At 43.2% G+C, this 72,089-nt stretch overlaps 1 pseudogene; it reads left to right on the top strand.

Moving 5' to 3' along the window:
* Positions 1-35,712: 35,712 nt before the first annotated feature.
* Positions 35,713-65,607, top strand: LOC141091123 (alpha-1,4-N-acetylglucosaminyltransferase-like; annotated as a pseudogene).
* Positions 65,608-72,089: the final 6,482 nt, after the last annotated feature.

The raw sequence follows: 72,089 nt of genomic DNA, 5'->3' as shown, positions 1-72,089 counted from the left end.
CTGCCTCATGCTGTATAGACATATATTTTGAATGTGTACGCTATCCATACATGTTATCCGGGGATACGGTACCCCTTCTAACCTTTGTGCAATGACGTGCAATCCATACTGGGCCTAACACCGTCTGAGCCTGCCTCATGCTGTATAGACATATATTTTGAATGTGTACGCTATCCATACATGTTATCCAGGGATACGGTACCCTTTCTAACCTTTGTGCAATCACGTGCAATCCATACTGGGCGTGAGAACTGCTGGCGAGTTGTTAAGCAAGCTACAGCACCTGTCCAGACAAGTACAGGGATTCCCTAGCGAGGAGACTTATTTGATTGTTTTCTATGTTGGGACAGCAATTTTTGGGGAGCACTATACTCTGGAGAATGATAGATGGGGCCCACCATACACTGGAACATTCCAAAGGTGGACATCAGACACTGGAGCAGCATTTACAGGGCCCATTATACAGTAGAGCAGTAGAAATGGGGCCCATTATGTTTGGAACATTATTTGGGCCCATAAGACAGTGGAGCTTCATCCATGGGGACCAACATATACTGTAGCATTATGTGGAGCTCATCATATACTGTTTCAAACATTATATGGGACCAATGATTTTGTATGGAGAAATAGATGGGCCTCGTCATGAGATGTAAAAAGTGAGGTATTTTTCATTGTACTATACCGCTATTTCTCTGCCGTATCGGAGCATGATGAGTTGTGGTATGTGTTAAAGGGGCGCTCTTTCGCCCAGGGCACATGAAAACCTGCAGCCAGCCCTCCCCCCCCACAAATTTAGCCAAATAACCCCCTTTTTTCAGTGCGTAACTTGTATTATGAAGTTAATTAATGTTGACAAGCTTAAGTAAGAAGAATTGATGCTTTTGGCATTCAAATGGGCACTGTAGGTGTGTTTCCTGTCCTCCTCTCACTGCCGACTTTTATTCCCCATTGACTTACATTGGGTTTCGTGTTTCGGGACGACCCCGACTTTTCCCTATAATCGGACGATCTTGCTCGACCCGACTTTTGGAAAAGTCGGGTTTCACGAAACGAAACGCGACCCTAAAAAAGCAAAAGTCGCTCAACTCTAGTGATGAGAAATAAAAAAAATATTTACTCAGCTCTGCAACTATTATTCCAGGATGTGGACTATTTAACATGATCAAACTGGTGGAAAGCCCTCTTTAAATGATGCCTAGATTCAACAAGTCTAGGAGAAATCATGGTTAGGAAACAGGGTTGGGGTTAATGAAATTGATCCCAATTGTCAATTTATTTTTGCTAACTGGTTAATTTTTTACATGTAGGACAACGTAAAGATTATTATTATTATTTATTATTATAGCTCCATTTATTCCATAAGGCTTTAAATGTGAAAAGGGGTATATACATAATAAAAATAACTAAAGTAATCTTAAACAATACAAGTCACGAGTCACTAGTGCAGGAGGAGAGAGGATCCTGACTGCAAGGGCTCACTATCTACAAGAGATGGGTGAGGATTCAGTAGGCGAGAGTAGAGCTGGTCGTGCAGTGGCTTGGTCGATCTGTGGTTGCTGCAGGTTGTAGGCTTGTCGGAAGAGGTAGGTCTTCAGGTTCTTTTTGAAGGTTTCGATGGTAGGCGAGAGTCTGATGTGTTGTAGTAGAGAGTTCCAGAGTAGGGGTGATTCGTGGAAGAAATCTTATATGCGATTGTGGGAAGAGGAGATAAGAGTGGAGTAGAACGAGATCTTGTGAGGATTGTAGGTTGCGTGCAAGTAAGTACCAGGAGACGAGGTCACATATGTATTGAGGACATAGGTTGTGGATGGCTTTGTATGCCATGGTTAGGGTTTTGAACTGGAGTCTTTGGGTAACGGGGAGACAGTACAGGCATTGACAGAGGGGAGAGGCCAGGGAATAGCGGGGGGGACAGATGGATTAGTCGAAAGTTTAGAATAGATTGGAGGGGTGTGAGAGTTTTAGAGGTGAGGCCACAGTGCAGGAGGTAACAGTAGTAGTAGTCAAGGCAGGAGATGATGAGGGCATGTACTAGGGTTTTTGCAGATTCTTGGTTGAGGAACGTATGGATCCATGAAATATTTTTGAGTTGAAGTTGGCAGGAAGTGGAAATATCTTGTTGGATATGTGGTTTGCAAGAAAGATCAGTGTCAAGGATTACCCTGAGGCAGCAAGCTTGCGGGGCTGAGGAGAGTGTGCAGCCATTTACTTTAATGGATAGGTCCTTTAGGGGGGTCTAGTGAGATCGGGGAAAGATGATGAATTCTGTTTTGTCCATACTAAGTTTTAGAAATCTTGCGGAGAAGAAGGATGAAATAGCTGACAGACATTGTGGGATTCTGGTTAGTAGGGAGGTCATATCTGGTCCAGAAATGTAGACCTGTGTGTCTTCAGCATAGAGGTGATACTGAAAGATGTGAGATTCTAAGAGCTGTCCGAGGCTGAAGGTGTAAATGGAGATCAGGGGCCCTAGGACTGAACCTTGCAGGACTCTGGCAGATAGGGGCTGAGGTGAGGAGGTGGTGCGCAAGTGGGAGACGCTGAATGTCCAGTCTGTTACATATGATGAGATCCAAGATAGGGCCAAGTCTGTGATGACAAGAGATGAGAGGGTCTGTAGAAATAGGGAATGGTCCACAGTGTCAAAGGCAGAGGACAGGTCCAGAAGAGGAGAACAGAGTAGTGTTGCTTAGCCTTGGCGGTTAAAAGGTCATTGGTGACTTTAGTTAGGGCAGTTTCAGTAAAGTGGTGTGGCCAGAAGCAAGATTGTAAGCTGTCGAAGAGGGAGCAAGAAGAGAGGTGGGCAGACAGTACAATACAGATGTGTTTTCCAGTAGTTTTGAGGCATAGGGGAGAAGTGATATAGGGCAATAGCTCGATACAGAGGATAGGTTAAGAGAGGGCTTTTTGAAGATAGGTGGAATTGAGGCATGTTTAAAGCTTGATGGGAAAACACCAGTTATTAATGATAGGTTGAAGACATGGGTTAGGGTTGGGATGAAGTCTGTGGTGAGGTTTGGGATTAGAGTTGAGCGAAATGGGTCGGTCAAATTAAAAAATGACCGACTTTATCTAAAGTCGGGTTTCGCCGATCTAAACCCGACCATAGCGTGAGGTAGGCCATAAGGTCGCCGAGCCGAGCACCAAAGTCAAGTTTCAAATAATGCTTCCAGTGCCTTTTCTCAGCCAATGATGGATGATGCACACTGTGGGCAGCGCGATGACATGGGCAGCGGCCCCCACCATCTTAGAGAAGGGCATTGAAGTGATTGGCTGGCTTTGTGTGGCGTCACAGTGGCTATAAAAGGCCGTGACCGCCGACCGCCATCTTACTTCTGCCGATCTTAGAATAGGGAGAGGTGCTGCTGCTGATTCTGTATAAGGGAGAGCGTTAGGCAGGGAAGAAGAAGAAAAAATTGCTTCTGCTGATAGCGCTTTTCACTGTACAGTTAGTGTGCAGTGAAAGGGGAGGATTTTTGTTGTGTGCAGCAGCGCTGGTGGTGATTAGGCTGCCTTTTAAGGCTACTTTCACACATCAGGTTTTCGTCGTCAGGCGCGATCCGGCGTCGTGCCGGAATGCCGGATCCGGCAAATGTTTAGTAAAACCTGATGTGCCGGATCCGGTTTTCTGCCGGATCCGTCTTGTTCTTGACAGACAAAACCGGATCCGTCTCATCCGGTTCATCCGTTTTTCTATCAGTTTTTCGACGGATTACACCGGATCTGGTTTTTAAAATTGACCCTTGTGGCCTTCCGAACGGGATTGGCTACTGGAAAACTATATATAGCATGTTCCTACAGCCCTTCTTTGACAGGTTGTAGAGGAGAAAGTGCAGGTTGGAGAGAAGAGCAAGTTACTGGCGAAGATGGATGTTGTCATTGGAAATATTACCACTAGAAGTTCTGTGACGGTTTCAGTAATGAGGGACAATATTGCACTATACTTTATGTCACTTCAAGGCAGAGTACACTGGCAGGATGACAGAGTGTGAAAGATTTGTGCCCTAAAACTTGTGTACCTTCTGGACCAACAGTATATACCTTTGCCAACCAAAGTTGGCTATCTTGTCATGGTCTTACTATTTTTAGCTTTAGGCCACAGGTGTGTACCTGGTTGTGTTTTATGCAAAGTATTTCACCTTTTAACAAAAGTTGTGTACATTGTTAGGAAATCACCAACAATAAACACAACTTTTTAGGTGAAATACTTTGCTTCAAACACAACCAGGAACACAACTGTGGCAAAAAGCTAAAATTTACCCACAGTTATATACCTGGTTTTGAATACCTTTTTACCTTTTAAATACCCTGTATTTAACCTTTTTTTTAAACATATTTCGCCGCAGAAAGAAATGACAGACAACCAGTTTAAACAATAATTTAACTTTTATTTAAAATATTTTTTTTTTGTAAACTGTTTTTAAAGTTAAAAAAACTTTTTTAATAAAGGTTTGAAACCAACAGGGCATTTTTATTACAAAACACATCATAAATCTGTGTAGTGTGGGGTGGAAATACTGCTGGAGGGGCTGCGGGACACTTCGACAATGGGAGTGTGGAGAGAGGACTGGGATCGTGGTGGGGAAGGAACAGTTAGAGGTGATGGTGTGGAAAAAGCTACAGAATGGGTGGACATGTGGGAGGCAGAAGAGGTGGTGGGCGGTGGAGTGGAGGGTTGGGCAGGGACTGTAGGAGCAGATGATGTTGATGGAAAGTTGTATGGGGAAGGAGTTTGGTACGGGGAAGGAGTTTGGTACGGGGCAGGTTGCTGGAAGTGGGGAGATGTCTGGTACTGGGGAGGTTGCTGGTACTGGGAAGGTTGCTGGTACTGGTGAGGTTGCTGGTTTGTAATAGGAGGGGGAGGATGGAAAGTGGCTGGAGGGGGTGCAGATGTAATAGGAGGGGGAGGATGGAAAGTGGCTGGAGGGGGTGCAGATGTAATAGGAGGGGGAGGATGGAAAGTGGCTGGAGGGGGTGCAGGTGGAGGAACTACAGTGGTGGGAGGTGGAGGTTGGGAGGTAACCTGCTGTAGAGCACCGTGGCACGAATGCATTACATGCATCTGCTGGGTAGGAGATAGTGTTGCCATGCGCTCCACAACAGACCTGAAAAAGGTGTGGTTTGGCGAAGATCTTGCTTCTGAATGCATGGTTTGCAGAAGTGTCTTCACCTCCAGAATGCTGGAGTTGATCTGCTGAAAGCCTGCGGAGATTTGCTCTGACAAGACTTTGAGACAGTCCTGGAAAGATGCATTCAGATGCAAGAACTCTGGCGCATAACTCTTTTCCTGACCCCTCTGCCGCTGCCGCCCAGTACCCGCAGGTGTACTAGAGGTGGCAGGGGCAGAAGGGTGGGGTAAAGGGAAAGCGATCTCCTCACCAGCAGCTTCATGTAATGTAGGCGGCCACGATGCTCCTGTGCTGGTGGATGGGACAGATGGGTCGAATGTGTGGGAAGGCTGGGAAGGTGCAGATGTACCGGGGCGGTCGAAGTGTCCCTCGGTGCCGGTCTCCTCAGGGATCGCCTCAGAAGGGTCCAATCGTGCAGGCTCCCGAGTGCTGCTCACCGTGCTGTGGAATAAAGAGAAAAAAAAACAATTAAAATACTGACATGGTATGGCCCTGGCTGAAAAAAAAAAGTTACATTTTTTTCACATGTGGTGTGTAATATTTACCTTCTAGTGACCATTGTTTCCCGGAGGAACGACAGGGCTTGTGCGTACTTGTACTTGCTCCTGCGTCCTCCAGATCCACTCGGGGCCCGCATCTCTTTATTGAACTCCTTCTTGAAACGATCCCTCACAGACCGCCACCGATTCACAATTCTGTTCCCTGAAACGAGAAAGGAGTGGTTAGTATACAACATCAGTGTTTCACAAACTCCAGTCCTCATGGTCCCCAGGGGTCATGTTTTCAGGATTTCCATAGTAAATAGAAATCCTGAACACATGATCCGTGGGGACCACGAGGACTGGAGTTCGGGAAACACTGGTTTACATCAAGCAACCGGTACTGTATATACTTACGCTCTTTAATCTGGGCCCGAACATCGAGGTCCTCCCAGCGGCCCACAAGGAGCGAACAGATTTCCTCCCAGAGTCGTCGGGTAACGATAAGGTCAGCGTGGCGGTGGTCAGCCATATTCCAGAGCGGCTCCCTTTCTCTGACGAGATCGATGAGGTGGTCCACATCGAGTCCTCCATCCTCACCGTCAGAGTCGGGAGCACGCTGTGAAGGCTGTTAAAGAAAAAGACAAAAATAACATAATTAGCCTCCACAAAAGAAATGAAATAAAAAGTGCAAAAAAACAAAGCAAAAATATTTATACTTACACGTTGGTGACCGCCGCGTTGCTGTCGCCGACGACCCTGGGAGGCACTGCGAGGACCTCTTGGCCGAGCACCAGATTGGGAAGACTAGAGAAGAAAACAAAAAATGTTATGTCTTTGGATGTAGGCATTTGTTTGCTGTGTGTGGTCTGCAGAACATTGTTTTCTATGTGTTGTGTGTAGTGTGATGTTGTGTTTCTGCGTTTGATGCAAAAAACTTACCAATTGTGAGCCCACTCCAAGTGTCTGTCCACCCCTTCCTTCTTCTTCTGGGAGCTCCTCTTCATCTTGTGAATCCTGTTTTGAAATAAAAGGCAATGAATAGACATATATTACAGAGATGATGGATTTTGGAAATAAAAACTTACCATCAAACGCTGACGATGCGAGGGAGGGCTCCCAGAAGAAGATGTGCTGTCTTCCTGATGGCCAGACTCCATGGCTGTGGGTGGTGTTCCAGCTGCTGCCATTGCTGCTGCTGCTGCTGCATCTATTGGGCGGCTGTTGAATAAAGAGAAACAAAGGGCCAATGAATATCTTGATATTCAATAGCCCTAGTTTGGAGGAATGGGGGATTTGATAATTACCGTCTCTCATCTGCTGCTGGCCTCCCCTCCTCAGCATGTTCCATTTGCTGCTCCATTTGGGGTGGTGGTGGTGCTGATGGTGCTGCAGTGGTCTCCTGCCTTCTCCTGCTGCGCTTGGTTGCTTTCTTGGGTGGCATGTTGGGTGTGGCTGTGGGTCCCACTGTCTTGCTTTTATATATGTCTTGTGGGCAGAGCTACTGAGCATGCTCAGACCAAAAAACCAGATCCGGCCGCCTGATCCGGCTTTCGCCGGATCAGGCGCATTGCGGCGCTCATAGGCTTTCATTGTGTGAAAAAGCCGGACGTGCCGGATCCGGCGTGTCCGACTTTTTCGCCGGAGACAAAAAACGTTACAGTAGCCGTTTTTTCCAGACGCCGGATTGAGACACATTGCCGGATCCGGCGAAAACCGGATGAAACGCATGGCCATCCGGCGCGATCCGGCGCAAATGCAAGTCAATGGGGGGGAAACCGGATCCGGCATTGCATTTCGCCGGATCCGGTTTCTGTCAAAAGCGCCGGATCGCGCCTGACGGCGAAAACCTGATGTGTGAAAGAGGCCTAAGGCTACCTGATAGCTGCATTGCTGTGCACACACTGCTGTTCAAACTGCTTTTTTCAAAGCACTCCAACTTTTATTATTTTGTTCTGGTGAGTTACCAAGTGTTCATTTTTTCACACACCGTATAGCGGTGTACGCTCCTCACACACTACCGTGTACCATCTGGTATCACGGATAAATGCAACCTATCTGTGTGTAACTCTGGAAAAACAAGCTGAGGAGATTTTCCATTTTTCCAGACCTACACCATTTAGAGCTGTCCGCTTTTCAAACAGTTTCGTATATCTGCTGTTTGATGACGGTCAAAACTATGCAGAGACAGCGTGTGTCACTCCGTATAAAAATAGAGGGAGATTGACAATTTTCCATACAGACACCGTATAGCGGTTGTGGTGTAGTAATCACTGAGTCCGCTAGGGGGCACTGTGTGGATGTCCCAGGAGAAAGGATGAATGGCAGAATACTGAATGGCCATTATGTATCTTAAAGTGGGTGGCTTTGGGATGGAGACTTATGTGTTGATCAGCAGTGATACTGCTGAGTTGTTGTTTCAATGTGTAAGGGAGAAGTGTTATGAATGAGTCACTGAGGATGAAAAAACATAAAGCAAGTTAAGCCCAGAAAACCGGAGAGGTTGGTAACTAGCGGATTGCAGACCCCTGATCCTATCCACAACAACTAGCAGTAGCCGTGGAGCATGCCTACGGTAGTCCTAGACGCCTCATCACGGCCGGAGAGCTAAATAAGCCTAAAGAAAGAAAGGGAAAATCTAAACTGCCCCAGAGCAGACCCCAAAGCAATAGACAGCCCCCAACATGTATTGTCGGTGAAACAAGATGAAAACACAGACACAGGTAGAAAGATAGGCTGAGCAAACGATGGGGCCCTCGCTAACTAGAAAGGACAGGAAAGAAAAGCTGCTGTCTGCAATCACGCAAAAAACCCTGCCAAAAAGAATGTCCATCACGTCTGATAGAAAAAAGCCCTGAAGTCGCTAGACTTCAAATCACTATATCTGCGCTCTGGTATATTCTGAAGACAGAGTAAAAGAGATCAACTGATCAGAAACAAAATGGGGATTCAGCCCAGTCCCAGCCAGGGCTGGCTGAACACAAAAACTAAGTAAACCAGACAAAAACTCATATGAACAATAGCAGAGAAAACTTAGCTTTAGGGAGGCAGGAACCAAACTGGAAACCAGGAGCCACAGTCAGGAAAAATCACCAGCAAGAAACTAGTGAGTTGGCTGCCTTAAACCCAATCAGAAACTCCTGATGTCCAATCGCAGTCCTCTTCCTCAGGTGGCCGGTCTCTGCCATTTAGATCAGCTTTATTACCGCCCTTCACCAACAGAGGGAGTCCAGATAGAGAACTCACTACTCCTCTGTCAGCACAGCCAGCTCCATAACCCTCACCAGAAGCCTGAGGCAAACCCAAAAATGAGCTCACAACAGAGAAGTCTCCAGGCAACTAGAGAGATGGGCGGACCTGGTTACCTGCAAACCCACCCAGGGGGTGTGTTTAAAGCACTATTGTAAAGAGTGTGTAAAGGCTTAAAGGACCTGTGATTAGGTCAGAGTCATGTGACCCGGTGGGCGTGGCTATGGACCATATAATGTGGCCAGGGTAGGTCACAGGGGGGGGAATGCTGAGACCTGGTTGGTCCAGTGTGGAAGGTCCCGCTGAGATGGGGCTTCCTGCCTGACAGCACGCGTGGACGCTGTGTTTAATGGCTGCAAGTGCCTGAGAGATCCCTGGAGGGAAAGAATGTCTGCAGTATGGAGAAGCAGCCATGAGAGAACCCTGACAGGGTGAGATATAACTGTGAGGCTGAAAAGCCTGCGTATTGGACATGGCTAACAGAGTGAAGCTCTGTCATGGACGTTGTGCTGAATCTATGGAGTTTATGATATTGCTTTGGTTTATAATGTTTAATAAACCGCATGGACCGTTCTGAGTTTATGGCAAACCTGTGCTGGATCTGATTTTGTGGCTGCCAAGCGAGTGATCCCCTACTTAAATGACAGCGCTACCTCACATTTGGTGGAGAAAGCTATGGGCATTGTTGTAGCCTTGTTGCTGGGAGCAACGGAAGAGGACTGCAAAGTCGGTTGCTAAGCTGATGGTTGGGGAAGCCACTGCCCGGCTGTGGTTCTGGAACCGTGGGACGGCCTAGTGAGTAAGGCACTGTCCGGCTCGGTGAGCCCAGTGTGGCCGTTCCCCCAGGAGAATGAGACTTATAGGGTACCTCTGTGGTAGAGGGGTCCGAGAACCTGCACGGCCAGCAGGTGACGGTCATGAAAGCCGTGTTGTACTGACCGGGGTCAGTGAGAAAGAGACTGGTGATTGATAGGGTGCCTCTGTGGAGAAGAGGTATCCGAGGACCTGTGGGGCCGACACAGGTAACGGACAGGTGTTCGTGTTGTACTGACCTGGGTCAGTGGGAAAAGCAGTGGGCTTTTCAGATCATTGTCTAATTCATTTACTGTAATTCCAGCCTACAGGCAAAGGTTGAAAACATCCAAACCTACAGTTTATACAAAGAAGACATGGTCTGAGGAGGCAAAATTGCAACTACAAGTATGCTTTGAATGCACGGACTGGGAGGTATTCCAGGAAACATGCTCGGGTCTGGATGAATGGGTTGATGCAGTGTCCTCATATATACGTTTTTGTGAAGACACGTTTATTCCATCCAAATCTGTCCACTTTCGTGGAATCAACAAGCCGTGGTTTACAAATAAAGTCAGGTTGATCCATAAGAGAAAAGAGGAGGCTTATAAAGCAGGTGATATTGCTGAATTCAAGAAACTTAGGAACTCGCTATCTAAAGAGATCAAGTTAGCCAAACACGAGTATGCAAAGATTCTGGAGGAAAGGTTCTCATCAAAAGATACTAGATCTGCATGGAGAGGATTAAGAGAGGTCACCAATTATAAAAGCCACCCCACTATAGTGAACCCCAGCAGAAGTCTGGCAGCAGAGTTAAATGAATTCTACTGCAGATTTGAGGCAAGCTCTACACACAGTGGCTATTCATCTTTAAGCTCCTTAGTCTGTTCATATAAAGATCATTCATTGTGCAACACCCAAGTAGTGATCTCCGAGGTAGAGGTGATACGCATCCTGAAGGGACTTAAGGTCAAAAAGGCACCTGGCCCTGATGGTGTATCTCCAATGTGTCTGAAAGTATGTGCTACCCAGCTTGCCCCTATACTGACAGATATATACAATGTGTCACTGAAAGAGTGCGTTGTACCTCAGTGTTGGAAAAGTTCCACAATTATCCCTGTCCCCAAGAAAGTGGGATCCTCTGAGTTGAACGACTATAGACCAGTAGCACTCACATCTGTAGCTATGAAAGTCTTTGAAAGAATTATGATGTCCCACCTGATTAAATTCACGCAGAAGCTATGGGACCCGCTTCAGTTTGCCTATAAGGAGAATCGTTCGGCAAACGACACTGTCAATCTGGCACTGAAGTACATTTTGGATCATACAGATGAACTGCACTCATATGTCCGGATTCTTTTCATGGACTTTAGCTCAGCGTTCAATACCATTGATCCGAATTTACTTCATAAGAAAATGGTAGCTCTTGGAGTCCCTCTCAACTTATGCTTGTGGATTTATAACTTCCTGACAGCCAGGATACAGAGTGTAAAAGTTGGACCATTCACTTCGGACACCTTGGTCACAAACATCGGGGCACCTCAGGGGTGTGTTTTGTCCCCGTTACTGTTTTCTCTCTATACGAATGATTGCATCTCTTCAGCAGACTCAGTAAAAATCTTGAAATTTGCCGATGATATGACACTGATTGGTCTCATCAGGGGAAATGCTGAAGACTTGTATCGGAGTGAGGTGAAAAGAATATGTGACTGGTGTAAAGCCAATAATCTTGTACTCAACACTAAAAAAACTGCTGAGATGGTTGTGGATTTTAGGAAAGATCAACATGAGATACTTCCAATCTACATCCATGACGTAGTGGTTCTTAGGGTCACAGAGACCAAATTCCTTGGTGTTATCATCTCTCATGATCTTAAATGGGGGAAAAACGTGGATGCTGTTATAAGAAAAGCACAACAGAGGATGTTCTTCCTGCGTCAGCTGAAAAGATATGGTTTGTCTAAGAATCTGCTGATCTTATTCTTTAATGCTGTCATCAGATCTGTGATTTGTTCCTCTCTGATAGTCTGGTATGGGGGAGCCACTGCGCATGACAAACTCCGCTTACATAGGACTTTCAGAACAGCAGAGAGAATTATAGGTTCCCCCCTGCCTAAAATCCAGGATCTTTATGATAAGAGTATTCGATCCCACGCATTGAAAATTTCATCCGATCCCTCTCACCCGGGACACTCCTCATTCCAACTACTCCCTTCAGGACGTCGCTTCAGAGTCCCCAAATACAGCACCAACCGCCATATGAACAGCTTCTATCCACTCTCTGTTCAACAATTAAATCTTCATGTGTAGACTATATACTGTATCTGTCTTGTTAGATGTTACTTGTTGTATCTATTGTTATATATTATGTTGCCTCTTTGCCACAAAGAATTCCTTGTATATATGTAATATGTACTTGGTGATAATAAATTTGATTGATTGATTGATTGATTGACTGTGTACCTGGAGGGTCCAGTGAGCAAGGTTCTGGAGGGTCAGTGTTGGGAGGGTCTGGGAGAAGAATCGGATCCCTGGAGCATGTGGTATGACCTTGGACCTTGTGAGGAGTGAGTATTGGGTAGTCTCAGGCGGAGACGGATGTCCTGAAGAGCACCCGCTAGCGCCTGGACCTGGTGAGGCCGGTGTGTTGGGAAACCCTGGGAGGAGGGCCGCTCCCTGAATAGCACCCGGTGCGCCTTGTGTGTTGGATGGTCTCAGGCGGAGACGGAACGTCCTGAATAGCACACAGAAAGGACACGTGAGTTTTTCTGTGGTGTGTTTTTTTTCTTCTTTTCTCAACCCAGCCTGCGGTGGCTCAGTGGGAGTCAAGAAGGTGACAAGCTGCTTGCTGTAACTCGGTGGGGTTACGAAGGGGACAAGCGGCTTCTGGTAACTCGGCGGGGTTACGAAGTGGACAAGCGGCTTTCAGTGGATTGTCCATGAAGACGGCGCAGCAGGAGCTGTGGCAGCACCAGAAGGAACTGGTGTGGTGTTGGTGATCGGTGACAGGAGGAGCTGTGGTGGTGCCAACAAAGACTTAAGTGGTATCGTAAAAGAGACAAACTGTGTGGTGTGAACTGTGGTCTGAGAAGACCGGTATAACGGACATAGGGAAATCCCGAAAGGGGGCGGTGGCCCAAATCGGGGTTGTAGCCCAAAAGGGAGTGGAGTCCCAGAAGGGGGCAGTGGCTCAAATTGGGGTGGTAACCCAAAAAGAAGTGGAGTCCCGGGAGGGGGCGGTGACCCAAATTGGGGTGGTTCAGGAAATGGCAGCACTGGTTGCCTCAGTGGGTATGTCTGTGGAACCGCAGTGTGTCTGTATGAGTTTTGAGGAGTACAGCATGTATTTTCCGGATAATGATGGGCCACAGGTGTGTACCATGATGCTGCACCGGGAAGGAGTCTCTGGTAGAATGGACGCAGAGAATCAGGTGACTCTGACAGGAACTCCGCTCGTTTTATCTCTGACTGAGAAAAACGCCAGGGTTCGCTGTAAACATGGGGTCACGGTGAACTATGCAGTAGACCGAGTAATGTTTGAGGGGACCAAAGGTGGTGTCTGCCAAGGGGGTGGGATACCACGGGACTTAGTGTATGCCTTGGAGAGGGGCCGGAACTTTGTTTTGTTTGATGACGTATGGTCAGACGATGGAGACATTTCGTCTGTGGGGCCAGCAGACACTGAGACAGTGACGGCTCCTGACGTGGACAGGTCAGAGATAGAACTGACCGGGAAAAGAAGTACATCTGTCCAACTGACGGACCTGACATCTCGGGACAAGACACATGGTGGGCTGGGAGATTAGGTGACTGGAGTGGACACATGGTCAGAAGGTAACTGGAGGGTTGACTCGGATGATCGGCGTGACTCAGACTCTAGGGGTGACTGTGGCTCTGAGAGAGAAAGGGAGCACAGACTGGATGAGCTAGAGACAGAAGTCTTCAAGCTCAAAGGTCACCTGGCATCGTGGCAAGGTCTGAATAAGTCCCTAAGAGAAGAGGTAGGAGTACTAACAAAAACTGTAAGAGGTCTTCTGCGGGAGAAGTGGGACGAAGACTTACAGCAGCCAGGCCTGAGTGAGGAACAGTGTGAAGACAAAAAGAAACTGAAAAATATGGAAGCAGAGGTGATTCGTTTGCAGATGGAGCTTGCTGCTGCAGAGTGTGCTAAAAGACAAACACAGCAAGAAAAAGATAAACTGGCTGATGTGATTGCCAACAACAGAGGTGAAGGTGCTCTGGCTTTGGAAGAAAAGAGGCGGTTAGAGTCTCGCATTGTTCTGCTTGAAGAAGAAGTGGAGGAAGAACACGGCAACGTTGAATTAGTCAATGACAAGCTGAGAAAGGCCACACTTCAGTGTTGTGAGCTCATCTGTTCATTCATCTTTTGTGTCCGAGGATCTCCCTCTTCTGGTGAAGGAAGGTAGTGAGGCTGATTTGGATGAAAGAAACCAAACACCTGATCAGGTGAATTGTGACTGGGTAACGGGAACTTCAGACTGGATATAAGGCAGCCGACGCCCTTCTGAGTCGCTGGTGATTTCTCTGCTGGATTCTTGGAGACCAGTCTGATTCCTGCTTCCCAAAGATAAGTTTTTGCTCTGCTATTGAACTTATTAGTTTTGGTTTTATTTACCTTGTTTTTTGAGTTCAGCCATCCCCGGCCGGGGGTGTGCTAGATTCTTTTTCCTTGATCAGTGTTCTCTTTTGCTATGCTTCCAGAATATTCTGAGTGCTGATATAGGGTTTGAAGTCTAGTGACTTCAGGGTCCTTTTTGCTTATCAGTTGTGTTGGTAATATTTTTAGCAGGGTTTTCTCGGATTGCAGACAGCAGCTTTTCTGTCCTGTCCTTTTTAGTTAGCTGGGGCCCCATCATTTGCTCAACCTATCTTTCTATCTGTGTTAGTGTTTTCATCTTGCTTCACCGTCATTATATGTTGGGGGCTGCCTATTGCTTTGGGGTCTGCTCTGGGGCAGTCAGTTTTTCCCTTTTCTCTCTTTAGGCTTATTTAGATCTCCAGCTGTGACGAGGTGTCTAGGATCACCGTAGGAACACTCCACGACTACTGCTAGTTGTGTGATAGGATTAGGGGTCTGCAATCCGCTAGTTTCCAACCTCTCTGATTTTCTGGGCTGAGCTTGTGTTTTGTTTTTTTCTCCTCGGTGACTCAATCATAACAGAATCACCAGCCATACCGCAGATTCTAGGGTACACAAAAGCAGGAAGGAATTGTTTAAAAAAAAAAAAGGAAAAAAAAAAGTGTCAGAATTTTTTTTTTGTGTATATTTTTTTCTCTTTTTCTCTGAGGCCGTAGGAGGAATATTTTTTTTTTCTGATGGAGTTTAAGCAATTGTCTGATCGTGTGGAGCAGCTTGCTGCTGAAGTGCGAGGAATTTCCGCCTATCTTGCTCGTTCACACGTTGCTGAACCAAAAATCCCCACTCCGATGTGTTTTTTGGGGATCGGTCTAAATTTTTGAATTTTAAGAATAATTCTAAATTATTTCTTGCCTTGAAGCCTAACTCATCGGGGAGCTCTGCGCAGCAGGTTAAAATTGTCATCTCCTTACTGCGCGGCGATCCCCAGGATTGGGCGTATTTTTTAGTACCAGATGATCCTATTCTAACTAATGTGGACGCATTTTTCCAGGCCTTGGGGTTGTTGTATGATGAACCTAATGCGATTGATCAAGCTGAAAGACCCTGTTGGCATTGAGCCAGGGTCAAGATTCTGCAGAACTGTACTGTCAAAAATTCCAAAAGTGGGCGGTCCTCACCACTTGGAATGATGGTGCCTTGGCAGCTCTCTTTCGAAAGGGTTTGTCAGAAACTGTAAAAGATACTATGGTGGGCCTTGTTTTTCACACGTTTTGATTTTGTGGTCTCCTTTCTTCCGGGCACTAAGAACGTTAAGGCAGATGCCCTCTCTAGGAGTTTTTTGGCCGATTCTCCTATTGTGACCAAGCCTGCTACCATCTTAGGTGAGGGGGTGGTTCTTTCTGCCATCTCAACTGATTTGAGACGTGCTCTGGAAGAGTTTCAGGAGGACAAACCTGAGCGTTGTCCCATTGGAAAATTGTATGTTCCTGACCAGTGGAGGAAGAGAGTAATGTCTGAAGTTCATTGCTCCACATTGGCTGGTCATCCAGGTATTTTTGGTACTAGAGATTTGGTGAGTCGGTTTTTTTGGTGGCCTGCCTTGTCTCGTGATGTCAGAAATTTTGTGCAGTCCTGTGGGACTTGCTCCCGATCTAAGCCTTGTTCTCGTTCTAGTGGGTTGTTGTTGCCTTTGCCGGTGCCCAGGAGGCCATGGACCCATATTTCAATGGATTTTATTTCTGATCTGCCTGTCTCTCAGAGGATGACTGTTATCTGGGTGATTTGTGATAGATTCTCTAAGATGGTCCATCTTGTACCACTCCCTAAGCTGCCATCTTCCTCAGAGTTGGTGCCCTTGTTTTAGCAACAGGTGGTTCGCTTGCACGGGATTCCTGAGAACATTGTATCAGACAGAGGAGTTCAGTTTGTCTCTAGATTCTGGAGGACCTTTTATTCCAAGTTGGGAATTAAGTTGTCCTTCTCTGCATTTCACCCTCAGACCAATGGGCAGACGGAGAGAACAAACCAGACATTGGAGGCTTATTTGAGATGTTTTATATCTGCTGATCAGGATGATTGGGTCTCATTTTTACCCTTGGCCGAATTTGCTTTAAATAATAGAGCTAGTTCTGCCACCTGATGTCACCCTTTTTCTGTAATTTTGGGTTTCATCCTCGATTTTCTTCAGGGCAGGTGGAGTCTTCTGCCTGTCCAGGGGTTGACACTGTGGTGGAAAGAATGCAGCAGATTTGGGACCAAGTGGTGGATAAGTTGTCTCTTTCCCAGGAAAAGGCCCAGCGGTTTTCTAACCGGCATAGGACCATTGGTCCCCGGTTTAAGGTGGGTGATATGGTCTGGTTGTCATCAAAGAATATCTCTATGAAAGTGGCCTCTCCAAAGTTTAAACCTAGATTTATTGGACCATATAACATTTTGGAGATTATTAATCTCGTCTCTTTTTGGTAGGCTCTTCCTGTCACATTTAAGATTTATAATGTGTTTCATAAGTCCTTGTTGAAGAGGTTTGTTGAACCAGTGGTTCCTATGGTGGCACCTCCTGACCCTGTATTGGCTGAAGGTAACATGGAATATGAGGTAGAGAAGATACTGGATTCCCATCTGGCTAGACAGAGACTCCAGTATTTGGTTAAGTGGAAGGGTTATGGTCAGGAGGATAATTCCTGGGTCTCTGCCTCTGATATTCATGCCGAAAGATTGGTGTGTGCTTTTCATCGGGCTCATCCTGATCGGCCTGGTGGCTTGGATGAGGGTTCGATGACCCCTCCTCAAGGGGGAGCTACTGTTGTGAGCTCATTTGTTCATTCACCTTTTGTGTCCGAGGATCTCCCTCTTCTGGTGAAGGAAGGTAGTGAGGCTGATTTGAATGAAGGAAAGCAAACACCTGATCAGGTGAATTGTGACTGGGTAGCGGGAACTTCAGACTGGATATAAGGCAGCCGACGCCCTTCTGAGTCGCTGGTGATTTCTCTGCTGGATTCTTGGAGACCAGTCTGATTCCTGCTTCCCAAAGATAAGTTTTTGCTCTGCTATTGAACTTATTAGTTTTGGTTTTGTTTACCTTGTTTTTTGAGTTCAGCCATCCACGGCCGGGGGTGTGCTGGATTCTTTTTCCTTGATCAGTGTTCTCTTTTGCTCTGCTTCCAGAATATTCTGAGTGCTGATATAGGGTTTGAAGTCTAGTGACTTCAGGGTCCTTTTTGCTTATCAGTTGTGTTGGTAATATTTTTAGCAGGGTTTTCTCGGATTGCAGACAACAGCTTTTCTGTCTTGTCCTTTTTAGTTAGCTTGGGCCCCATCGTTTCCTCAACCTATCTTTCTATCTGTGTTAGTGTTTTCATCTTGCTTCACCGTCATTATATGTTGGGGGCTGCCTATTGCTTTGGGGTCTGCTCTGGGGCAGTCAGATTTTCCCTTTTCTCTCTTAAGGCTTATTTAGATCTCCGGCTGTGACAAGGTGTCTAGGATCACCGTAGGAACACTCCATGGCTACTGCTAGCTGTGTGAGAGGATTAGGCGTCTGCAATCTGCTAGTTTCCAACCTCTCTGATTTTCTGGGCTGAGCTTGTGTTTTGTTTTTTCCTCCTCGGTGACTCAATCATAACACTTCAGGTTGACCAGATGGATGCTGATCTGAAGACAGAACGTAGTAAGGCTCAGAAGAATGAGAATGCCCGTCAGCAATTAGTTCGCCAAAATAAGGACTTAGAAGCAAAGGTTGCACTACTGGAGGAACAGCTTGATGCAGAAATTAAAGTGCGACAATCTGCTAGCAAACAAGTACATTGTACGGAGAAAAAACTGAAGGTTGTACTAAGGCAAATGGGAAATGATGTGCGTCTGAAACAGTTGAAACACCAGGTGGAAGAAGCAGAGAAAGAGGCTCAACGTACCAACACGTTGCACCGTAGATTACAGTGTGAACTGGAGGTTGCTACAGAGACAGCAGATGCAAAGAACTGAGAGGTTAATGCACTGAAAAGTAAACTTAGATGTGGTGGGGTACCATTTGTTAAAAGACGCTTAGATAGAGAAAAGATGGTGACTAATCAGTGTCTGACGACGCAGGCAGACCGTGACTGTAGGGTCAAAGCCAATGACCGATATTTTGACCGCTGGAGGCGTGGGAGGTCTAACGTAGGAACGAGGCCGTATGACATATGGAGACGGTTCTCTCGACCTGTGGGGCAAGGTGTAGTGAGTGCCCGGTCGCGAGACCCTGGTGTAATGTTGTGTGTTCAACCCCACAAGTTTGAACAGAGGGGGAGGTATGTGGTGTAGTAACCACTGAGTCCGCTAGTTGGCGCTGTGTGGATGTCCCAGGAGAAAGGATGAATGGCAGAACACTGAATGGCCATTATGTATCTCAAAGTGGGAGGCTTTGGGATGGAGACTTATGTGTTGATCAGCAGTGATACTGCTGAGGTGTTGTTTCAATGTGTAAGGGAGAAGTCTCCAGGTAAATAGAGAAATGGGCGGACCTGGTTACCTACAAACCCACCCAGGGGGTGTGTTTAAAACACTACTGTAAAGAGTGTGTAAAGGCTTGAAGGACCTGTGATGAGGTCAGAGTCATGTGACCCGTGGGCGTGGCTATGGACCATATAATATGGCCAGGGTAGGTCACATGGGGGTGAATGCTGGGACCTGGTTGGTCCAGAGTGGAAGGTCCCGCTGAGAAGGGGCTTCCTGCCAGAGAGCACGTGTGGATGCTGTGTTTAATGGCTGAAAGTGTCTGAGAGTTCCCTGGAGGGAATGAATGTCTGCAGTATGGAGATGCAGCCATGAGAGAACCCTGACAGGGTTAGATATAAAACTGTGAGGCTGAAAAGCCTGCATATTGGACATGGCTAACAGAGTGAAGCTCTGTCATGGACGCTATGCTAAATCTATGGAGTTTATGATATTGCTTTGGTTTATGATGTTTAATAAACCGCATGGACCGTTCTGAGTTTATGGCAAACCTGTGCCAGATCTGATTTTGTGGCTGCCAAGCGAGTGATCCCATACTTAAATGACAGCGCTACCTCACATGGTGTACGCTCCTCACACACTACTGTGTACCGGCTGGTATCACAGACAAATACAAGCTATCTGTGTGTGACTCTGGAAAAACAAACCGAAGAGATTTTCCATTTTTCCAGAACTACACCTTCTTGAGCTGTCCGCTTTTCTAACAGTTTTGTATATCTGCTGTTTAATAACGGTCAAAACTATACAGAGACAGCGTGTGTCACTCCGTATAAAAATAGGCGGAGACTGACAATTTTCCTTACAGACACCATATAGAGCTGTCCGATTCTCAAACAGTATTGTATTTCTGCCATTCACATTACAGTCACATCTATACAGAGTCAGCATCTGTGTGTGACACTCCGTAAATACATATACAGAGATTGTTAGTTACACAAAAACGTATACAGCTGTACACTTCTGATAAAGTTCCGTATATCTGCTTGTTGGATTACGGTCAAATACATACTGGGAGAGCGTCAGTGACTAACAAAATATATACGTAGATTTAATTTTTTTAATACACCTTACACAGCTGAATGCTCCTCATACAGTACCATCTCTGCTGGTATTTTTGATACATTTTCCCAAACATGAGGAAGTATGGTGGAAGAGGCCGCGGACGTGAGCAGGGGGGGCGCAGCTGGTACTGATGGTGGTGGTGCATCGGCTGGTTCTGGCAAAAGCACAATAGCAGCTAAGGAAGGAGCTGTGGAGCCTGCATCATCATCTGGCCCAAGAAGGCCCGTAAGGTTCCCTTTTCTTGGAGTAGGAAAACCGCTTTTAAAGCCGGAGCATCAGGAACAGGTTTTGACGTACATTGCCGAAACAGCAACCAGCTCTATTGCCTCCTCTTCTGAACGTTCAAAACCTGCAAGCACGGAGTCATCAGTGCAGGGTTCTGGTCAGGAAAAACACCTTTCCTTGTGTCCTTCACCCCCACCAAAAGTTAAGGATGCGGCAGCCCACACTTCAGATTACTCTATGGAGCTCTTTTCACATACCATGCCTGGGTTATCCAGTCAAATCCTGAATTCCATAGTCCAAGATGAATCTGACATGGAGTTCACTGATGAACAGCCACTGCTAGATGATTCTGCTGGTACATTGACCCACAGAACTATATTGCCCTCGCAGTCTACTGAGCCAGAATCTATCCCTGATGAAACTCAGGTGCCCCTTCCCACATACTATACCACCTTACACGGTGACACAGAGGAAGGTAAAGAGGAAGGTGCAGATGACTTTGAAGAGGAGGTGATGGATGACCCAGTTCTTGACCCGGATTTGCATCCATTGGGGGAGGAGGGTGGCGCTGGCAATAGTTCAGATAAGGATAAGGATCCGCAGCAGGCATTGACATAGCAGAAGCGGTTATCTGGCAGGCCCGCAGCTGGCCAAAAACGTGGACCAAATACTAAAAGAGTTACAGGACAGCTTGGCCAGACAGTCAACTTAGCACAGCGTGCAAGGCCAGAAAGCGTATACCATAGTAGGAAGAGTGCAGTGTGGCACTTCTTTGTCCAAAATCCTACTGATGAGGCAAAGGTTACCTGTAAGAAGTGTGTAAGGACCTTTAGCCGAGGTAAACAACTCAGAAATTTGAATACCAGCTGCATGCTTAGACATTTAATCAACATGCACTTGCAAGCGTGGATGGACTACAAAACCTCAGGTAGCACATGTGCACCTGCTCCGATTGAAGGTAGCCAGCAACGTTCCATCACTTCCCACACTGTAAGACCACCGCCACCATTAAGCACACCACCAGCAATAAATGTTGAGGTGTCATCGCAAGGCCAAAGCACTCAGGGAATCACAATGGTTTTGCAACACAACACTGAATCTAGGCCATCACCACCAATACCATCACCAACCCCCTCTCACTTCGTCCGGGCCACTGCTACTTCCCCCATATGCAGCTCCCCAGTCCAGCTCACCCTACCAGACACTCTGAGTAGGACAAGAAAGTACTCATCCTCTCATCCGCGTACACTGTGTTTGAACGCCTACATTACCAAACTAATCTCATTAGAGATGATGCCCTACCGTTTAGTTGAAAGCGAAGCTTTCAGCGAGCTCATGGCCTACACTGTCCCACGCTATGACCTACCCAGTCGGCACTTATTTTCTCGAAAAGCCATCCCAGCCCTCCACCTGCATGTGAAAGACCGCATTGTCCATGCACTCAAGCAATCAGTGAATGGAAAGGTGCACCTCACAACAGATGCATGGTCCAGTAGGCATGGCCAGTGCCGTTACGTGTCCATCACTGCGCACTGGGTTAATGTGGTGGATGCAGGCTCCACAGGGGACAGCGGCAGTGGAACAGTGCTGCCTAGCCCACGGTATAGGAAACAGATGGCTGTAGGCTTTCGACCCTCCTCCATAAGCGAAAGCTCATCCACAGAGCACAGTCGCACGAGCACTCCATCCGCAGCTGGCAGTGTTGCACATGAGGTGTCCCACTATCGAACAGCTAGTGGTAAGCGTCAGCAGGCTGTGTTAAAGATGATATTTTTGGGCAACAACAGACACATCGTGGAGGTACTGGCCGACTACTTGCAGCGACAAACTGAGTCATGGCTGGGCAGTCTACATCTTGAGCCAGGCAAGGTAGTAAGTGATAACGGTCGTAATTTTGTGGCAGCCATAGCCCGTGCAAAACTCACACACATACCTTGCCTGGCTCACACTTTGAACCTGGTGGTGCAGTGCTTCTTTAATAATTATCCAGAGTTAACATCCCTGCTCCTTAAGGTGTGAAGACTGTGCTCGCACATCCGTCGCTCAAACTTCCACTCCAGTCATATGCAGAAGCTGCAGCGATTTCTCCACCTCCCCAAGCACCGCCTAATCATAGACGTTGCAACAAGGTGGAACTCCACCCTGCACATGGTTGAGAGGCTGTGCAAACAGAAGCAGGCTGTAATGCATTTGTGGGAGGATACACGGGCAGGCAGTTTGAGGGAAGACATGGAATTGTCGGGTGTGCAGTGGTCAAAGCTGAAAGACCTCTGTAAAGTCCTTCAGTTTTTTGAGGAATGCACAAGGCTGGTAAGCGCAGATGACGCCATCATATGCATGAGCATCCCACTTATGAGTCTGCTCATGCAAAGTTTGACGCACATTAAGGATCTGGCATCTGCAGCAGTGGAGGAACAGGAGGAGGAGGAGGGAAGCCTTGCTGACAGTCAGCCATTGTCTGGTCAGGGAACTGTCCTGGACAAGGTGGAGGAAGAAGAGGAAGAGGAGGAGGATGAGAGGGATGATTATTTTGGGCAGGAGGATGCTTCTCAGGGGGCAAGAGAAAATGTTGGTGTTCCAAGGTCAGGTACAGTGTTTGTGCATGACTGTAGGGATGTGGATTTGCCAAAAAGTGCTCCTCCACCCAGCAGTGGCAGTGCATTATTGACACCTGGAACATTGGCCCACATGTGCGATTATGCCTTGCAGATTCTAAAAAGGGACACCCTCATTGCCAAAATGATGAAGGATGACGACTACTGGCTGGCCAGCATCCTCAATCCACGCTGCTAAGGCAAATTACACAACATCATGCCACAGGAGAACCTAGAGATAATATTGGCTAACAAACATGCAACTCTGGTAAACCATTTGTTTGAGGCTTTCCCAGCATACAGTAGTGGTGCTGGTTCTCCCATGAGCCGTAGTGGTGTAGGGAAGGTGACCTGATGGACGGACTTGTCTGTAGGCAGAAAAGGGATGGTTGATGTACTGAAGATGGATGCTTGTAATAGTAGAAGGGAAACAGCTAGGGAAAATGGAATAGGAGTGTAGTACCTAAGTTTGACCACAAGATGGCAGGGGGGAGCGTGAGAACAGGACTTTACAGCAGCTTAGGGCTATGAAAATGCTTAGTCATGGGGTGCAGGGAGATAGGAACCCAGGAGGGAAATTCCCAAGGAGGGAGATAAATAGGACAGGAGAGGGTTCCAGAGGGTTCCAGTCCTGGGAGAAGCTCAGGAGGAGAAGAGACAGTGATGGAGAATGAACAGTAGAGGAAAGCTCAACTAGGGGACTGAGGAGAAAAGAAGTCAGGGGGGTGGCCCCGACATGAAGAACCAAAGTACAGACGAGGCCCCGCGGGTAGCGCTGGTGGTAGATAGGCCTAGGGCAGCCCCAGTGAAAGAGCCACTAGGAACGTCACTACGACAGAAGGAAGGTGCAGGTGCCTGAATACGGAGAGCTGTAAAGGTGCTGCGGTGTATTGCTACGGTCGTCAGGAGGACGGCCAATAAACTCAGACTTGTACCCAAAAATCTGCCTCCGTCTCGTCTCTGTGTTGTCTGTGCGTGGTAAGCAGTGGACCACCCCCCAATCTGGCCCGTACTACATTTGGCGTAGTTGGCAGGATCGTCACCGCCAATACTTCAACTTCAGCGGCAAGCCTGCATCAGAAGAACCCAAAAGGACTCGAGTTGCTTTACTTGTGGATTACAAATTTGAGACTTTGTTCCGGATCATTGGCTGTCATCAGAGGATCCGGGGCAGTACAAAAATTGGACAAAATGGCTGTGGTACACCAGCGTCAGGAAGAGTCACAGGCGTTTGCAGCTGTACTGGATGATCTGGGGCTATTTCGAATCCGCCCCCTCATGCTGAACCCTGGAAGATGAGTGGAGAGGCAAACCACCTCCCCACCCAAGAGTGGGAGTGGCCCAGGTGGAGAGACCTGCTGCGGCTGTTTGGCGCCATTCAGCTACTGAACATCGGATGGAATGCGACGCTGCAGCTGCCCTGGTCTCGGATGCCTGTAAAGGCGGTGGCGCCAGGAGATTGAGTCTCGCCGGGAGACCTGCCCCTGGGAGCCACCTACAATACCTCGGACACCGGTCAGAGAAAAGGAGCGACTTCAGGCCCCGCTGAAACAGCCGCTGAAGGAAGCTTCAGGGCCGTTGCCCGGCCCACCTGCAGCTGGGCTGCCGGAATCTGCGGCCGCCTCTGCCCCGCTCTCGACCCCGACCGCGGCCCGCCCACTGGACTCTGTGGCCTACACTGGACCCTCCGCTTGGGTTGCAGAGGTCATTGAGCAAAAGAAGGCCAGAGAGCGGGAGATCTGGGGGCTGCTACAAGAGAAAGGGGAGGCTGGCATGGCGGCTCCACGGTCCACCGGGCGGCTCGTACACACAAACATGGAGAAGGGCTGCGGTTTCATTTGGGACCTCGCAACCGGCCAAGAGGTATACCTGAATGTGACCTCCATCCATCATGGCCGGGCTCTGCGGGAGGGAGACCTGGTCTCCTACTACAAGGAGCACTGCCCCCACGGCTACTATGCTGTAGCAGTGGTCGCCTATCCCGAAGGCTACAAGCCCCCATAAAAGGACCCACAGAGACACTTCAAGCATCCTGGGGACTTCACGGCTGTGGAGTTCCCTGCTGATTGGCGGAACATCGGCCATCAGGAGATGGCCTCGACTGTCGGGATTTCGGTGCACAGTTGTGCAGCCTACAGGACAGTTTCACTTCCAAGATGAGGAAAAATGTTTTTTGTTTGTTGTTTTCTCCTGATACAGCGGGGATGCTTGCGGAAAAGTGCTCATGTTAAAGGAAGGGGGAGTACTCACGTTTTGTTTTTGAAAAATTGTGTTTAAAAAAAAGTAAAAAAAAAAGTAGAAAAAAGGGGTTACTTATGCTATTATTAAAATCTGGTTAACCGTGTATACGGTATACAAAAGTTGGTTTGATATGTAATATGCATAAGAATGTTCAACAGGTCCCTGGTACGAGGCATGACGAAAACGCCGACCATGACTCTTTTTAAAGTGAAGGACAAAGAGAAGGAAGGTAGTGAACCAGACAGTGGTCCTTCAGTCAGGTCCCCGATACCACGGACACCCCAGAAGCATAGGCGGACTATGACCTGGTAGGCGTAAGGCCTCGATCATGGCGTTCCGGACAGTAAAGGGTGACAGGAGAGGAGAGTAGTGCGAGGTACACGCCGTAGAGTAGTCCAGGTGGACCTAGCCCAACCTGAAAGAAGTTGTCATGTGGCGTTCGCGCCGGCGAGTAGCGGTAGGCTGCTCGGAGCATGGTGCTCCCGGTTTGGTTCGGCCCCCAGCGTATGGCGGGTTCGGCCCAACAGCCAGTCCAACAACAGACAGTGGAAAAACTTCAGGATGACGAAGGTAGGGAATATGATTGTCGAGCATGACAATAGACAAAGGAAGGAGAAGTGTAGGGAAGGTGACCTGACGGACGGACTTTTCTGTAGGGAGAGAAGGGATGGTTGGTGCACTGAAGATGGATGCTTGTAATAGTAGAAGGGAAACAGCTGGGGAAAATGGAATAGGAGTGCAGTACCTAAGTTTGACCAGAAGATGGCAGGGGGAGCATGAGAACAGGACTTTTACAGCAGCTTAGGGCTACGAAAACGCTTAGCCATGGGGGCCGGGGAGATAGGAACCCAGGAGGTAAATTCCTGAGGAGGGGGAAAAATAGGACAGGAGAAGGTTCCAGAGGGTTCCAGTCCTGGGAGAAGCTCGGGAGGAGAAGAGACAGTGAAGGAGAACGAACAGTAGATGAGAGCTCGACCAGGGAACTGAGGTGAAAAGAAGTCAGGGGGGTGGCCCGACACGAAGAACCGCAGAACAGACGAGGCCCCGGGGGTACCAAATTGACGATGACCTCGGACTGGTGAAGCGCTGGCGGTAGATAGGCCTAGGGCAGCCCCAGTGAAAGAGCCATGAGGAACGTCACTACAACAGAAGGAAGGTGCAGGTGTAAAATAATGCATATCCTGTAAAATACTCAGGACTAGTTACCAGATAAAAATATAGTAGTTTATTTGGATTCTTCCATCAAAGAAAGGTTATTACAGAAAAACAGGTGAATAAAAATAAGTGAAAGAGATATTGTCCATTGTTCATAGCAAAGCAGCATGTATTCTTCTTTCTCTCCGGGATCTCACATGGCAAATGGCGTCTGTCTCTCAGTTCGGCTTCTTCGTAGTAAAGTAACATACCAGCTGTTATGTCATGTCATGGCCCAGCACAGAAGACATCTTCGTGTCTGTCTCTCATGATGGTGAGGGAAGAAGCGCGACCTCTACAGTTAGCCATGAATTATATACGTCTCCTAAAGCACGTGGTCTCTACACATATGGAGCTGTCTTTCTACCATGAGCCAAGCTTAAAAATAGCCTATGTCGTGTAAGCTAAAGCAATGTACAGAACTGAGTCTTATAAGAAATTAACGGATTATTAATATTTAACAATTCCCCCTTTTGAGGGAGACAGACATTAATTGGAACCCTCAAACTATAATGAGATCTTTTTTTTTCTTCTTTTCTTCTTCTTTGACAAAATAATTTAATATCAATAATATCAGATTACCGTTATAAGTACTCAATGACATAATTGATGTGAATTCATGTTATGATAAGCCGTGAACAATATTCATATAAAATATGTATAATTATACTTCCCTAAGTCTAAATTGAAGCATCTCAGGTCCAGTCATCATCATCTGATGTCATCTGGTCTTCATTTTGATGTCTTCTGTCTTCTTGGTTCTTTTAAAAACACAGTTTTTCTTATAGCATATAGATGTTGTAAAAATTGTGTTGTGTATCAAATCAAAGTCCATAAATTCAAATGTTAATACGAAAACAAAGTCTATGCAGCTTTAATATCTGTGTAGTGTCACCTTTAAAAACCTGGGCTTACATTGGCTCGCCTTGGATATTCTGGAATCCTCCATCGGCACTGGTCTTTGAACAGGTGTGACGTCTTTGGTCAGCAAAGCAAGGGTTAAAATGACTCTTCCTTGCTAAACATAGCACCATAACCAGTCCTTGTCCTAATGCACAGGACATATGTCAGGGTTAATTACCTTCATTGTTCACCAGCTTTCATCGAAGCTTTTCAGGTGATTGAAAACCTCTGGAACTTGATAAGAACGTGATAACACAGTTCATCTCAGCATCATAGGAGCATCGTCCTCTGGTTGTCAGGTTAGACACTTTAATCGTGACTGTCAGTGGTGGATACTGCACTTGTGACTGTCAGTGGTGGATACTGCACTTGTGACTGTCAGTGGTGGATACTGCACTTGTAATTAACACAGTTCATTTCTCAGAAGTCATAGCTTTGTTACCTTCTGGGACTTCTGGATAGCGACATTCTTCTTCTTGCAACTGATAAGAATCAATTTTAATATGAAAAGTCTTTATTAACGTAATTTCAGTATCTTGCTTGAAGTCTTCATTCTCTATTCTATACCAAATCTGGTAATTTTCCTATCCTATAATATCACAGCGTACCATAGCAATCAGTAATATCCATATAATTATTATCAGAATTTGTACTGTATATGGATTTCAATATTTGAAATAATAAACCAATAATAAGTGATAATACATTATTATCCGTATTTTTCATGTGATAGAACATTTTTTTATGTCATAGGTGTAATTACCTTTTTCAACCCATAGGTGTCACTGTGTTTTATGTAACCAGTGTTATCATCTTTATTAATAAGGAATATATTTATTATACTAATAATATGTAGGAATGTATAGCCATGAACCAAAATAAGAATATATGAGTGAGCGAATGAATGAATAAAAGAATTGTTGCATATAACTCAGAAGTGAAACATTTTCCTTAGTAATAGAACCATATCATTGCTATATTTAATGAAGCAATATTCTCAGTAGATATTACTTTACTAAATATTGGTGAAAGAATTAAAAATAATGAAAAATAAGAATAAAAATAAAAATAAAAACAAGGCCTTTATGTTGATGCAGAGTAGTTATGTCTTCAGTAACATACACCCTTAATATTTCCATGATCTGGATTATTTCATAATTGTCATAAACTTGTGTTACCAAAATATTCAAATTATGCAACTTTGCATATAATATTCCTCTTACTGTAAAGAAATGACTCTTTATAATACTTATTATTATACCCAATACTTATACCATTGTACCTTATTAATATTTTTTCCTATTAAAATGTGTGACGAAGAGGTATTAATCAAATGTGATGATGTAGTCAGGATCAAAAACATATTTTCCCCCTTAATACCAAAAAATATTGTTTCATGAAATAATTCATTTATCAAAACCAAAATTAAAAATAATTAATGTATAAATTATGTGAATTTATACTTGCTTATACCATTATTTGTCTGAAGATGTGTAACCATCAAAATTAATTTGAATATCATAAAATTATCCTTTGGAAAAATTAATTTAAATGTAGTTTAAGATTAACACACTTGGACAGAGAAGGAAGGTCCACTATTCCCAGATGCAGCTGGTGAATACCAGGCTCTGTGCTGGTGCCTGTTTAAAAGAGCTAAAGCTGATAAGGAAAGAATAGATTTTCTTCCTAAACTATTTTCTATTTTGTTGTGCGATTGCACTTATCCACAATTAACTAAATCAAGAAATAATTACTATAGAAATACAGAAATATATGTTGTGTAGATAATATTTCATTATATATCCTAATATTCTAATAATTTCCTAAAGATAAAAGCTTTTGGGGTTTTTTTTTTTCTTTCTTATAGAATCCTGAGGCCTCTTACAAACCTATCACATCACTCGCTCAGCAGCTGCTCATACACTCAGTCACTGTCACTCAGACTGTGTCACATATTAAATTTAAACCAAATACCTCACATACGAAGGTGTGATGAATACACGTGTTTTAACCCAAATTATCCTAATTATCAATGCATTTTAAACTATTTCAATTTAGTCTCTTAATATTTCTTTGAATATTCCCCAAATACACATGACATAAATATATGTATAGCTATACTTGACATTTAGGCCTAGAAAAAAATTCCATTGGTTTGCAAAAGTTGAGACCCCCTTAAAAATTCTTTCCCTAAGGAACAGGGACATAGTATACTGGTATACTTGTATTATTAGAACAAGGTTCAAATTCCACATGCTGTGGTAGTCATTCGAACCATGCAGTGAAGGCACACATACAGAACATATTTTAAATGCAGTTAGTTATTTCCTTTTAAGGGTTAGATATATATATATATCATGCAATTATTGCAACTTCCTGTGTAAATAAAGGCATAAATCCTTGGAAGAGAATTTTTCCCGATTAAGTCCTGCTTTGAAATGAAAATTCTAAGGAAACATAAAAGATAAGGTTAATATCATATTCATAATTTTAAATATTATTACTGATGTAGATTTTAATTTTAATTAAAAAATACAGTTCTACTAGTTCTACTTCTACAAACACTCTCTATATACTGTATGACTATGTATATATCCACAAACCATAAAACTACAGGATTATACTCTATAAAATAATTACATATAACTCACTAATTGTATAACACTGTTACACAATATATATTACTTTTTTCCTAGCCAATTCCTACACCCATACTTATTTCTCTGCAAAAAATATCCTGAAAGGTTCTTGCCATTTTAAAGCTGATAGATTCTTGGAGCAGAGTATTCAGTTTACAGGCCATGATGTCACTCACCACCTGTTTCTGTCTGTCAAATTCGGCCATCTTTGTTACAGGAAGAAGATCAAAACTCATCATTTTTCTTAATTCAATTTGTGTCTTTTCGGTGTTCCTTTGCATCATTCCATATGGCTTATAACAAACATGTGATCTCCTTTGTTCTTCATATATTTGGTTTTGGGGAAAACTCATTTTAGAAGGTTTTGCTAATGCAGGCTTCTGATAAGATTTTACTCTGACTGTCTTCACAAAATTAGCACAATTTACTTTCCTTTCACGATTCTCGTGTTTTCTGGCAAAATCAAGGGATTGCGCACATTCAAACAAAGAATCTTTTTGTGACGCAATAACACGAGATGCAGGATTTAAAAACCAAAATTTGCTTACAAAACTCCTTATGAGGGACGGTGTTTTGACATTCTCCATGACCGTTCTATACAAGCGTTCATATATGGACATAAACGTAAAAATACATTCCTTCCGACCAATCCTTAATTTTTGAAGAATATCAATATCTGGATGATTTTCATTTGATGAACAAAAAATGAGAATTTTTAATCTGTCCTCATCAGTTAAATTCTCATGTGTTTCACCAGATAACTTTAAAGATAACCTCCTGGAAAAGGTTACAGGGATCCACATTTTGAACAACTGATTCTTCTCCTCGTTAGATAAATCAAATTTATCAACACAACTTTCAAAAACCTCAGAGTTTCTACAAACATCTATTTTGTTTTCATATGCAGGAATTATTTCGCATATTTTTATCAAATTCTTCCTTACGTTACTTCGGATTTGGGCCTGTGAGTCGTCTATTTTTAGTGGTACGTCTTTCCCTTGTACGTCCTCTACGTCAGTTCTGAAGTCTCCTCCTACTTCTCCATCTTGTTCCACGTCTGCAAGGTCACCTTCAATGGCTGCTACAGACACTTGATTACAGTCAATCTCCCTAACTTTACAGCCAATCTCGAGAACATCACAACAATCATTTTTGGATTTCTCTGACACAGATCTATGAAATATATCTACCATCTGTAGAATATTTTTTAATCTCTCTCTTTCTCTATTGAAAAACTTAGAATCTAACCTTTGATTCTCGAGTTCACACTCGGCATATAAACTTAACCATAAAACTTCTGAATTAGAATTGTCTACAGACTTAAATTTCAATTTACTCTGCTTAGCAAGACAATTAATGACATCCATTTTATCTTACCTTGAAATGTCTCAGCTTGTTCCTTTGATGGACAACGCTGGGTTCCTGTTGTCTTCACATGTCTGGCTTACATCTGGTACTTTTGGCACTTGTAGTACTTCTCAATCTATCTGGTAATTCTTACTTCTAGGTTCTGTATGATTCTTGTAAGTAGTGGAATTCCCGATAACTTGCACATATGATTTGACGTTAGCAAAGTCCAATCCCCCTTTTGGGCAAGTGGAGGGAAATTCGCAAAAAAGTACAAAAATGCAGATCTGGCTGGCTCTCCAATGTAAAATAATGCATATCCTGTAAAATACTCAGGACTAGTTACCAGATAAAAATATAGTAGTTTATTTGGATTCTTCCATCAAAGAAAGGTTATTACAGAAAAACAGATGAATAAAAATAAGTGAAAGAGATATTGTCCATTGTTCATAGCAAAGCAGCATGTATTCTTCTTTCTCTCCGGGATCTCACATGGCAAATGGCGTCTGTCTCTCAGTTCGGCTTCTTCGTAGTAAAGTAACATACCAGCTGTTATGTCATGTCATGGCCCAGCACAGAAGACATCTTCGTGTCTGTCTCTCATGATGGTGAGGGAAGAAGCGTGACCTCTACAGTTAGCCATGAATTATATACGTCTCCTAAAGCACGTGGTCTCTACACATATGGAGCTGTCTTTCTACCATGAGCCAAGCTTAAAAATAGCCTATGTCGTGTAAGCTAAAGCAATGTACAGAACTGAGTCTTATAAGAAATTAACGGATTATTAATATTTAACAGCAGGTACCCGGGCCTGAATATGCAGAGCTGTAAAGGTGCTGCGGTGTATTGCTACGGTCGTCAGGAGGACGGCCAATAAACTCGGACCTGTTGTACCCGAAAATCGGCCTCCGTCTCGTCTCTGTGTGCGCGGTAAGCAGTGGACCACCCCCCAATCTGGCCCGTACTACAGTGGGCACAATGGAAGAGGTGTTCGTGGTGCACACAGCCAATGTGGCATTGGAGATGTGGGTTTAATGACCATGTTGTGGAGTAATTCCTCAAGTACCGCTCACACTACTGCTAATACTGCATCGATTACAAGAGACAGCAGTTGTCAACTATGGTTACAAACTACTTCTCCTCCCATATCAATGTTCTCCCTCACAGGTCATTCCCCTTTGACTATAGGACCTCTAAACTGGACACCTGGCCTGAATTGGTACACTCTGCCTTACAGGAGCAAGCAGGGCAAGAGAGCTCCTGTAAGGCATAGTGTGCCAATTCAGGCCAGGTGTCCGTTTTAGAGGCCCAATAGTCAAAGGGGAATGACCAGCGTACTATGAGGGACCCTGTGCCAGTACCGTTGCCCACGAATGTGCCCCCCCTGCTTGGTCATGGCCACAGCACTTGCAAGTTGCAATACTTACCTCTCCCTGCTCCACCGCTGTGTAGTCTGGCCAGTTAAATCCTTCAAAGGGACGGCAACTAGAAATTTGGTGTATTGATCGATGATGGTTAAGATGTAGCTATGCCCTGTCCTGCTGGCCTCTACCTTCAGATGATCAATGGCTACCAATTGTAATGGACATCAACTTACAAGCAGATGCAGTGGTGCTTTATGATCACCTTTCACAGTTGTGATAGTCACAGACGTGTGACATTCCTGCCACCATTTTTCAATGTCTCCTCTCATGCCAATCCAGTAGAATTGCCTACGGCCTGTGGCTTCTGTCTTTTGCACTCCAAAATGGCCAGACACATCATGATAGGCAGTGAGGACCATGTCTACATCTCTACCTGTGATCACAATTTGATGGAGACGAGTAACGGTGATGTGATCCACGCTACTGCGATAAAGCAAACTTTTCTTCACAAAGAACCGTTTTCGCTGTCTCCACAGACACAGTAATTGAGTGTCTGCATCGCCTCTTCAACATCTGCCTGGAGGTTTTCCCGCGATGAGTAATTCCCAAATTTCGGCTAACACTCGACTTTCCGTCTGTACTTGTATCCATGTAGTTTCCAGTAGCGGAGAGTCTGGACTGGCGTACTGAGATTAAAATATATACAAAGATTTAAAAGTACCACAACACTGTATACTGTTGTACGCTTCGAATACCTTTCCCTTTTTCTACTTTTTAAATTCTGGTGTAATACATAGTGTGCCTGTGAGTGTCTGTGTTTCACTCCGGAAGTATAGACAAAAATTTACAATTACCCCTAGACTGGATATACCTGGTATGTGCTGATACAGTACCTTTGTTCAAAATTTTGTATTACGGTATCATCCATAGTGAGTGAGCGCGTGTGTTTTACGCCTTCTATATATACGGTGAATTGGAGATACCAATTTTTACCCTATACTCGATAGAGCTTGTATCTTGTTATACAGTACCTTTGTTCGACATTTAGTATTACGGTCAAATCCATACTGAGTAAGCGTCTGAGAGTGACTATGGGACTATGTATGCAGAGATTTCAATTGTACCCTATAATATATATACTTGCTATCTTGTTATCCAGTACCTTTTTTAAAACATTTTTTATTATGGTCAAACCCAGACTGAGTGAGCATCTGAGGGTGACTCCGGAAATATATACCGAGATTTCAAATTTGGCCAACACTGTATACAGCTGTACGCTTCTGATACAGTAACCTTTTTTGCTATTTAGATTCTGGTGTAATCCATAATGAGCCTGTGATCATCTGTTTGTTACTCTGGAAATATATTTGGAGATTTAAGATTACCCCAACACTGTATACAGCTGTACACTTGTGTTACATTACCCATTTACAGCTTTTCATATTCTTGTGTAATCCATACTGGGCCTGAGAGCGTTTGTGTCTGCCTCCTGAAATATATACGGAGATTCATAATGTTTACACTATATTATATATACAGTGTATCTGGTGATACTGTACCATTTTTCAACTTTTTATTTCATTGTGTAATCCATACTGAGCCTGTGAGCGTCTGTGTATGACTCATGAAATATATACGGAGATTTACTGTTATCCCTAGACTGTATAGAGCTGTACGCTTCTAATACAGTACCATATATCTGTTGGTATTTTGGGTCCATTTTCCAAAACATGAGGAAGTATGGTGGAAGAGGACATGGATGTGGGTGTGGGGGGCCACCTGCTACTGATGGTGGTGCATCTGCTGGTAGTGCCAAAAACACAATAGCAGCTAAGGCAGGAGGTTTTGAGCCTGCGTCATGGTGTAGCTCTGGAAGGCCTGTAAGGCTCCCTTTTCTGGGAGTAGGTAGACTGCTTTTAAAGCTGGAGCCTCAGGAACTGTTTTTGGCTTATAGTGCTGAAACAGCCTCCAGCTCTATCGCCTCCTCTTCTGAAGTTTAAAAAAATCCAAGCACTGAGTCGTCAGTGCAGGATTCTGGTCAGGAGCAACCCCTTTCCTTGTGTCCTTCACCCACATCAAAAGTGAAGGATGCAGCAGCACACACTTCAGATTACTCCATGGAACATTATAAATGGGGCAGATCAGACACTGGAGCAGCATCTATGGGGCATATTACACACTGGAGCATTAGAAATGGGGCCCCTTATATATAGAACATTATTAGGGCCCATCATACACTGGAGCATCATCCATGAGGCCCATCATATACTGGAGCATTATAAATGTGGCAGATCAAACACTGGAGCAGCATCTATGGGGCACATTATACACTGGAGCATTATAAATGGGGCCCATTATATATGGAGCATTATTTGGGCCCATCATACACTGGAGCATCATCCATGAGGCCAATCATATACTGTAGCATTCCTAATGGGGGACATCAGACCCTGGAGCAGAATTTACGTGGCCCATTATACACTGGAGAATTAGAAATGGAGCTCATTATATATGGAGCATTATTAGGGCCCATCATACACTGGAGCATCATCCATGAGGCCCATCACATACTGGAGCATAATGTGGAGCTCATCATATACTTTATGGAACATTATATGTTACCAATCATTCTGTATGGAGAAATATATGGGGCTCATTATTCTGTATGTCGCACAATGTGGTGGCCATAATACTGTATGGAGTAATATACTGTCCTTTTTTTGAGCTATTGTACAATTTAAAATAGATCAGTCATGTCATGTAAGCAGTGAAGTATGTGTCATTGTACTACACCTATATTTCTGTGGCGTATCGGAGCATCATAAGTTGTGGTATGTGTTAAAGGAGCGCACTGACACTCTTTGGCCCAGGACACATGAAAACCTGGAGCCTGCCCTACCCCCCCACAACTTTAGCCAAATAACCTCCAGTTTTCAATGCGTAACTATTATTATGAAGTAAATTAAGGTTGACAAGCTTCAGTAATAAGAATTGATGTTTTTGGCATTGAAATGGGCACTGTAGGTGTGTTTCCTGTCCTCCATTCCCTGCCAACTTTGCTTCCCCATTGACTTGCATTGGGTTTCGTGTTTCAGTCGGCCTCCGACTTTTCCCTATAGTCGGACGATTTCGTTTGACATATGACAAGGAAAGCTGAGTAGATATAAAGCGTGCAAATATGGAAGAATTAGGATGAAGCCAATACTTTTTTCTCATTACCTACACAATAAACAAATCCTTCTGACATATTAGATTTCTAGATTAATTTTTACTCTGATTAGATAAAGCATTTGTTTTGCTTACTTTGCCTTTATACCATTTCTTATGTTATATAATATTTCCATTTGAACCTTTCATTGTTAATTATCTTTTGTTTTGCAGTCTGAAAACATCTACTTCAGCAATGTTAAAAATATTGAAGATAGCAGTCTTCCTTCTTCTGATGATAACCCTCGGGTTTTTTTTTTGAATCATCCACAAGGAGAGCATCTTTCCTTATGTGTCCTCTTTATCAAGAAGAAAAATATTAAATGAATCAATTATGTTTATGAATAAAATTTTCAGTCCCATTCATGGATGGTCAAATATCACAAATATATTAAGTACTAAAGCATCAAGAGTTCAGGAAAATATGTTACTGGAGACAATGCATACATCACCAAGCACAAGGTTAAATATTGTTTTTGTTTCTCCATCTGAAGTATTAAAAGAAGGTGATGGCATCATATTTTTGGAAACAACAGATCGAATGCAGCCTCCTTCATTAGTTTTATGTGCTATAGAGTCTGCAGCTCGTGTGTACAAGAACCGACCAGTGGCCTTCTTCATGAAAGGATTAAACAGTAGCAACATAGAAACGGTGAAGAGACATTTCCAAGTGTTCTCATCCCTGAGTAACGTTTACTTCTTCCCACTGAGGTTCGAGGAAGTGTTTGCTGACACCCCACTTCACGCATGGTATCAGAAGGTACCGTGCAGCAATATCTAAATTTTACTAGTAATTAATATGACCAAATATAAAGCAGAGTTCATTTGTCTAGGATTGGCCAGGGGATGTGCAAGCTGTCCAGGCACACAGATGTCTCTTCTGAAGGTGTCATTTAAAATAGTATAACCTCTGAGTCTTATGGCTACATTAAATCTTAAATGGATTGTTCAATACTCTGTCAACCCCTTTTCAATGACTACCATATTTTCTGGACTATGAGACGCACAGGACCATAAGGTGTTCCCCAAATTTTGGGGAGAAAAATAGGCAAAACATTCCAAGCTTCAACTCAATTCACAAGAAAAGGAAGTCCCTGCAAAGGTCCATTTTCTGGTAATGGAAATATAGGGTGATTCCACGTTTTTGGTAGTACAAAGGATCTGGAAAAGCACTATAGCTCCTCATCCCTCAAAAGAAATCCAACAAATTCTGCACTCCCAAATCCAATCTCTCCCATCACTTCAGAGCTCCACAATGTGCCTAAACCACTTTTAACCTACACATGTTTGGCATTTCTGTAGAGAAGAGAGCCCACCTAATTTATGGGTGCATGTCTCCAGATGCACAAGCTGGGCATAATGTACTATACACTACAATATGCGGGGCACTACAATATCAGATTCACAATTCTCACTCAAATACAATCACTACTGCTTGTTTCTCAAAAATATCCATAGAGACAAGTCATCACTACACCTGTAGATACTGTAAATTCTCAAATGGGTATAAATTCAAAATGGGGTCACTTGAAGGGAGTATTATGCTCTTCTGGCATTTAGGGGCTCTGCAGATGGAGTCTGCAAACTATTCTAGGAAAATCTGCGCTCCAGGAGGTAATTAGCGCTCCGTTCCTAGCGAGTTTGGCTTAGTGGCGAGGCACTAAACATGCAGCAAAATTTGTGTGACAAACTTGATACCATTTTTACCTATTTCAACTTGTGAAAATGTAAAATCTGGGGCTTAAATTTTTTTGTGGTAAAAATGTAATTACTCTTTCTTCACCATTCAATGGTATAAATGTCTGTGAGGCACATGTGGTGTCAACATGCTCACCTCACCCCTAGGTGAACTCATTGAGGGGTATAGTTTGTAAAATGGGTTCACTTAAAGAGGGTTCTGCTGTTCTGGCAACATAGTGGCTCTACCAATGTGCCATTGAACCCTCAAATCATTCCAGCTAAATCTGAACTCCAAAATGACACCTCTTCACTTCTGAGCTTTGCACTGTGCTTCAAAATTAGTTTACAACCACATTTAGGGTATCGGTGTGCTCAGGAGAAATTGCACAACAAATTTAAAGGTCCATTTTGCTCCGATTGCCCTTGATGCAAAACTAACATTTTTATGGGAAACATTCATTGTTTCAATTTCACAGTTATACATTACAACCTTCTGTAAAGCACCTAGGGGGTTAAAAGTGCTCACAACACAACTAGATAAATTAAAGAAGGGGTCTAGTTTCCAAAATGGGGTCACTTGTGGAAGGTTTTCACCGTTTAGGTACATCGGGGTCTCCAAACTTGACATATTGCTAAGAATTCCAGTCAATTTTGCATTGAAAAAGTCAAATTGTGCTCCTTCCCTTGCGAGCTCTGCCATGCACCCAAACAAATTAGTAACAGTAAGACACACAATAAAAAAATAATCAAACAGGGATGGCTCAATATTATATAAAGCCTTTATTGAAATCAATTTGCAAAAGGATGATAAAAATAGTGCAAGTAAACATAAATAAATAATTACTGTACCAACAATATAATAATCATGAAAATATAAAAAATATATAAAAAAATTGTAGACAGCACAAAGGATCTAATGTATCATGATACCACAATCAAACCACTAGATTTTATCAAATAAACCAAACTGATGTAAATATATATATATATATATATTGTGAGGTAGCGCTGTCATCTAAGTAGGGGATCACTCGCTTGGCCGCCACAAAACCAGATCCGGCACGGGTTTTCATAAAGCATAGCAGTCCATGTGGTTTATTATGCAGCATAAACCGTGACCAATAACATACAGTTCATATCACCAGCATAGCATCCATTACAGAGCTTCCCTCTGTTAAGCCTGTGATCATACAGGTTATGCATAGGAGGCTTTCTAGCCTCATTTATCTCACCCACGTCAGGGTCTTCACATGGTTCCTTCATTCACTCTGCAGACGTCCATATCCCTCCAGGGAACTCTCAGGCACGTGCAGCCATTAACCCAGCGTTCACTTGCTGTCAGAAGGCAGCCCCATCTCACCCAGACGGGACCTTCCACACTGGACCAACCAGGTCCCAGCATTCACCCCCTGTGACCTACTCTGGCCACATTATATGGATCATAGCCTCGCCCACCTGGTCACATGACTCTGACCTCATCACAGGTCCTTCAGGCATTTACACACTCTTTACAACAGTGCTTTAAACACACCCCCTGGGTGGGTTTGTAGGTAACCAGGCCTGACCATCTCTTTGGTTACCTGGAGACTTCTCCCTTACATTGAAGCAACACCTCAGCAGTATCACTGCTGATCAACACATAAGTCTCCATCCCAAAGCCACCCACATTGAGATATATAACAGCCATTCAGTATTCTGCCATTCATCCTTTCTCCTGGGACCTCCACACAGGGCCCCCGAGCAGACTCAGTGGTTACTACACCACAATATATATATATATATATATATATATATATAGGCATGATTTGTTGTATGCTAAAAATATTTATAACTAAAATTAAAAAAGTGCAAATAATTCAGTGAAATACAAGGTGCTAATATATATTTATATACATAAAAGGTGCAAATATAAACAAACAATTTGCCTACCAAAATTACATATAGATAGATGGATAGATAGATAGATAGATAGATAGATAGATAGATAATAAATCAATGTGAATGAATATATAGCCCCTCTATGGAGTGTGATAAAGAGCCAACTGTGCTGAGGTTCATATAGGAATATAATAACTGTTGGTGGTATAGTGAAAAGTCCCCATGTGGTGGTGTCAAGCACTCCCCGACGTGCATTTCAGAACCAGCGTCCTTCATCAGGGGGGTGACGCACTTCCAATATCAATCAAATTAAATATGGATACATCAGCTGATGAATAATGACCAGGCGATGGGTGGTGCATGCGCGGCAGGGGCAACCCGGAAACTCACAGTCACGTGGCGTCATGTAATCTGACGTATCAGGGAAGGTGACCCCGCGCATCATACACATAGAGACACCCACCGCATATGGCTCCCGGAGCAAAAACTGTGCATGCGCACACGTATGATCATGATGTATGCTGCTGCAGGCAATGTATGACCATAGCCACAAATAGTGTTCACGCACGCAACCTGACCACATTAGAGTAGTGTTAAATATGGGACTAAATATAAAAATAAGACACAATAAAAAATATTTATAAGCATGCATGTGAATAACATAATTACAACAACACCATATATGAAGTGCCATGAAAAAAGTGAAAACCAGAAAAATACGTGAAAATTTATTATAATATAATAAAATTACAGTGATAAATAACACTGATACAAGAAAGTGAACAGAGTGTGTAAGTGTAAAAATCTAATATATAAAGCTGTATGTATGTATGTGTGTATGTCTGGGATTGGCATCCGCACCGTCGCAGCTACCGCCACAAAATTTGGCACAGTCACACGTCTGGACCCCAAGAGTGTCTTAGGCTATATTGTGAGGTGAAATTTTAACCCCGCGCGTTCCAATTCACCAAACAATTTTGCCCCTATCTACATAATGGGGAAAAAGTGTGTGTGTTTCAAGCCCCGCCCCTCATGATGTCATAATGGTTGACTATGGGATGGAGGATGTGTGATGGGTATATGGGCACAGGACTATGGGATGGAGGATATGTATGACGGGTATATGGGCATGGGACTATGGGATGGAGGATGTGTGATGGTTATATGGGCACTGGACTATGGGATGGAGGATATGTATGATGGGTATATGGGCACTGGACTATTGGATGGAGGATATGTATGATGGGTATATGGGCATGGGACTATGAGATGAAGGATGTGTGATGGGTATATGGGCACTCAACTATGGGATGGCGAATATGTATGATGGGTATATGGGCATGGGACTATGGGATGGAGGATGTGTGATGGGTATATGGGCATGGGACTATGGGATGGAGGATGTGTGATGGGTATATGGGCACGGGCCTATGGGATCGTGGATATGTATGATGGGTATATGGGCACGGGACTATGGGATGGAGGATAATTATAATTTGCTATAACTAACCACAGTTACTTACTATGCCCGGCAGCGCCGGGCTCTTCAGCTAGTATTAAATAAAGAAATGATAAATAAAAATAATAATACTAGAAAAAATAATAAAAATGAAATGAATAATTAGATAATGAAACTAAAAGGAGATAATTAATGAAAATGAATAAAAAATAATAAATAATAATTAATAGATAATAATAAATAAAATATAAAAATAAATAAAACAAACTAATACACTATATAAGTAATATATGAAAAAGCATAATCAATATATGTATTTCAATAAACCTATCAACCTAAACAATAAAAAAGTGTAAATAATTAAATATAAATAAAAAACTAAATTGTGTAATACACCAGACATGTTATATATTGATGATAATATATATATAAAAAATAATAAATAAAAAAAACTGTGATATAATAAACATATATTACCATATAATGATAAATAATTCAACCTAAATGATGTGGTGCACATACCATATATAGATATTTAATTTATTAATTACAGGATATATATAAAAAAAAATACAAAATATAAAAAATATATAGTATAAATATAAATTAATGATAAATAAATAAAAATAAATAAATAATATGGTATAAAAAATAAAAAATAATAAATAATAAATAGAAAATAAAATAAAAAATAATAGTAAAAAATACTAAATAATAAATAGAAATAGAAAAATAAATACTGTATACACATCAAAAATATATATATCATGGATTGACAGGGTTACATATCTCATACATAAATCCCCAATAATAAATTCACGGTTAAATAACTCATATAGTAGTCCATCTGCAAACACGCAATACACTCTTCATGTTGAGTGCTTCATATTAAAATTATTCATGACGAACTCATCTTATTTTATGGCTATCATTAATGCACTATTAAAAGACTTGATAATCACTATAATATAAATTATATAAAATCAATAAAATGAATAAAAATACATCAAAGAAGTGCACATTAAACGCAAAACAACCAGCAAACGGTCATAAAAATGGGACAAAGGATACATTTTCATTGAGACCAAATGGGGACATAGTATTTAGTGTCCAAATCCTTTGTCTCAAGCTTAGCCAAGGATGTGCTAATGTTACCTCCTCTTATCGTGGATTTGATCTTATCAATCCCTCTCACTTTTAAAAGTGATGCATCACAGTTGTGATATAGTTTGAAAAGTTTAGGTAACGTTTTCAACATGGAGATATCTTGGATTTTTTAGCTGCCATAATCCCAAGTACATGCTCTCATACTCTGACCTTTAACTGTCGAGTGGTCAGACCCGCATAAATAAGGGAGCAAGGACATGTGGCATAATACATGACAGCTTTTGATAGCAATTAATGGAATGTTTGATCTTAAAAACCTGGGAATTATTTGAGTTACTGAAACTCTGTGCACTAATAATATTCGGACAAGCTACACATTGTCCGCAAGATCTACATCCCCAAGATGGTTTAAATCCAGAAAAAAATGTAGTACAATGTTCTCCAATATAGTGACTCTTCACTAAACTATCTCTCAGATTTTGTGACCTTCTGAAAGTAATACAAGGGGCAGGTCCGATATATTATGAAAGGATAGGGTCAGCCTGTAAAATTGGCTAAGATTTCTTCAGACAATTTCGTAATGTATTAGCTTGTCCAGTATATTGGGTAATAGATCGAACAAATTTGTTTGATTTGTAACCTTGATTATTATATAGAGCATTGTGTCTTGTTGTATGTTTTGCTCTATTAAATGCTCTTTTAATTGAGCGTCTGCTGTATCCTCTTTCCATAAACCTAGTTCTTAGTTCCTCCGCCTGCCTTTCAAAATCTAAATCAACTGAACAAATACGCTGTAGGCGTAAAAACTTGCCTATTGGAATTGAATGAATCAGAGCTGGTGGATGTGAGGAGGAAGGTTGTAATAAGGAATTAACCGCAGTTGATTTCCTAAATAAATCAGTCTGAAGGCAGTTGTGCACATCCCTCCTTACTTTGACATCCAAAAAATCGACGGTATCATATTGGTGATGGTATGTCAAATGTATGCTCAAATTGTTGGAATTTAACTTATGAAAATTCATGAAAATTTGTAATGATTCCAAAGAATCATGCCAGACAAAGAAAATATCGTCAATGTAGCTCGCCCAGAAAGGGACGCGCTACATTAACGGCAAGTGTTCAGACAAAAAGAGGTCCCTCTCCCACAGCCCAGGATCAGGTTGGCGTATGAGGGTGTAAAAGAAGCCCCTATAGCTGTTCCCTGGAGCTGTAGGTAGAAGGACCCCTTAAAAATGAAAAAATTGTTCGTCAAAGTGAATTGTAAAAGATCAATGATAAATTTGATAAAACTAGGTGATAACGTAGAGTGTCGTAAAAAATAATTAACTGCTGACACGCCATTAACATAACGAATGCTTGTATATAAAGATTCAATGTCACAAGTGACAAGAATTGAGTTGGAATCAATATACATACCGTCGACTTTTTTCAAAAGCTCACTAGTGTCCTTGGTATAGGATGGAAGTGATACAACTAGGGGTTGCAGGATCGAGTCCACATATTTATTTACACTATCCAAATAATTATTGCGACCCGATATTATTGGTCTACCAGGTGGAACTTCCATATTTTTGTGAACTTTTGGTAGCAGATAAAGCGTGGGAATAGTAGGTTCTTTGACTTGGAGTGCCAGAAACAATTCATTAGAAATTACATCATTCTCCTTAGCATTCTGAAGGATTGTATTCAACTCAATTTGATATTTGCTCAGAGGATTGAATGTCAATTTTTTATAACATTTTGAATTATCTAATTGACGAAATGCCTCTGTCTCATACATTGTCTTTGGCCAGACTACTATATTCCCACCCTTATCTGCTGGCTTAAAAATCACATCCTGCAACCCCGGAAGCCTTTTCAGACCATTTTTCTCTTTCTGATTCAAATTATACTTACCAGGAAATGTAGGAATCCTTTCAATTTCTTTACTTACGGTTTTGACGTCAAAACATCAATTGTTGGACAGATGGACAGAGGAGGGAATTTAGTGGAACGTTTCTTAATAGTGGATGGAATCTTACCTCCAATAGGTGTATTTTGTTCAATTGCTAGTTGTTCTAAATCCGCTATCGCCTCCTGTTCCGTTTCTGTTGGAAAAGATTTCAAGGGATCTCCATCATGAAAGAATCTTTTAAATACTAGCTTCCTCGCAAAAAGATGTAAATCTTTTATTGTGATGAAGCTATCAAAATTTGAAGTAGGACAGAACATCCGTCCTTTGTTCAATATGCCAATTTCAACAGGTGAAAAGATGTGAGTACTTAAATTGATTGCCTTAAATTGATTCTTGGTTGATTCCGGAGAATATCTGAAATTCAGAACGAAGCGTAGATCTCTTTTGTGCTTTGGTGTAATAATTAATGATGCAGAAGCGGAAGAGGAGGCAACAGAGGTGTCACTAGCTAAAATATCAGAAAAATTAGATGGATTCCGATCCCTTCCAGAGTCTTTGATGGGATGCCTCCTCCAATTATAAACACTGCCCAAAGCAAAGTCATTACTGGTCTCTATTTAACATGGTAGATTGCTTCTCTTGAACATCCTTCACCAAAATTTCAACCTCTTTGTCCAAATTACTATTCATAAGATTCAATTGTTCCAAAGATAAGTCAATTTTGGCCTTGGCATATATATCTTCCAAAGCTTTGTCAATTGATGCTATTGATTTCATATTAAAACCAATTAGGCTACTTTCACACATCAGGTTTTCGGCGTCAGGCGCGATCCGGCGTCGTGCCGGAATGCCGGATCCGGCAAATGTTTTGTAAAACCTGAAGTGCCGGATCCGGTTTTCTGCCGGATCCGTCTTGTTCTTGACAGACAAAACCGGATCCGTCTCATCCGGTTCATCCGTTTTTCTATCCGTTTTTCTATCCGTTTTTCGACGGATTACGCCGGATCCGGTTTTTAAAATTGACCCTTGTGGCCTTCCGAACGGGATTGGCTACTGGAAAACTAGATATAGCATGTTCCTACAGCCCTTCTTTGACAGGTTGTAGAGAAGAAAGTGCAGGTTGGAGAGAAGAGCAAGTTACTGGCGAAGATGGATGTTGTCATTGGAAATATTACCACTAGAAGTTCTGTGACGGTTTCAGGGACAATTTTCCACTATACTTTATGTCACCTCAAGGCAGAGTACACTGGGATGACAGAGTGTGAAAGATTTGTGCCCTAAACTTGTGTACCTTCTGGACCAACAGTATATACCTTTGCCAACCAAAGTTGGCTATCTTGTCATGGTCTTACTATTTTTAGCTTTAGGCCACAGGTGTGTACCTGGTTGTGTTTTATGCAAAGTATTTCACCTTTTAACAAAAGTTGTGTACATTGTTAGGAAATCACCAACAATAAACACAACTTTTTAGGTGAAATACTTTGCTTCAAACACAACCAGGAACACAACTGTGGCAAAAAGCTAAAATTTACCCACAGTTATATACCTGGTTTTGAATACCTTTTTACCTTTTAAATACCCTGTATTTAACCTTTTTTTTAAACATAGTTCGCCGCAGAAAGAAATGACAGACAACCATTGTGAAACGATAATTTAACTTTTATTTAAATTTTTTTTTTTTTTATGTTTTTAAAGTGCAAAAAACTTTTTTAATAAAGGTTTTAAACCCAATGGGCATTTTTATAACAACAAAAAAAGATTACAAATCTGTGTACTGTGGGGTGGAAATACTGCTGGAGGGGCTGCGGGACACTTCGACACTGGGTGTGTGGAGAGAGGACTGGGATCGTGGTGGGGAAGGAACAGTTAGAGGTGAAGGTGTGGAAAAAGCTACAGAATGGGTGGACATGTGGGAGGCAGAAGAGGTGGTGGGCGGTGGAGTGGAGGGTTGGGCAGGGACTGTAGGAGCAGATGATGTTGATGGAAAGTTGTGTGGGGAAGGAGTTTGGTACGGGGAAGGAGTTTGGTACGGGGAAGGAGTTTGATACGGGGCAGGTTGCTGGAAGAGGGGAGATGACTGGTACTGGGGAGGTTGCTGGTACTGGTGAGGTTGCTGGTATGTAATAGGAGGGGGAGGATGGAAAGTGGCTGGAGGGGGTGCAGATGTAATAGGAGGGGGAGGATGGAAAGTGGCTGGAGGGGGTGCAGATGTAATAGGAGGGGGAGGATGGAAAGTGGCTGGAGGGGGTGCAGGTGGAGGAACTACAGTGGTGGGAGGTGGAGGTTGGGAGGTAACCTGCTGTAGAGCACCGTGGCACGAATGCATTACATGCATCTGCTGGGTAGGAGATAGTGTTGCCATGCGCTCCACAACAGACCTGAAAAAGGTGTGGTTTGGCGAAGATCTTGCTTCTGAATGCATGGTTTGCAGAAGTGTCTTCACCTCCAGAATGCTGGAGTTGATCTGCTGAAAGCCTGCGGAGATTTGCTCTGACAAGACTTTGAGACAGTTCTGGAAAGATGCATTCAGATGCAATAACTCTTGCGCATAACTCTTTTCCTGACCCCTCTCCCGCTGCCGCCCAGTACCCGCAGGTGTACTAGAGGCGGCAGGGGCAGAAGGGTGGGGTAAAGGGAAAGCGATCTCCTCACCAGCAGCTTCATGTAATGTAGACGGCCACGATGCTCCTGTGCTGGTGGATGGGACAGATGGGTCGAATGTGTGGGAAGGCTGGGAAGGTGCAGATGTACCGGGGCGGTCGAAGTGTCCCTCGGTGCCGGTCTCCTCAGGGATCGCCTCAGAAGGGTCCAATCGTGCAGGCTCCCGAGTGCTGCTCACCGTGCTGTGGAATAAAGAGAAAAAAAAACAATTAAAATACTGACATGGTATGGCCCTGGCTGGAAAAAAAAAGTTACATCTAACATTTTTTTCACATGTGGTGTGTAATATTTACCTTCTGGTGAGCATTGTTTCCCGGAGGAACGACAGGGCTTGTGCATACTTGTACTTGCTCCTGCGTCCTCCAGATCCACTCGGGGCCCGCATCTCTTTATTGAACTCCTTCTTGAAACGATCCCTCACAGACCGCCACCGATTCACAATTCTGTTCCCTGAAACGAGAAAGGAGTGGTTAGTATACAACATCAGAGTTTCACAAACTCCAGTCCTCATGGTCCCCAGGGGTCATGTTTTCAGGATTTCCATAGTAAATAGAAATCCTGAACACATGATCCGTGGGGACCACGAGGACTGTAGTTCGGGAAACACTGGTTACATCAAGCAACCGTTGCTGTATATACTTACGCTCTTTAATCTGGGCCCGAGCTTCGAGGTCCTCCCAGTGGCCCACAAGGAGAGAACAGATTTCCTCCCAGAGTCGTCGGGTAATGATCAGGTCAGCGTGGCGGCGGTCAGCCATATTCCAGAGTGGCTCCCTTTCTCTGACGAGATCGATGAGGCGGTCCACATCAATCCCTCCATCCTCACCGTCAGAGTCGGGAGCACGCTGTGAAGGCTGTTAAAGAAAAAGACAAAAATAACATAATTAGCCTCCACAAAAGAAATGAAATAAAAACTGCAAAAAAACAAAGCAAAAATATTTATACTTACACGCTGGTGACCGCCGCGTTGCTGTCGCCGACGACCCTGGGAGGCACTGCGAGGACCTCTTGGCCGAGCACCAGATTGGGAAGACTAGAGAAGAAAACAAAAAATGTTATGTCTTTGGATGTAGGCATTTGTTTGCTGTGTGTGGTCTGCAGAACATTGTTTTCTATGTGTTGTGTGTAGTGTGATGTTGTGTTTCTGCGTTTGATGCAAAAAACTTACCAATTGTGAGCCCACTCCAGGTGTCTGTCCACCCCTTCCTTCTTCTTCTGGGAGCTCCTCTTCATCTTGTGATTCCTGTTTTGAAATAAAAGGCAATGAATAGACATATATTACAGAGATGATGGATTTTGGAAATAAAAACTTACCGTCAAACGCTGACGATGCGAGGGAGGGCTCCCAGAAGAAGATGTGCTGTCCTGTTGATGGCCAGACTCCATGGCTGTGGGTATTGCTGCTGCCAGTGATGCCATTTCTGCTGCTGCTGCTGCATCTGTTTGGCGGCTGTTGAATAAAGAGAAACAAAGGGCCAATGAATATCTTGATATTCCATGGCCCTAGTTTGGAGGAATGGGGGATTTGATAATTACCGTCTCTCATCTGCTTCTGGACTCCCCTCCCGTTCAGCATGCTGCTCCATTTGGGGTGGTGCTGATGGTGCTGCTGCTGCAGATGTCTGCTGTTTTCCTGCGCCTGGTTGCTGTCTTGGGTGGCATGTTGGGTGTGGCTGTGGGTCCCACTGTCTTGCTTTTATATATGTCTTGTGGGCAGAGCTACTGAGCATGCTCAGACCAAAAAAACCGGATCCGGCGCATTGCGGCGCTCATAGGCTTTCATTGTGTGGAAAAGCCGGACGCGCCGGATCCGGCGGGTACGGCTTTTTCGCCGGAGACAAAAAACGTTACAGTAGACGTTTTTTCCAGACGCCGGATCGCGACACATTGCGACACATTGCCGGATCCGGCGAAAACCGGATGAAACGCATGGCCATCCGGCGCGATCCGGCGCAAATGCAAGTCAATGGGGGGGAAACCGGATCCGGCATTGCATTTCGCCGGATCCGGTTTCTGTCAAAAGCGCCGGATCGCGCCTGAAGGCGAAAACCTGATGTGTGAAAGAGGCCTTAGTAGATCCATTAATTTTATAGATGTCTCATTGCAAAACTTCTCCCATTCATTAATGAATACCTCATCTTCAATCACAATTGTGGGTGTAACTCGTACCCTAAGGCCTCTTGGTATTAATTGTTTATGGACATAATTCTCCAAAAATGCTTATGTCCACCAGAGGCGAGTTCTTTTAAATATATGGGTTTTTATTATTTTAGAAAAATGTATCTATTTTTGAGCTACCCACAGCTGGGGTTACTGTACAGATATTGCCAAAAACCTCATCAGTTTGTCCCTGCCAGGGCAATTCCCTAGTTTTGAAATTCATGTTCAAAGTGGCGAGAAAAAAACCTGTGCAAAACAGAGTAACGTTATAAATTAGTAACAGTAAGACACACCTGATAAATACACTAAGATGTACAAAAATTATATAAAAAAACAGAAAATAATAATAAATTATACACCAAATTATATGGTCTTAAATGTTCAGGCATCACAAATGTGTCTCCATAATTGAAAGGCAGACTATTCGGTTAATTATACTATATATAACCACAATGCTGGACCCAAATTAAAACAATAAAAAATATCACCACACAGGGAATTTTCACTATACCACCAACAGGTAATATATTCCTATATGAACTTCAGCACAGTTGGCTCTTTATCACACTCCATAGTGGGGCTATATATTCATGCACATTGATTTATTTATATGTATATATATTTTATTGTGGTATCATGATACATTAGATCCTTTGTGCTGTTTACAATTTATTTATATATTTTTATATTTTCATGATTATTATGTTGTTAGTACAGTAATTATTTATTTATGTACATATTAATTATATTGGATTATATTTGATGATTTATATGATTTATTTTGTAGTCCCTACATATTTATAACTAATTTTAATGAGTTGGTGTGCTGCATAGGCACTTTTTACTTGCACTATTTTTATCATCCTTTTGTCAATTGATTTCAATTAAGGCTTTTTATAATATTGAGCCATCCCTGTTTGATCATTTTTTATTGTTTTAATTTTGGTCCAGCACTGTGGTTATATAAAGTAGACATGCACCCAAACAGTAGTTGTCCCTGCGTATGGGGTATCAATGTACTCAGGAGAACTGGCACAACAAATTGTATTGTGAAATTTCTTGTTACCCTTGCAAAAAAGCATTTTGTAACAAAAGAACATTTTTGTAGGAAAAGATGTGATTTTTTTATTTTTACAGCTCATGGTTATAAATTTCTGTGAAGCCTCTGTGTACTCAAGTTGCTCACCCCACATCTGCATACATTGGTTGATGAGTTCAGTTTCTAAAATGGGGTCACATGTGGGGATTTCCACTGTTTAGGCATATCAGGGGAAGTCCAAATGCTACATGGTGTCCGCTAATGATTCCAGCAAATTTTGCATTGAAAAACTCCAATAATTTGCTGTAAAAAGTGAAATGGCACTTCTTCCCTTCCAAGCTTGGCCATGCACCAAAACAGTAGTTTTCCTTCACATATTGGGTATTGGCGTACTCAGAAGAAATTTCCAACAAATTGTTTGGCACATTGTATCTTGTTACCCTTGTGAAAATGCAAAATTTGGAGCTAAAAAACATTTTTGCTGTAAAAATGTGATTTTTTTTATTTTCACGACTTTACAATATAAACGTCTGTGAAGCTCCTGGGGGTTAAATGTGCTCTCCACACATCAATATACATTCTTTGAAGGGCCTAGTTTCCAAAATGGGGTTTACACTGTTTAGACACAAAAACTCCAATGGTGCTATTGCCGAGCGCCGTATGCCCATACAGTAGTTTTCCTCCACATATAGGATAACAGCGTACTCAGGAGAAATTGCACAACAAATTTTACAGTGCACTTACTCCTGTCATCCTTGTGTAAATGCAAAATTTGTGCTAAAAGTACATTTTTATAAGAAAAGTGTGATTTTTTATTTTCTAGGTTATAATATGAAACACCCAGAGGTTCAAGGTACACACCACAGATCTACATTGATTCACCGAGGGGTGTAGTTTTCTAAATGGGTTCACTTGTAGTGTATTACCACTGTTTAAGCACATCAGGGGTTCTCCAAAGATGACATAGTGTTTGTTCTCGATTCCAGCCTTTTCTGCTTTTAATAAAGTCAAAGGTGCTCCTTCCTTTCTAAGCCCTGTGATGCGTTCAAATAGTAAAACTATGTTTAAAAAGCATGCCGATGTAAAGTAGATATGTGGTAATTGTTATTTCTTAACTATTTTGTGTGACATAACTCTCTGGTTTAACCCATTTTTGACATAAGGCATAATAGTACACCGATCTTGGACTCCCCCTGTTTGGTGCGGGCTCCACATGACATGTGTTCACAACAGAATTGCGATCCACCAATGACTATTAACTAGTTAAATGCCACTGTCAATTTCTAACAGAAGCATTTAACTCGTGCTTACCGGAAGCGTGTCACTAAACCAGCCCATCGGTGACCCCATCACTTGATCGTGGGTCACCAATGGGTTGGCATGACAACTAGCAGACCTCTATGGCTGTCATAGTCAGATTGCTTTGAGCGCCACCTCTTGGTCGGCACTCATAGCTACTGAGCATTTCTGCTACATACAGGCGAACTGATCTTCGCCTATATGTAGCAGAGCCAATCAGACAACTTCAGCTTCTAGTCTCCGATTAAGACTATTGAAGCATGCAAAAAATAAAAAGTCTTTAAAAATATTAAAAAAATAAAAAAGTTCAAATCACCCTCCATTCACCCCATTCAAAATAAAACAACAAAAAAAGTCAAATATACATATATTTGGTATTGCCGTGTTCAGAATTGCCTTATCTATCAAGATAAAAAAAGAATTAACCCGATCGTTAAGCAGCGTAACGAGAAAAAAAAGTTAAAATGCCATAATCACATTTTATTGGTCTCCGCAACATTGTATAAAAATGCAATAATGAGCATGCCACAATCAGGGGTGATATGATCTTTGGCTACACATGGCTATCGCATGTACAAGGGGGCTTATCTTAGTTATCCCACCACTGTCACAATGTGATGAAAAACAGCAAGCTAGTCTTGCCCTAAGTATTTACAGCAGGGGAGCTTATTTTGGTTATGTATATCCCACGTTTCAGTTCCACTTTGGAACGCGCAGCTCTCTGACGCCCCCTTACCCTCAGGTCCTTCAGAGAACTGCACCTAGGATAATTTGTCGCCTGGACGGGCTACTTGTTGTGCATTGGCTATTAGCCACACTGCAGTGAGGGAATTATAAATGCTTTGGCCGCAGCCACACAATCAGCTTATAAAACCCCTTCAGTCACTGCCAGCTAACCCACCTAGCCAAAACACACTTTGCTGCCACCAGCATCTGATTTTCTCTATTAATATTTAAAATTAATAAAGGGGTACGAAGCCAACCCAAATTAGTAGTATAATTAGCTTATAGGCACGTAAATTTGTCTCAGAGCAAGGTGACGGAACTAATAAATTTTATATTTACTCCAAAAAGTAGGAAGTGTTTACAGAGATATAAAAAGATTTTACAATGTGAGACAATTAAAATATGTACAATGTGAATACAAAAAAGGGGGGTTAAGAGATTAAATAAAACTCACATGTTATTTAGAGCATTTCAGGCAGAACCAGGCTGGTAGGAGGAGCCAGATGTCAGCATGCATTGGGGTCTTGGAGCAACTGTGTCCCAGGCTAGAATGGGGCTGTCCAGTCTGAAAGTGACTTATACCCCTGGGCTTGTGACATCATTAAAGGGGCAGGTTTTTTGGCCCCCTCCCATAGCTTTCAGAGGTACAATCTGGCTAAAAAACTTACAATAATCATAACGTGGCTTGAGAACCTAGCAGAATATTGGCAGACACATCACCCAGCTTATCTTGAAATCAGCTTTCTGCTGACTCCAAACACTGGCAGTCTGTTCCCCTCGGTTCAGGAGAAATCCACTTCTCTGGTTCTGTCAATGCTATAATTTAGCAACAGGTGCTGTAGCGATGCTTTATCAGCGCACGTTATAAATATGTATCTGTCATTTTTCTGTCATGGATTGGATCCGAGTTACGGCCTCTTTAATATTTCCCACACACATGGGCTTAGACAAAGAAAATTTCTCTCCTGGCTAAATAACATTCCTTGCAATGAGGAGGGGGGGTCAGGAATGAGTGAGTGGCTGTAGTCTCATGTAACAGTGAGTGTGTGTGAAGTTGCAGGCAGAGGAAATTCAAACTGCTGCAATGTGTGACAAGGGAAGGGGGGTTACTTGTCTCTGGGCAGTCATGCATCATTCTAGAAAGTTTAGAGAATGGAAGATTCTGGAATGTTCTGGAAAAGTCATACATGATATTTTACATTATCGTTACAGAGAGATCAAAAGATAGTATCTGCACCAAAATAGTATCATTAAAAAAGTCAGCTTGACATGCAAAAATAAGCCCTCACCCAACCCCAGATCACAAAAAATGGAGATGCTATGGGTATGGGAAAATGGCACAATTTTTTTTTAACCAATTTTGGATTATTTTTCACCACTTAATCAAAAAATAACTTATACACGTTTGGTGTCTATGAACTTGTAATGACCTGGTGAATCATAGTGCCAGGTTAGTTTTAGCATTTAGTGAACATAGTAAAAAAAAAAAAATCAACTGTGGGATTGCATTTTTTTGCAATTTCATCGCACTTGGAATTTTTTTTCCCTTTTTCCAGTACACGATACGTTAAAACCAATGGTATCATTATTATTATTATTATTATTATTATTATGCATTTATATAGCACCATTTATTCCATGGCACTTTACATGTGAAAAGGGGAAATAAACATGTGTAAGACAAGGGACACACAAGTACATATGGAGAGGTGACCCTGCCCGCGAGGGCTCATAGTCTACAGGGATGGGTGAGGATACAGTAGGAGAGGGTAGAGCAGGTCGTTCGGTGGTTCAGTAGATCGAGGATCATTGCAGGCTGTTGGCTTGTTGGAACAGGTGGGTCTTCAGGTTCTTCTTGAAGGTTTCCTCTGATGGTGAGAGTCTGATGTGTTGCGGCAGAGAGTTCCAGAGTATGGGGGTAGCACGGGAGAAGTCTTGTATGCGGTTGTGGGAAGAAGAGATAAGGGAGGAGTAGAGAGAGAGATCTTGAGATGATTGATGGTTGCGTGCGAGTAGGTACCTAGAGACCATGTCACAGATGTATTGATGAGACAGGTTGTGGATGGCTTTGTATGTCATGGTTAGGGTTTGAATTGGAGCCTCTGGGCAATAGGAAGCCAGTGAAGGGCCTGGCATAGGGGGGAGGCTGGGGAATAGAGGGGAGACAGGTGGATTAGTCAGGCAGCAGAGTGTAGGATGGACTGGAGCAGAGCCAGAGTGCTAGAGGGGAGGCCAGAGAGTAGGAGGTTGCAGCCAGAGTGCTAGAGGGGAGGCCAGAGAGTAGGAGGTTGCAGTAGTCGAGGTGGGAGATGATAAGAGCATGCACTAGTGTTTTTGTGGTTTCTTGATTGAGGAATGAGCGGATCCGGGAAATATTTTTGAGTTTGAGGTGGCAGGAGGAGGCGAGGGCTTGGATATGTGGTTTGAAAGAGAGCGCAGAGTCGAGGATCACCCCAAGACACCGAGCATGCGGGACTGGGGAAAGAGCGGCCACTGACATTGATGGATAGGTCTGGTGGAGGGGTAGCGTGACATGGGGGAAAGTTGAGGAATTCTGTTTTGTCCATGTTCAGTTTGAGAAAGCGAGCAGAGAAGAAGGCTGAGATAGCAGACAGACATTGTGGGATTTCAGTCAGTAAGGAGGCGAGGTTGGGTCCAAATAGGTAGATCTGCATGTCATCGGCATAGAGGTGGTACTGCAAACCATGGGATTCTATGAGCTGTCCCAAGCCAAAGGTGTAGATGGAGAATAGCAGGGGTCCTAGGACAAAGCCTTGTGGAACACTGACAGACAGGGGGCAAGGTGAGGAGGTGATGTGTGTAAGAGGGAGACACTAAATGTTCGGTCTGTTAGGTATGATGAGATCCAAGATAGGGCCAAGTCTGTGTTGCCAAGAGATGAGAGAGTCTGTAGCAGGAGGAAATGGTCTACGGTGTCGAAGTCAGAGGACAGGTCCAGGAGAGGGAGGACAGAGTAGTGTCGCTTGCTCACTGTGGTTAGTAAGTCGTTAGTGACTTTAGTTTAGGCAGTTTCAGTTGAGTGATGCGATCAGAAGCCTGATTGTAACCAGTCAAAGAGGGAACAGGAGGAGAGGTGGGAGGACAGTTCAAGATATATGGTATGATTGAAAAGTACAACTCATCTCACAAAAAGCAAGCCCTCACATGCCATTTTTACCAAAAAATAAAAAGTTATGGCTCTGGGAAGAAGGGGAGCAAAAAACGAAAATGCAAAAACAAAAATATCTCTGGACGTTAAAGGTTTAAGGGCATAAGAAATTTAAAAAAAAAATGAAAATTGCAAAATGTTCAAATCTTTTTCCAAACTTTAGATATTTTCCAAATACAAGCAAGTCATAAAGAACTAACTGTACCGCTATCATGAAGTACGATATGTCATGACAAATTATTCTCAGAATCATTGAGATCCGTTGAAGCATTGCAGAGCTATTACCTCATAACTTGACACTACTTAGAATTGTAACATTTAGCCTGGTCATGAAGGTAAAAACTGCCTTGGGGTGCAAAGGGGTTAACCTATGAAAACATAAAAATCAGTAACACCGGATTAAGTTCCTGGTTTAGGCAGAATGAAACACCAAACAGTTGCCATTCAAGAACAAATATCAATTTGGGTAAAGGAGCTGGTCAGACAGTGATGTACAATGGAATATATAAAGACAGAGAAAGAAAAATTAGGCTGAACAGGAATTTTTTTTTTTGGGTGAAGGTAAAAAATCATGGTTTCTATATATTAGATGTCTAGATATCTATGGTTAATATCTTTACTTTTACCAAAAATGTAAAAAAATCTTTAAGCTTTTTAAAGTAGTCAGAAAAATGCAATCAGTTCAGTCCATAGAATGTTTCTTTAGTCAATTTGGATCAAAAGCTATTTTCATAAATCACGCTTTAGTATTGATGATCACACAGGCCATATTTTTCGGATTATAAGACTCTCCAGATTATAAGACGAGCCCCAAATTTTTTTTAAATAATATGTTGGTGCTTCTTATAATCCATGCATCTTATTGCTTAAGGGGGTGGTTGCTGCGATGAAGCGGGGTCCCAGGGTCACTGCTGTCACTTCTAAAGTAGGCAGGAGTGGGGTGATGCTGCAGGCCGCAGGCTGGGATGAGCGGGTGTTCTCATGTGTGGCACGCCGCTGCAAGTGTCTTGTGCTGCTGTGGTGTCCAGTGCTGCTGCCACGTGTCTCCAGTGCTGCCCGGCGGTGCTGCAGTTATCTCCAGTGCCCAGCGGTACTACGGGGGTGTCCGGCGCTGCCGGGGCTCTGCTGACATTTTGTGAGCAGCCAGAGACCTGGCAATTCCATGGTTTCCTGTGCGGTGGACTCCAGGAAAATGGCCACTGGGGGAGGTGCATGCGCAGATGGAGATCTCAGCACCAAGATCTCGAGAGATGAGATTTCAATGCTGAGATCTCCAACTCCGTATGCGCCACCCCCGGCAGCCATTTCCCAGAGTCCACCGCACAGGAAACCATGGAACTGCCAGGGCTCTGGTTTATCACAAAATGTGGGCAGAGACCTGGCTCCGCTGGGCACCTGCAGCAACGCTGAACACTCCCTCATCCCAGCCTGCGGCCTGCAGCAACAGTACCGGTAAGGTATATATGCATTATAAGACGCACCCCAATTTTCCCCCAAAATTTAGGGGGGAAAAGTTCGTCTTATAATCCGCAAAATACGGTACATCATAATTATTTAGAAATTTGTAAAGAAAAAATAAATGCAATTTTTTTAGAATGATACATCTAAGGGTTCATTTAAATGATTGATTATTACTAATTCAAAGAGAGGGGATGATGTGCAGTACCTGACCATGGCAACTACAGTTGATGAAGATGCATAGCTGCGCAACTGATCACATCTGGTCACCATCAACACCAAGAACATCTTATTTGTTGATAGTGCCAGGTGCTGCACACCAACTGATTAAAAATTAATTACCAACCCTATAGATAAGTCATCAGTATAAAAGTCCTGGACAACTCCTTTAAGTTCCTAATAAAGTGCAAGGACTGTCATCTGAAGCAAATACATGGCCTTTGATTTAAAAACTAGAGTTCACATTGTGCAAAAAACGATGCAGTTGATTTACAGGTAACATCTATTTTTGTCTGTAGTCACTAACTTTCCTTTTTATTCTCCATCTGGTCTAGAAGGTTTAGAAGACTTTTTCCTCTCAACACTTTTTCCAGAATAATTTTACAAATGCACATACTGTATTTTGCAGATAATTTTCCAGGCAGTCCCCATATTATTCCTCACTTCTATACAAATGTAATAGCTCCTTAGCTTTTAACTGATATATTAATAGCAAGTCCCTTTTGTGCCCCCATAGTAAGTATGCCCTTGACAGTAAAAGTGCCCCATTGTGCCTCAGCACAATAATAATTCCCAACATGCCTTTACACAATGATAGTACCTTGTGAGTTTGGGAGTGTGGGTTCGTCATCTGTCCTTCCGCAGTCCATCACCCAATGTAGGTGGTTCCAAGAAGTGGTGTCATTGCACTGCTTGAAGATGTCTACATGCACCCCACTTCAGCATGCCTTAGGCTTAAAGCAGTCTGAGTATGTTTCAGGGCAAAAAATCAATTAATCTCTGGTTTCCCATAGTTTTTAACAATGTTTGCTGTTCAGTTGTGATCGCTAATTGACATGCCACTACAGATAGAAATTCTTTTAATTGGCTGCCTAACTGATTTAGACTGTCGGTGTAGACTCTGTACATAAAGACAGACTAGGCTCAATAACCTACATATACTCTTGCACTTTATTTATCTAAAAAATATCTGATGTTCCCTCAATATGAAAAATCTGTACACCCCTGTTGAAAAGCACGGTTGTTGTCATGTAAAAATTCATATGAAGAAGAATCAATTCAGAACTTTTTTCCCCTTTAGTGTCACCTACATTCTGTACAAGTTAATTAAAAACCAATCTGAAATATTTTCGGGTGTAAAACAAAAAATAAAGAACCAAAATAATATAGTTGCAAAACATGCACATCCATAAACCAAAAATTAGATGAAGTACTCTTTAAATTTATGACAACATTCAGTCTTTTTGGGTAGGAGTAGGTCAACATGGCACATCTGGAATTAGCAATCTTTGTCCATTCTTCCTTACAAATCTGTCATTTTGTGAGAGCATCTCCTAGGTATAGTGCCCTCTTCAGGTCACCTATAGATTTTCAATTTAATTGAAGTCTGGCTATTGGCTGGATCATTCTAAACCTTTGATCTTCTAGCAAAGCCAATCTTTTGGTAATTTGGAAGCATGTATAAATGGGTTGTCCAGGCAAGGCAGATAAGTCACTTTGCCGGTTTCAGACCAGGACCCAGAGTTAATGTATGCAGTATACTGTACATACCCCCGGCCAGCGAGTGTGTCCTCATTTCTTACACTACTTTTGAGATGAGACTGTGACCTGTCTAGTGTATGGAAGCAAAGCCGCGCCCACTGGCCGGGGGTATGTATACTACATAAATACCCTCTGGTCGCCTGTCTAAAAGTGGTGAATCCCCGCAGTGCACAGGGCATGTGCTGAAGGGATACATAAGTCTGCAGTCAAACAGAGAGATTATTCAGGTTAACCAAATTGTAATGAATAAAGGCATTCAAAAGTCAGTCTAACACATGAATAAACACTTATTATTAAAAGACAAATACTTTAATGGGTATGCACTAATAGGTGCTAAGTGAGGAAAAAAAAGAAAGAAAAAAATATATACTATATATGCACTGCTGAAAAAAATAAAAACACTAAAATACCACATCTTAGATATCACTGAATGAAACACTAAAGTTGCAAATCTTTATTCATTGCATACTAGAATGCACTAAGAACAATAAAACATAAAAATGATCAAAGTAATTAAAAATTAATATCCCATGGAGGTCTGGATTTGGAATGATGCTCAAAATCACACAGGAAAATCAAATTACAGACGTCCAACTTCAGTGGATATGCCTCAAAACAAGGAAATGATGCTCAGTAGTGTGTGTGGCCTGTATGAACCCCCTACAATGCTTGGGCATGCACCTGATGAGGCAGCTGAAGTTCTCCTGAGGGATCTCCTCCCAGACTTGCATTAAAGCATCAGTCAACACCTGGACAGTCTGTGGTGCAATGTGGCATTAGTAGATGGAACGAGACATGATGTCCCAGATGTGCTCAATTGGATTCAGGTCTGGAGAATGGGAAGGCCAGTCTATAGCATCAATGCAGGAACTGCTGACATACTTCGGCCACATGAGGCCTAGAATTGTCATGCATCAGAAGAAACCCTGGGCCCACTGCACCTGAATATGTGTCCACAATGAGTTTGACGATCTCAACCTGGTACCAAATGACAGGCTACCTCTGGCTAGCACATGGAGGGCTGTGTGGCCCTCCAAAGAAATGCCTCCCCACACCATTACTGAATCATTGCCAACCGGTCATGATGGAGGATGTTGCAGGCAACATATCAAACATTCTCCAGTCTCTGTCACATCTGTCACATGTGCTGCTCTTATTTGTGAAGAGCACAGGGCACCAATGTTGAATCTGCCAATGTTGGTGTTCTCTGGCAAATGCCAATCACCCTGCATGGTGTTGGGATGTAAGCACAATGCCCACTTGTGGACGTCGGGCCCTCACCACCCTCATGGAGTCTGTTTCTGACAGTTTGAGCAGACACATGGTTGTTAACGGCCTGCTGGAGGCCATTTTTGAGTACTCTGGCACTGCTCCTCCTTGCACAAAGGAGGAGGTTGCAGTCCTGCTACTGGGTTGTTGCCCTCCTATGGCTAAGTCCACATGTCCTGGTTTACTTGCCTCTCTCCTGGTATCTGTACCATAATCTGTACTCTGTGCTGACAGACACAGTTACCGTTTTTGCCACAGCTCACATTGATGTGCCATCCTGGATGAGCTGCACTACCTGAGCAACTTTTATTGGTTGTAGAAACTGCTATATGCTACTGTACAGTACCTCCAGGGGTGAGGGCAATGATAAAATGCAAAAGTCACAAAACAACAGCCAAAAAAGATGAGAACAGAGAAATGGTCTGTGTAGGACCATCCCTTTATTGGGGGTGTCTTGCTAATTACCTATCACTTCTGTCTGTTTTCTGCTCCATTTGCACAACAGCAGGAGCTATTGATTCACAATCGGTATTGCTTTATAACTGGACAGGTTGATTTCACAGAAGTGTGATTGACTTGGAGTTACATTGTGTTATTTAATTTAAGTGTTCCCTTTATTTTTTGAGCTGTGTACAAAAAATAATAACACTCCAATAAAGGTACATAAAAAGGCAGGAATTTGGTAAAATAACCACTACAATATCCCTGTAAGGCCCTAAATCACGAGCCCAATAGGCAACACAAATGCACACACTAGCAGTGCACACAAAATCTATCACAAGAAACACAGACATAACCTCAGCAGATAGGTAGGGCTCATGATTTAAGGCCCTGCAAGGATATTGCAGTGGTTATTTTGCCACAATCCCCCCTTTTTGTGTGCTCTTTTTGGATTATTATTTTTGTATATATAGTTATGTTTTCTTCTCACTTTGCACCCTTTAATGTATACCCATTAAACCATTAAAGCATTGTCTTTAGTATACTCGTTGCTCGGGTTTTCCCGAGCATGCTTGGGAGATCTCCGAGTATTTTGGCTTGCTTGGAAGTTTAGTGTTTTTGTCGACACAGCTGCATGAGTTGAGGCTGCAAGACAACCTGAATACATCAAGGATAATAGAAACAATTTGGTCATGTCGACCATGAAAATTTTGTTTTGTACGCACTATATTTTCGTTTGAAAAATAAAAAGAAAAGAAAAATCCAGTCCTGTTGAGTCGGACTCCAATTTTTTATATTATCCTTGATGTGAGGCCAGGGTGAGGCCAGTGTCTGAATACATGAACCTGAATACATGTGTCGAATTCCTAACAAACAGGCAACCCTCACATATGTCCAGCCTGTCTAGCAGCCACAAATCATGCAGCTGCATCAACAAACACTAAATCTCTGAGCACGCCAAAATACTCGGAGATCACCCTAGCATGCTCAGGAAAACCCGAGCAAAGAGTATACTCGCTCATCACTAAATGTCTTTTAATAGTAATTGTTAATAATTTCCTCCACTTGACTAAAGTCCCAGTTCCATCATCTGAAAATTAATCCCAAAGAATAATGGTGCTTCTAACATACTTCACTGTAGGTATGGTGTTCTTTTGGTGCAGTTCAGTGTGGGCTTTGTGCTAAACATACCCTTTGGAATCATGGCCAAAATATTCAACCTTAGTCTCATCAGGCCTTAACTTTTTCCCCACATACTTTTTGTAGATTTTATGCTGTTTTTTTTAAAATACAGCCAGGATTTGATGGTTTTCATTGTAAGAAAAACCTTTCATCTTGACACCATATCCCATAGGATAGACATGAAGAATATGAGAAATTGTTATCACATGCAATACACAACCAGTACTTGTCAGAAATTCCTGCAGCACCTTTTGTGTTGCTGTAAGCCTTTTAATAGCTTCCTGAACCAATTTGCTTCTTGTCTTCTCATCAAATTTTAAGGAACATACTGCTCCTGGTGATGTTACTGTTGTACAAAATTTAACCCCTTTTCAACATCGGGCATAAAAGAACGCTGATGTAGGACACCTTCCATTTGATGTTGGCTCTGGTGCTGAGCCCACAGCTGACATGTGCCTCTAACAGCCGTGGTTTAAATTGCTATCCACCCGCAGCTGTTAACCCCTTAAATGCCACTGTCAAATTCTGACAGTGGCATTTAATACACACTTCCGGCAAGCGTGCCGGAAATCACACCCATCGGCGCCTGTGTCATATGACCGCGAGTCGCCGATGGGTTGGCATGACAACCAGTGGTCGTCCAGGAAACTTCTATGGTTGTCACTACTGGATTGCTGTGAGCGCCGCCTGGTGTTCGGTGCTCATGGCAAGTGAGCAATTCTGCTATATTCAAGCGATCTGATCATCGCCTGCATGTAGCAGAGCAGATCGAGTTATGGTAGCTTCTAGTCTCCAATGAAGACTATTGAAGCATATCAAAGGTAAAAAAATGTTTTGAAAATATTAAAAAATAAAAAAATATAAAAGTTCAAATAACTCCCTTTTGCCCCTTTCAAAATGAAAAATAAAAAAATAAAACATACACATACTTGGTATTGCCAAGTTCAGAATCGCCCGATCTACTAATATTAAAAAAAGAATTAATCCAATCGCTAAACAGCATAAGAAAAAGTCAAAACGCCAGAATTACATTTTTTTGCCACCACGACATTGTATTAAATTGCAACAATGGGCCGGAAAAGATCGTATCTGCACCAAAATAGTAACTTTAAAAACGTCAGATCGGTGCACAAAAAATAAGCTCTCACCTAACCCCCGATCACGAAAAATAGAGATTCTATGGGTATAAAAATTGGCTCTATTTTTTTCTTTAACAAACTTTGGAATTTTTTTCCACCACTTAGATAAAAAAGAACTTAGACATGTTTGGTGTCTATAAACTCATAATGAGCTGGAGAATCATAATGGCAGGTCAGTTTAAGCATTTAGTGAATATGGTAAAAAAGCCAAACACAAAATCAATTATGGAATTTCACTTTTTTTGTAATTTCACCGCACTTGGAATTTTTTTCACCATTTTCCAGTACACGATATGTTAAAATCAATGGTGATGTTCAAAAGTACAACTCGTCTTGCAAAAAACAAGCCTTCATATTGCTATATTGATCTAAAAATAAAAAGGTTATGGCTCTGGGAATAAGGGAAGCAAAAAAAGAAAATACCTCTGGTCAGGAAGGAGTTAAGCCATTTCTTGATGACGGCATTCACAGTGTTCCATGATATATGTAATTCTTTGGAAAAAAAATTCTACTCTTCTCCTGCCTGATACCTATCAACAATGAGATCCCTTTGCTGTGTTATAAACTGTTTACGGATCATGGGTTTTGCTCTAAGATGCAACTAAGGAAATGTCAGCAAAATTCATCTTGAATACCTAAGCTTTATGTGGGGTTAATTAGAATCACTGTAAACAATGACCACTGTGTGCAGGCAACAATTTAACATTTAACAGTTCAAATGTGATAGGCTAATTCTAAACACAACCACATCTCCATTTGTTAGCGGGTGTTCACATTAGTGCATTCACATTATTTTAGGTTGTTTATTTTATTTCCGCCCTCAATATGATCTCAATTTGATTCTAAACTGATTTGTACAGATTATGGGTGAAACTGAATATGGAAAATTTCTGAAAGTTTCCTTCTTGGTATGCCATTTTTACATGACAAAATCTAGGCATTTTTACTGGTGTGTAGACATTTTATATTCACTGCACTTACAGTGGGGCAAAAAAGTATTTAGTCAGTCAGCAATAGTGCAAGTTCCACCACTTAAAAAGATGAGAGGCGTCTGTAATTTACATCATAGGTAGACCTCAACTATGGGAGACAAACTGAGAAAAAAAAATCCAGAAAATCACATTGTCTGTTTTTTTTTTCATTTTATTTGCATATTATGGTGGAAAATAAGTATTTGGTCAGAAACAAAATTTCATCTCAATACTTTGTGATATATCCTTTGTTGGCAATAACAGAGGTCAAACGTTTTCTGTAAGTCTTCACAAGGTTGCCACACACTGTTGTTGGTATGTTGGCTCATTCCTCCATGCAGATCTCCTCTAGAGCAGTGATGTTTTTGGCTTTTCGCTTGGCAACACGGACTTTCAACTCCCTCCAAAGGTTTTCTATAGGGTTAAGATCTGGAGACTGGCTAGGCCACTCCAGGACCTTGAAATGCTTCTTACGAAGCCACTCCTTCGTTGCCCTGGCGGTGTGCTTTGGATCATTGTCATGTTGAAAGACCCAGCCACGTTTCATATTCAATGCCCTTGCTGATGGAAGGAGGTTTGCACTCAAAATCTCACGATACATGGCCCCATTCATTCTTTCATGTACCCGGATCAGTCGTCCTGGCCCCTTTGCAGAGAAACAGCCCCAAAGCATGATGTTTCCACCACCATGCTTTACAGTAGGTATGGTGTTTGATGGATGCAACTCAGTATTCTTTTTCCTCCAAACACGACAAGTTGTGTTTCTACCAAACAGTTCCAGTTTGGTTTCATCAGACCATAGGACATTCTCCCAAAACCCCTCTGGATCATCCAAATGCTCTCTAGCAAACTTCAGACGGGCCCGGACATGTACAGGCTTAAGCAGTTGGACACGTCAGGCACTGCAGGATCTGAGTCCATGGTGGCGTAGTGTGTTACTTATGGTAGGCCTTGTTACATTGGTCCCAGCACTCTGCAGTTCATTCACTAGGTCCCCCCGCGTGGTTCTGGGATTTTTGCTCACCGTTCTTGTGATCATTCTGACCCCACGGGGTGGGATTTTGCGTGGCGCACCAGATCGAGGGAGATTATCAGTGGTCTTGTATGTCTTCCATTTTCTAATTATTGCTCCCACAGTTGATTTCTTCACTCCAAGCTGGTTGGCTCTTGCAGATTCAGTCTTCCCAGCCTGGTGCAGGGCTACAATTTTGTTTCTGGTGTCCTTTGACAGCTCTTTGGTCTTCACCATAGTGGAGTTTGGAGTCAGACTGTTTGAGGGTGTGCACAGGTGTCTTTTTATACTGATAACAAGTTTAAACAGGTGCCATTACTACAGGTAATGAGTGGAGGAAAGAGGAGACTCTTAAAGAAGAAGTTACAGGTCTGTGAGAGCCAGAAATCTTGATTGCTTGTTTCTGACCAAATACTTATTTTCCACCATAATATGCAAATAAAATGAAAAAAAAACAGACAATGTGATTTTCTGGATTTTTTTTTCTCAGTTTGTCTCCCATAGTTGAGGTCTACCTATGATGTAAATTACAGACGCCTCTCATCTTTTTAAGTGGTGGAACTTGCACTATTGCTGACTGACTAAATACTTTTTTGCCCCACTGTATCTGCTTTGCCAACCCATATTAAAATATGTGACAGTCTGTCGATATAGGATTTTTTTTTAGTATCTGTGAAAACAATTTCTTTGAACCTAGTGGAATGTGTAAAGATTATTGCCATTGTAATTGTCATTTATTTTAAAGCACCACTCGATTTTTTTCATTTCTTTTAATATAAGGTCTTATACCTACCTGCCACCATCTTCACCTTCTATCGCTGCCTCTCCCTTCAGTCTCCAGCAGTTTCTGATGTCTCCAGTGTCTGATGGAGCGAACTGGAAGTCACTTAACAACGCACATCTCTGAAAGCCTCATTTTGGCTTCATAGTCTTAAATTGAGAGCTTGTGACCATTACTTCTGTCCAGTGAGACGTTATGATCACAAGATTGACAGGAGTGGCGTCCATATTAGGTGAAGATGGTGGAAGATCTCAGATTATAAGCACCACTCCAGTGCTGAAAAAAACTAAAACGCTGGAGTGGTGCTTTAAGGTTCACTGTTGAATATGACTTACCATTTAGTAAACACACAGTATATCACTAACACCACATCAAAAATAAAAATTTGCATACTGTATGTTGGCACAAACTTTCATGTATCCATTTTACCTTCAGATTAATTCACGACAGCAGTCATACTGGACCCATGTCAGCTCTGATGCCTGCAGACTAGCATTGATCAGGAAGTATGGTGGCATGTATATGGATACGGATTTCATATCAATACAAACCATTCCTGTCAAGGACTTCTTGGCTGCAGAATCTTCTCAATACTCTAGCAATGGTATTTTTGGGTTTTCACCTCATCATGATTTTACTCAGAAATGTTTGGAAGACTTTGTTAAAAATTATGATAGCACAATATGGGGACAGCAAGGCCCACTTCTCTTTACCCGTATTTTAAAGAAGTTCTGTAACTTACCAAAATTTATTGGTTCTGAAGATGCCATGTGCGGAAACTTTACTTTGTTCAATCCCCATCGTTTTTACCCTATCATTGGCGACGAATGGAAAAAGTATTATGAGGTTTGGGATAAATTTCCATCTTTCAATGACTCCTACGCTTTGCATTTCTGGAACTTCATGAATAAGGAAAAATTAACTGTAGTACCTGGTAGTAACACATTAGCAGAACACCTCTACAAACAGTACTGTCCTTTCACATATAATGCAATATTTAGCTGAACCTCTTTTTACACAGTAGCTCTGGTTATCCAGGTAATGATTGTGAAATTATGTAACTAATTTGTCAGATCTTATACAAAATTACCCTCATCCTCATGTAAAATACCCCAAAATAATAAAACAAGTAAAAAAACCCTTTAAGACTCCTCAATAGTGTTGAGCATTCCGATACTGCAATATCGGGTATCGGCCGATATTCGCGGTATCGAAGTTCCGATACTGAGTTCCGATACTTTTAGAATATCGAATACCGGAATCAGAAGTTCCCATATTGCAATGAGCCAGTTTGATTTTATTCAGCCAATGAGGAATCCTAAGAAGTGTGGGCACATCTTGTTATGCGTGTTAGGCATGTTAACTAATGGCATGGCTGTGATTGGCTGCTGAAATGATGTCATGATGCTCTATAAAAGCCGCCGCCGCCATTTTGGGTTCACTCTGCTGTGAATTTACTTAGGGACAGGATGCTGCTGTTCTGACTCTGAGGGACAGTTTGAGCTAGTGATTTGCTTTATTGTGCTTTACCCAGGCTACTTTAGCAACCGCTGTGTGAGAAGCTTTCTTTTGCCTTGCAGCGCTGTTCACGGCTGTCTGCGAGGTCTCTGAGTGTGATTGCAGCTCACGCTGTATTGTGTTCTGCATCCACCTCCGGTTGTAGTCCGCTCAGCGTGCGTCACTGCCTCATACATTGTCCTTTTTTGCATTAGTGCAGCTCATTTTTCCAGATTTCTCCTAGTAGTGTGGTTCCATCCATATCCAGCTAGATTGCTTGAAAACACTATATAGGAGTAGATAGAGGAGCTTTTCTGCAGCCTTGCAGCGCTGTTCACGGCTGTCTGCGAGGTCTCTGTATGTGAGTGCAGCTCACGCTGTAGTGTGTTCTGCAGCCACCTCCGGTTGTAGTCCGCTCAGCGTGCGTCACTGTCTCATACATTGTCCTTTTTTGCATTAGTGCTGCTCATTTTTCCAGATTTCTCCTATTAGTGTGGTTTCATCCGTATCCAGCTAGAATATTTGCAAACACTATATAGGAGTAGATAAAGGAGCCTTTCTGCTGGCTTGTGCCCTGCAGCCCCAGCCAGATTAGTATTAGCCTATTTTTTGGAGCCTCATCTATTGCATTGTAGGTTACCTTCTTGCATTGTAATAGCTACAAAAAGTTTGTGATACTATTAGTTTTACATCTTTGGGCACATAAAGTGTCTTTTTTGTGAAAAAAAAAAGTTATTAAAGTTCACCAAACACTCCACTTTACAGTTGTGTAGGCCACATTAGTTCATATTAAAGTCTAGTCCACACTTTATAAAATTAGTGTTTCTTATACCTGTTAGCAGCTGTTCAGGAATAAGCACACTAAGCCCTTAGTACTTTTCTGCCTATCTTTATCCGTCTACCAAGATGAAAAAGGCAGGGAGTAAGGCATGTGGTAATGGGCGTGGAGTTTCTGCAGGGAGAGGACGTGGGTATTCTGTGCCTGCTGCGGGCACCAGTGACTCAGCATCCCCCAGTTTTACCAGGGAACAGTCCTTTATGCGTAGCTTTGTAGGAGCTCGCCGTACCCCAATGCTGCGGGACGAACAAATTGAAGCCGTTGTTGGATGGATGGCAGCTAACGCATCGACTTCAATTAGTTCCAGATCCTCTCAGGTCCAGAGCACTGAAGAGCACTCATCTGTCTCTTCACCACCTGCCAAATTGCCCAGGCAGTCAGAAAGCCGTGGACAGGAGCCATCTCTACTTCTGTTCTCTGAATCTGTTGGCTTGGAAAGAGGGGGCCCGCCAAGCAGCATTCGAGAATTTGAAGAAGAGGTAGTATGCAGTGATGTGCAAAAGCTTTATCTCTCTGAATCTGAAGAGGCGGGTGGGCAAGTGCCTATGGTCAGCACACCTCAGTACGCATCTGAAGATGAGACTTAGGTGCCACTTTCTGGTGCATACTGTGCTGTCGAGACTACCCAGAAGAAGCAGTCGTTTGAAGAGGGTAGTGTAGATGATGAGGTCCTTGACCCATCATGGCGTGAGGTACAGGAAGGTGGTGGGAGCAGCTCTGAGGAAGAGATTCCCCAAATGGCCAAAAAAGGAGGGAGAGGGAGGGGGCAGACTTGGTTGCCTGTAGCCTCCACTTTGGCACCCATTAGGAGCATGCCTCTTCCAAAACCCAAAATGGGCACTCCCAAGACTTGCAGTGCCTGGTCCTTTTTTGACACAGTTGCAAATGACATTTGCTTTGTCAAATGCAAGCTGTGTAATCAGGAAGTGAAAAGAGGGAAAAGTGTCAGCAACCTCAATACCACAAATATGTGGAAACATGTGTGGACCATGCACGTGGTGGAGTTACAAAGACACACTGAAGACCTAGGCCAACCTAAAGCGCCACCTACCACCTCTTCAGCTCGTGTTGTAGCCTCTTCCTCCAGCTCACACACAGCTGGTTCGGCTTCCTCACAGGATTGCCATGGAAGAACCTATGGCACTGTTGCACAGAGTCATTCCACCCACAGCACCATGTTCCCTGTCATCCTCACACTCCCTGGCAAGTCTACAGCCATCGGTAGCACAGGCAAGGGAGAAAAGGTGCCCATACTCAGCAAACCACCCCCGAGCACAGGTTCTGAATGCTGGCATTGCAAAACTACTGTCCCTTGAAATGCTCTCATTCAGGCTGGTGGAGACTGACGCCTTCCGTAACTTCATGGCATTGGCAGTCCCACAATTCAACGTGCCCAGCCGCTTTTATTTCAGCAGGCAAGCTGTCCCTGCCCTGCAAAAGCATGTGGAGGGAAAAACTAAACATACGCTACTAAACGCTACTAAACGTCAGTAGCAAGGTCCACCTGAACACCGATGCGTGGACCAGTAACCATGGACAGGAACGATATCTTTCCCTCACTGCCCATTGGGTAAATGTTGTGGAGCCGGGTACAGATCTTGAGAGTGGCGCTGTACGTCTTCTGCCAATTCCAAGGGTTGCAGGAATCCAGTCTGTACACACTGACTCCTCCTCATACTCCAGTTCCTCTGAATCAGCGCTGCAGGAGCAGTCACAGTCTACCTCCACATGGACCCGTGAACGCTTACCTGTTACGACCGATATGAGCACAGCCATGGCCAAACGTCAACAGGGCGTATTGAAATTAATTTCTTTGGGGAATCGAAGCCACACAGCGCAGGAGCTCTGGAATGCCATCAAGCAGGAGAGTGACTTGTGGTTTGTGCCAGCGAATCTCCAGCCAGGCTTGCTAGTGTGTGACAATGGCCGAAATCTGGTGGCAGCTCTGGGCCTAGGCAACCTCACTCACATACCATGTCTGGCACATGTGCTCAACTTGGTCGTGCAGAGTTTTTTGAGGGACTATCCGGATCTTGATGCACTGCTGCACAAAGTCCGCATAGAGTGCGCTCACTTGCGGCGTTCCAGCATGGCAAGATCGCGCATTGCAGCTCTGCAGCGCCGATTCCGCCTTCCGGAACATTGCATCATATGTGACCTACCCACCAGGTGGAATTCAACGTTACATATGTTGGAGAGGTTGTGTGAGCAGCAGGCAGCAGTAATGGAGTACCAGCTGCATCAGGCGCAAACAAGTCGCACTGCACGCCGTTCACACTTCACCACTACTGAGTGGGCCTCTATGAAGGACATCTGCCACGTTTTGCGTGCCTTTGATGATTCCATGTGGATGGCGAGTGCAGATGATGCACTAGTCAGCATGACTATCCCCCTTATCTACCTGCTTGAAAAAACACTGCAAGCACTAAGGGAGGAGGTTGTGGAAGAGGTGGAGGATGAGGAGTCACAAATGCCATCTGCTTCTGGACAGTCTGCGCAACATGGTTCCTCACAAAGGCCTAGGCAGGGGACACTTTGTGAGGAGGATGAGGAGGAGTCAATGGAGGAGGAAGACATCTGTCCAGAGGAGGGAGGTACACAATGCTCTAGTAGTCAGTATGTAGAGCGAGGGTGGGGTGATGCAGAGCAGGCAGAGATGACGCCTCAAGCAGGGGACAGCATTTCTTGGCCAGTTGGCAGTCTGCAGCACATGGTTGATTTCTTGCTGCAGTGCCTGAGAAACGACTGCCGCATCGCCCACTTTCTCAACACGGCTGAATATTGGGTGTACACCCTCCTAGATCCTCCTAGATCCTCGCTACTGGGACAACTTACAAAGCCTCATAACAACGTTGAACCTGGAGCGTAAAATGCGGGAGTACCAAGACACACTGGTGTATTCCATCATGTTCTCCATTCCACCCGAGAGCAGTGCTGCTAGTGCTTTACAAAGCAGCTCAGTATGTCGCGGCAGTGGAGGAAGCTCTGCACAAAGAGGGAGCAGAAGCAGTGCCTCAGCACAAGGCAAGACCAGTATGGCCCAAATGTGGCAAAGTTTTGTGTCCCAGCCACAAATGTCTACACCATCACAGACGGCTCCAGTCAGCAGGAGGCAATGTTTCCGTCAGATGGTTACAGACTACATGTCTTGCCCTCTCAGTGTTCTCCCACACGGCTCTTCCCCCTTCAAGTTTTGGGTCTCTAAGCTGGCTTGCCCTGCTGCTAGTGTATTATCGGAACACGTCTTTAGTGCCGCAGGTGGTGCACTAACAGACCGTCGCATGCGACTTTCCTCCAATAACATTGACCGGCTTACTTTTCTGAAAATGAACAAGGCCTGGATCTTGCAGGAATTTGCCAGTCCTCTTCCAGATTAAATAATTGGTTGGCAACAGTATCCAGGTCTCCTGTTGGGTTCATGTTTCCACCACCAGTTTCTCCTGAATCCCTGGGCTCCAACACCGCCAGTTGCTGCACTGAAGTGCCGTCTGCACAGTCAGCACTTGCTCCTGTGTTATTGGGGTTCAGTAACGTCAGCTGATCCCCTGCTGTGTGGCAGTCAATTTCTCCTGATCTGTCCACATTCACACTACTACAGATATTAAACTTGCTCCAATTAGGCCTCTGGCTACACTCTGTTTCTCCTGTAATCCCTGGGCTCCAACACCGCCAGTTGCTGATCAGAAGTGCTGTCTGCACAGTCAACACTTGCTCCTGTGTTATTGGGGATCAGTAACGTCAGCTGATCCCCTGCTGCGTGTCCGGCAATTTCGCCTGCTCTGTCCACATTCACACTACTACAGATTTTAAACTTGCTCCAATTACGCCTCTGCCTCCACTCTATTTCTAGTATTTACCCTGGGCTCCAACACCACCAGTTGCTGCTCAGAAGTGTCTTTGGCACGGGTACTCCCTCCTGCCCAGCCTGGTTCCAGCACGCCAGCTGTTACCAGGTAGTGTCAATGTCACTTTGCCTCCAATACATTGTCCTGTCATGTTGCGCTTGGGTTAGCCGACTCTATGGTGCCTGCAGTTTAGGTGCTTCCTATGTGGGCTGCAGGATCTGGCAATGAAGGCTGGTTCTGTAGTGCCCATAGGACAAGCTCCCCCTGTAGGACTTTGGGTTTTGGTAACTCCGGCTGGCTCGCAGCCTTGCAACTTTTTTTTTCATGTGTACCTTCTGCTGCCTATCTGAGCTCCAGTACCATTAGCTGGTTCTTTGGAAGTCAAACTTGAATACGTCCCTGTGGGTTCCAGTAACGTTAGCTGGTTCCAGGCAGAGCCTTTGGCTTAGGTGCCTCCTTCTCGGTATCCGAGTTCCACCAATGTCTGCTGGTCCTTGGTAGTGCTTTCTGGCACAGATACCTCCTGCTTATTAACCGGGTTCCAGTACCATCAGCTGGTCCTCGGTAGTTCCATTGGCTCTTGTACCTTCGGCTACCCATCCAGGTTCCAGTACCGTCAGCTGGTTCTCAGCAGTTCCTCAGCCTTCTTGTACCTTCTGCTACATTTCCAAGTTCAAGCTTTTTGAAATGGTTTTTGGTAATCACTCTGGATCTCCCTGACGACGACCCTAAAGACGACGACCCTGAAGACCACCCCGAAGAAGACCACCCCGAAGATGACGACCCTGAAGACCACCCCGAAGAAGACCAAGAAGATGACCCTGAAGAAGATGACCAAGAGGACAAAGAACAAGAAGACAACCACCAAGATACGGAAGAACAAGAGACAGAAGACCAAGAAGCAGAAGAACAAAAAGCTGCAGAACAAAAAGCAGAAGAACATTAAGCATAAGACTAAAAATCAGAGCAAAATATATTATCTAAATTATAAGCAGACAAAGACTAAGCAGTGTATGGGGGTGAGTCCGTTCCTCCTCGTGGTGCCCCTGGAAAATACCTGCTGCTGCAGGCAAAACTGAACGCGGACAAATCCTGTTGTAAATCTTTTGTGACAGGCAGAACGGAAGGTGTAATCTTCAAACTTTTATAGATAACAACTACAGGAATGCCTGTCACAAAAAAGAATATGATGAAGAAGAAGAATATGAAGAAGATGAAGAAGTAGAATATGAAGAAGAATAATAGTTAAATAAGAAGAATATGAAGAATGTAAAAAAAAAGAATAATAGGAAGAAGGTGAAGAAGAA

Source organism: Dendrobates tinctorius, unplaced genomic scaffold, assembly GCF_039654945.1.
Source record: "Dendrobates tinctorius isolate UK_male_01 unplaced genomic scaffold, ASM3965494v1 ptg000049l, whole genome shotgun sequence".
NCBI lineage: Eukaryota > Metazoa > Chordata > Amphibia > Anura > Dendrobatidae > Dendrobates > Dendrobates tinctorius.
Note: the sequence above shows the minus strand (reverse complement) of the source record. Positions and strands in the feature narration are given on the sequence as shown.